Consider the following 72,089-nt stretch of genomic DNA (forward strand, 5'->3'; position numbering starts at 1 on the left):
CTCTTGGTCGTTCAAGGATAACCCTAAGATAATGCCTAATCCGGGTGGTTATGCTCTTGTGGTAGACCCAATCATGCATGGGCCAACAACTAGGGTCAAGTTCAGCAAGGTGCTGATAGACAATGGGAGCAGCATAAACATCATGTACCGGCACACCATGAACACGCTGGGCATAATAGAAAACATGCTACAGCCAACGCGTACAACTTTCCACGGAATTGTTCCGGGCCTGTCCTGCGCGCCGGTAGGAAAAGTCCGGGTGGATGTGTCGTTTGGAGGACGTGACAATTGCCGGGTTGAAAACATTGAGTTCGAAGTGGTGGACCTAGACAGTCCTTACCATGCGTTGCTGGGGAGACCGGCACTGGCAGCTTTCATGGCCTCAACTCACACGGCCTATCTCAAGATGAAGATGCCGGCACCTCGTGGACCTTTAACTGTGGTGGGGAACTACAAGATCTCGCTGCAAACTGCTTCCGCCGGATCGAATCTGGCAGAGTCGCTGGTGATTGCAGAGGAAAAAAGGAGGATGCAAACTGCGGTTGCGCTGGCTCAGTCCTCACAGTTGAGCTTAGCGGCAATGAGTGCAAGCTTGAGCGCACCGGCATTCAAGCCGACAAATGAAACAAAGGACATTGTGCTGGATCCGGCTTACCCTGAGCGCACCGTTCGCATCGGTGCCGACCTCAGTGAGGCATAGGAAAGCGCGCTCGTCAGCTTCCTCCGTGAGAATCGGAATATCTTTGCCTGGTCTACTGATGACTTGGTAGGTGTTCCGAGGGAGCTGGCTGAGCACTCTTTGAACGTCCGGAAAGATGCTAAGCCGGTGCGACAACCTTTACGCCGGTTTGCTGAGGACAGGAGAAAAATCATTGGAGAAGAAGTAACAAAGCTGTTGGTTGCCGGTTTCATCGTGGAGGTAACGCATACTGAGTGGCTGGCCAATCCGGTGATGGTGGAAAAGAAAAAAGAGGAGAACCTGGAGGCCAAGTCTCCAAAGGTGTGGCGCATGTGCATCGACTACACCAACCTGAACAAAGCTTGCCCGAAAGACCCTTTCCCCTTACCCCGGATCGATCAAGTGATTGATTCCACTGCTGGGTGTGAGTTGTTGTCCATCCTAGATGCTTACTCCAGTTTCCATCAAATTCCTCTGAAAAAGGAAGATCAAATAAAAACTGCGTTCATTAACCCGCACGGGGCTTATTGCTATGTCACTATGCCTTTTGGTTTGCGCAACGCTGGTGCAACGTACCAGCGCTGTATGCAAAAGTGCTTGTTTGATCAAATTGGAAAAAATGTGCAAGTCTATGTGGACGATGTCGTGATAAAGACCAAGGTAAAAGACACCTTAATCGACGATATCCGACAAACATTCGACAACTTAAGAAGGTTCCGGATGAAACTCAATCCGGCAAAATGTACTTTCGGTGTCCCTGCCGGTAAGCTCCTTGGCTTCCTCGTATCAAGCCGGGGCATTGAGGTGAATCCGGTAAAGATCCGGGCAATAGAAAGAATGACCATACCGCACGATCTGAAGGACGTGCAAAAGTTTACCGGAAGCTTGGCATCGCTGAGCCGGTTCATAAGCAGGTTGGGAGAAAAAGCTCTGCCCCTCTACGCTCTGATGAAAAAATCCGACACGTTCGTTTGGACCCCCCAAGCAGACGCAGCGTTTAAAGAGCTAAAAACAATGCTAGCCATTGCGCCAATACTAGCTTCGCCTTTAGAAAGAGAGTTGTTGTACATAGCAGCAACCAACCGGGTGGTAAGTGTTGTTGTGGTAGTGGAAAGAGAGGAGGAAGGAAAAACCGTCCAGAGGCCGGTATACTACCTGAGCGAGGTGCTCTCCCTCTCAAAACAAAACTACCCGCACTTCCAGAAAATGACCTATGGCGTGTTCATGGCCGCCACAAAGCTCAATCACTACTTTGAGGAGCACCCCATGAAGGTGGTGAGTGAGGCACCCATCTCCGATATCATGTGCAACAAAGATGCTAGCGGCAGGATCGCGAAATGGGCAATCCAGATATTGCCATATGTACCGGTGTACGAAAGAAGAGATGCCATAAAATCGCAAGCTTTAGCTGATTTCTTGGTTGATTGGGCGGAAATGCAATACAAGCCGCCGGAACACAAAATAGAGTACTGGAAGATGCACTTTGATGGATCCAAACTCAAGGAGGGTCTAGGTGCCGGTGTGGTACTTACCTCACCCAAGGGAGATCATCTCCGGTATGTTTTGCAAGTACATTTCAGGGCATCAAACAATGTCGCTGAGTATGAGGCTTTGATCCATGGGCTTAAGGTCGCAAAAGAAATCGGTGCACACCGGATCATTTGCTACGGAGACTCAGACCTTGTGGTGCAACAATGTTCCGGAGATTGGGACGCAAAAGATGCCAACATGGCCTCATACCGGTTTCACGTGCAAAAGATTGCCGGATTCTTCGAAGGGTGTAAGTTTCACCATGTGCCGCGTGCGGAAAATGAAGCCGCAGATGCTTTGTCCAAGCTGGGCTCATCTAGGCAAGAAATTCCTCCCGGAATAGCCTTGGCACACTTGAGGGTACCATCAATCAAACCAAGTCCGTAGTCGGAATCAATTTTTGTACCGGAATCACATGTTGTACCGATGGACATCGATGAAGGAAACCCGGGGACTGTACCGGCAAACTCGGGGACTGTTCCGGCAAACTCGGGGACTGCTGCGTCCATACCGGAGGAAACAATGCTGGTGGATAGCATGGACATAGACGTACCGGTGTTCCTGGTTCGGGAGGCACCATCTTGGGTTAAACCTATTAAGGAATTCCTGATCAACGACACCTTGCCGGTTGACGAAAATGAATCCAGAAGAATCCAGAGAAGGTCAAAGGCATACACTATCATCAATGGCGAGGTGTACAAGAGGAGTGTTACCGGTGTCCTTCAAAGGTGTGTGGAACCGGAAGAAGGAAAAGAAATGCTAGCGGAGATTCACCAAGGGGAGTGTGGGCACCACGCTTCGTCAAGGGCGCTGGTGGCAAAAGTGTTCCGGCATGGGTTCTATTGGCCCACTGCTTTGGAAAATGCTGAGGATTTGGTAAGAAAATGCAATGGGTGCCAGAGGTACGCCAAGCAAAATCATACCCCATCATCCGGTTTGAAAACCATACAGCTAACTTGGCCATTTGCTGTTTGGTGCCTTGACATGGTTGGCCCATTCAAAACTGCAAGGAGCAGCATGACCCACATTCTAGTAATGGTGGATAAGTTCACAAAGTGGCTTGAAGTAAAACCCATCGCAAAGTGTGATGGGTATACAGCGGTGAAGTTCTTGAAAGATGTTATCTTGCGATATGGCTACCCGCATAGCATTATCACAGACAATGGCTCAAACTTTGCTCAAGGTGAGTTCAAAAGGTTTTGCGAAGATAACAATATCCGGTTGGATTTGTGCTCAGTGGCACACCCACAAGGCAATGGCCAAGTCGAAAGAACAAATGCATTGGTACTTTCCGGTATCAAACCAAGACTCATCGATGCGGTGGAAAAGTCACCGGGATGTTGGCTCGATGAGCTACCGTCAGTGTTGTGGAGCATAAGAACAAGTCCAAACCGGTCCACCGGATACACTCCATTCTTCATGGTTTACGGAGCAGAAGCGGTCATACCAACCGACATTCTCCATGATTCACCTAGGGTGCAACTCTATACCGAAGAAGAGGTAAAAGAGGCCCGAGAAAACGATGTGGACTTGCTAGAAGAAGCAAGAGAGCTGGCCTTGGCAAGAACAGCCATTTACCAGCAAAACCTCAGACGCTATCATAGCCGGAAGGTTAACCCGAGGGTGTTCCGGGAAGGAGATCTGGTGTTACGCCTGGTGCAGCGCACGGAGGGCCGGCACAAGCTTTCACCCCCATGGGAGGGACCCTTCATTGTGAGAAAAGCTCTTCACAATGATGCCTACTACCTAATTGATGCACAAGAATGGAAGAAAGGAAAGGCGGACAGATCCGGAGATGAGACCAAGCGTCCATGGAACGTAGCGTTGTTGCGTCCTTTCTACTCATGAAGTTGTGGTGTAAGGAGTTCCTTCTTGTACCTTATTTGCTATGAATAAAAGATGTCGGAATCTCGAATGAATCTCGGGGACTACCCCTATTGCATGCAATATGTCTATTTTTTCAGTTCACCGGTTGCTTATTGAACGTTTTTTCTTTCCGGTTTAGTAGTGTGCTAAAACCTACCGGAGTCTTCGACTCTGCTGCTGTCCGCAACCCGGCTTCATGGCAAGCAAGATAAACCGGGAGGACATAAGCACATGAACTGCGAAGAGAGAGAGCGGGAAAGAACAATCCGGGAAAATTTAACTAACCCCGGTTGTACCGGTTTTTTGTGAAAATTTCGAGTTATTTCTAAGTTCAAGAAAGTGCTTGCTTGGTAAAAGAACTTTGTGCTCATACGCCAAAACGCCCAGAGAAGGTAGGCAGAGCCAAAGCAAAAGAGCCAAGTGTGCATCGGATTGGATGCGGAAACAATTCCGAAATCTTTCCAGTGCAAGACAAAAACCAAACGATGAGCAAAATGCTAAGTTAACAGAACAAACATAGCTTAATAAAGCTACCGGTAGAACATACCGGCAGATAACAGGTAGCGTAGCCAAAAGAGCAGCTAAGTTTCATATTACATCATAAGACCCCGGCATACCGGGGTAGAGTTTAATGAACATTGTTTTGAGATAAGCAGGGGTAACCAAACGTATCATAGCAAGTGTTCAAGCAACAGGAGTTGAGGGAGGACCAGCACCGGCTTGTGCGGCTTCTGGAGGCGCATCGCCCGCTCCGGCATCTTCACCCTCCACATCCTCTTCTTCCTCTTCGTCGCTGAGGTAGTCGTGGACGTCGGAAGGAGGGGGGATGAAGGTGCGGACCTGGGCATACTCCGCGATCCGGTAGGCCCGATCCTGCCGCTTCGCGGTGAGGACCGGATCCATATCAGTTGGAGCGTTTTCGCGCACGCCAAGGAGGGCGTCCAGATCCAGCTCGTCGTACCAAGAGCAAGCGACGCGCAGCGCCGCATCTGCTCCGGCACGAGCCGCAGAGCATTGCCACTCCCGGATTCGCCGGCCGGCATTCTTCAAGCACTCCGAGGTGAGCGATAAGTCCGCCGGCACCTCCTCTCCAGGCCAAAGTACCTTGAAAAGGTGGATCGCCACATCGGGCAGATCCGCAAGGTTCCGGTCCACCGCACGCATGTGGGAGACCCGCGCAGAAAGGGCGACCAGGTGGTCATAGGGATCCCATGGAGCTTCCAAGTTCTGGTACTTTTGCTGGATCCGGCGCTCGGCCACCTTCTTCTGCGCAAAGAGCTGAGAATCCGGGAAGAGCCCTGCGAGGCAAACAAAGAAAAAGATAAGAACATGCTACCGGAAGGTATAGGCTTATAAGCAAAACCGGAAAAGAAAAGAGATAACTTACGGAGGGCAAGTGCATCAGTTTGCATGACCAATTGGTCATACTCCTTCTGCTCCGCCTCCAGGCGCGCGGCCTGATCCTCGGCTGCTTTCCGCGCCTTGGCTCCCTCCTCGAGCTCCGTCCGCAGCACCACTGTGGAGTTGTTGGCGTCCTCCAGAGCTTCATTGAGCTTGGCCTCAGCAGCGGCTTGGGCGGCCTTCATCGCATCATTGTGCTTGAGCCCAAGCTGGATCAGCTGCTCTTTCAGCCCCTTGGAGTAAAGCTCTTGGGCGTCCAGAACCTTGCGGTGCTCCTGGATGAGCTGCTCTTTCTTCTCTGGAGCCCGAAAAAGAAAGCGTTAACAAAACTGTAGCTGGTAAAAGGAAGAGGGACAAGCTAACCGGAAAAGAAGTAGCGGTACCCTGGAGCTTGGCAACTTGACTCTTGAGGGCCTCCAGGGAAGCTTCCGGGATAGCTATGGTACAAAGAAGTTTATAAGTGCTAGAAGAAAAAGCTTTCGGTAAAAAGGTGCCGGAGGCGCAAAAACTCACCTTGGCATTTGCCATGCGCCTCAGCAAGGTCCCGGTGCTCCCAGAGAAGCTCCTCAAAGAGGTGTGTCCGGGCCTCGGCCGTGCTCTGTTCAAAAAAAGTATTAGAAAAAGAAGCCGGTTTCTTCATGCTTTTACCTAAGTTTCGCACTAAGAGAAAAGTTCTTAACCCGAAACTCGGGGACTGGCTGTGCCGGTTTTTCAAGTTCTTACCTGAGCTTTGCGCTAAGACCCATGCTCTTAACCCGAAGCTCGGGGACTGGCTATGCAAGTTTTCCGAAGCTCTCTACTTAAGTTTCGTGCTAACAGCTATGCTCTCAACACGAAACTCGGGGACTGGGAGGATAGACAAGATCCGGAAAGGAAGAAACCGACAAAAAATTAAAAAGTTGCAAAGAATTTGGTGGAACTTACCACCAGGTTGTTGGTGGCGTCGTGCCAGGCGTTGTCCAGCTCCCTCACCGAGCGCTTCAGCCGCATGAAGTGCTCCTCCGTGGTCCGAGGGCCAGCAGGGTCCGGCGCCGGAACCCGGTCCTTCCCTAGGCCGCGTGTGGCTGCGGACACGTCCGCAGCATTCCACTTCTTGGCGTACTCCAGGAGGTGCCCAAGCTCGCGGTCTTCGCGCTTGAACTCGGTGATCCGGCCCAGGAGGCCGGTAGGTTTCTCTCCAACCGCGGTAGCGGCGCGGCTGACATGCAGTACCAAGGGCTGCTGGACGGCGGATGGAGTGCTGGAGGCCGTGGCCTTCCCCTTGAAGGGTTCAGACACGCGGACCTTGCTGCCTGCGGGCGGCGGCGTCGGCTTGGCCGCAGAGGGCCCTTGGCTTGGCGGCGGCATTGGGCTGGCCCCAGTTGGCTCGAGAATAGGAGCTTCTGGCGGCGGTGTAGAGGAAGCCGGCGCGGAAGTATCCGGCGCGGCCTTGGAGGGGGAAGAGCTAGAGTGCTTCTTCTTCTTTTTCTTCGGGGCGGGAGGAACCAGAGGTTCCGCCCGCCCGGCAGCTTCATCGTCGGCGCCGGTGTTGCTGGCGCCGGCATCTTGCTTCTCAGGAGGGGAGGTAAGATCCTCCTCCGCGCGGTGATCAGGAGGTGTAGGGGCCGCGCGCCCCGCACTTGTGGTGCCTCCCAGAGGGGAGGCAGAAGGGTTGCCGGTACCAGAAGGTACTGGGAGGAGGAGTTGAGGTCCTGGCGGCTCCCTCAGAGCTCTGTGGCTTCGAGCCGCCGGCGCTCTTGGAGAGCTTGAGCGCAGGGCTGAACAAGAGAGAAAGAAAAGATCAAAAAGAGAAAGAGAAAGGAAGAATTTGTAAAACGAAGCAAACAGAGAGACAAAGATCTTATCCAGAAGCAACCGGCATCTGCTTGCTCTTGTAGCGCCTCTTGCCAGTCTCTTTCCCCCCAAGGACTTCCGTCCGGAAACGTTTGGCGGGGGGAGCTTGGCTGGAGCCGGCATCAGGTGCAGGGGCCTTATTCTTCTTGCCCTGGGAGCTGAGCTTCTCCTGGAACTCGTGGCCGACCTCGGCCTGCAGAGGAGTCACGTGCTCGTGCACCTGTGGTGTGGGGCCAGCTGAGGGAGCATCTACAGAAGGAAAATAGCAACAATACATAAGAGACCGGAAGAGGAAACTACCTCAAGCATGGTGAGCTCATCGCTGGAACCGGAAGCCGCAGGAGAAAAGTTAACAGGGCGCGGAGTGGGGATGCGGCCCATCTTGAGATCGTGCCAAGGGACGAAAGGATCTGGGTCAACCTTGTCCAAAGGGCGCTTCCGGCAAGGGCCTCGCCGATCCAATTCGATGCGAGGGAACCGGTCCTTAGCCTGAAAGCAAAGAGAAAATCAGTTAGCCATAGCGTAAAAGTTACCGGTAGAACAACCCGGGTGGCGCAATCTCTTACTTCGTCGGTTGGAGGGTTGAGGGAGCTGAGAGGCAGGAAGCCCCACTCCCAGTCATCCGGCATGTTCGTTTGGCAGATTTGGTTAGCCTTGAGGACCACATCCGCCTTGCTCAAAGGAAGGCCGGTGATCTTGGTGGGATCGCCAGGGCCGTACATCTCGCTTATCTTATGAGCCCGACGCTTAAGGGGAAGCACCCGGCGGGAGATGAAAGTGTGAATGATATCATCGGAGCAGATGTTGGTCTCCTTCATCAGCTTCTCCATGAAGCGTACGACCCGGTTCGTCTCAATGTGATTCGTACCAGGGAAGTAGCCCCAGTTGACCTTCCTGGGCGGCGCCGGATTGAAAGGCGGCAAGTTAATGAGATCCGCGGCGCCGTTGTTCTTCACGTAGAAGAACGTCGTCTGCCACAGCCGGCAAGACTCGAGGCCGTTGAACTTAAAAAAGGGGCTCCCTTGGCGGGAGCCGATAATACAAGACCCGCATTGAACGGGGGGTTTGGGCTTGAGAATATCCTTGCCCTGGACCGAATTGATCCGAAGAGAGAAGAAGCGAGCAAAGGTCTCGCGAGCGGGACGGATGCCAATGTAGCCTTCAATGAAGGCAACATAGCAAGAAAGATAGAAAACGGCGTTGCCGGGAAGGTGGTGAGGCTGGAGTTGGTAAAAATCCAGGATTTGGCGGAAGAAGTCGGAGGCGGGAAGGCCGAAGCCGCGCTCAAAGTGAGCAAGAAAGACAACGAACTCACCGGGTTCAAGCACCGGTTCGATCTCGTTGCCAGGAAGCTGGCAGGAGACTCCCTCCGGTATCCTCCTAGACCGGTAAAGCCAATCGATCTCATGTTCTGTCACGTCGGAGCCCCTCCAGGCTCCGCGTGTGATACCGGAAAGATCTTTTCCGGGGGCCTGGCTGGAGCTGCCGGTCTCTTGGCCTTTGCCGGATTCAGTTTCCATCCGGGCAAGATCTGCAGTTAGCCCATCGGAAGTCCTACTCTCTTGGCTACTAGAGGATGAGGCGGAGAGAGACTCTTCGCTAGACATGTGGATCTGAAGGACGCCGGTATCTACCCGCAAAACAGTTTTCCCAAGAACTACCCTCGCGCGAAGATCTACGAGTAAGAAGAAAAGCAAAGGAAAAGAGGAAGTAAATATCCTACCGGCCCAAGATCTGAAAAGCAAAGAAAAGGAAGGTAAATGCGAATCGGGCCTGACCTGGGGCGGCGGAGACGCTTAAGGAGGAGGTCGCCGGAGCAGCGGTGAGCTCGCGGAGGCCGACGGAGGCTGGCGACGGCGAGGGGTAAAGACCGCCGAGCAAAGCCCGAAGCAGCGGCGGTGAAGGAGTACCAGTGGATCTCTCCGCGGCGAAGATCTTCGGTGCAGCAAGAGCTACGACGCAGGTTCGTCAGAGCAAGGCTCCGGCGGCGACTTGCGGCGACGAGGTTGCAAGAGGCGAAGAGCTTGAAGCGCTGGAGGAAGGCGAATGCGGGGAAAGAGATGAAGTGGAACCACACTCCCCCTTTATAAGAGAAGGAAGTAGTGGGCCAGTAACCGCTGGGCCGCGGCGGTTCACTTCGTGGGCCGCCACGTGGCGCGAGGATACACGCGCAGAAAACATAACGCCACAGGAAGGCCACACGGATCCGGTACGCCGCGGGGGATCCGCTGTGGCGCCATAAATGCTGGCGCAGAAGCCGAAGGGAAGTGACCCCTGACACTGGCGCGTCAGGCACAGTGCGCATGTCACTGACAGGCGCTGTACCCGAGAAATTCTCGACTTCGCCGAGGAGAGAGTTAATGTCGAAGATACCGGGGAATAAGATACCAGAAGGCACTTTGTAAAGAGAAGAAGATGTGAGTCCGGCAAAGATGCCGGGAGTTATAGGTTTGCCACCGGAAAGGTTAAACCGGTACCTTGCAATGAGGGAAACTGGCATGGTCCGTCGGATAGAATCCACCGGACTATACCAGCTTCGGGGACTAATGTTGGGGGGATGACCCCCGGTATGCCAAAGGCATGCCAAAACCGGATGGTTTAGGCCATCAAGATACCGGTTTAATGTTTATACCGGAGCACGAAGTAAAGAGTTTGGCTAAGTGAAGCTAAGCCGGTATCCCCAGGAGGGGTATACCGGAACCGGATAGAGAAGACACCGGGCTACTGATGTCTACGGGAGCTTCTATTCTTGTAGACAGTGTTGGGCCTCCAAGAGCAGAGGTTTGTAGAACAGCAGCAAGTTTCCCTTAAGTGGATCACCCAAGGTTTATCGAACTCAGGGAGGAAGAGGTCAAAGATATCCCTCTCATGCAACCCTGCAACCACAAAGCAAGAAGTCTCTTGTGTCCCCAACACACCTAATAGGTGCACTAGTTCGGCGAAGAGATAGTGAAATACAAGTGGTATAAATAAGTATGAGCAGTAGCAACGGTGCCAGAAAATAGCTTGCTGGCGTGTAGTTGATGGTGGTAATATGGTAGCAGTAGTAACGCAGTAAAACAGTAAACAAGCAGCGATAGTAGTATTTAGGAACAAGGCCTAGGGAATAGACTTTCACTAGTGGACACTCTCAACTTTGATCACATAACAGAATAGATAAATGCATACTCTACACTCTTGTTGGATGGTGAACACATTGCGTAGGATTACACGAACCCTCAATGCCGGAGTTAACAAGCTCCACAATTCAATGTTCATATTTAAATAACCTTAGAGTGCAAGAAAGATCAACACGACTAAACCAAGTACTAACACGAGCATGCACTACTCGTCACCTTCACGCTATGTAGGAGGAATAGATCACATCAATACTATCATAGCAATAGTTAACTTCACAATCTACAAGAGATCATGATCATAGCATACACCAAGTACTAACACGGATGCACACACCGTCACCATTACACCGTGCGGGAGGAATAAAACTACTTTAATAACATTGCTAGAGTAGCACATAGATAAATTGTGATACAAAACACATTGCAATCATAAAGAGATATAAATAAGCACTTCACTACGCCATTCATAACAGTGAGTAAGTATTCTGTGAAATATAGCCTAAGAGACCCACACGGTGCACACACTTTCACCTTTACACACGTGGGACAAGGAGTCTCCGGAGATCACATAAGTAAAACTCACTTGACTAGCACAATGACATCTAGATTACAAGCATCATCATATGAATCTCAATCATGTAAGGCAGCTCATGAGATTATTGTATTGAAGTACATAGGAGAGAGATGAACCACATAGCTACCGGTACAGCCCCGAGCCTCGATGGAGAACTACTCCCTCCTCATGGGAGGAGCAGCGGTGATGAAGATGGCGGTGGAGATGGCAGCGGTGTCGATGGAGAAGCCTTCCGGGGGCACTTCCCCGCTCCGGCAGGGTGCCGAACGGAGACTCCTGTCCCCCGGATCTTGGCTTCGCGATGGCGGCGGCTCCGGAAGGTTTCACGTGGGTTTCGTTCTTCGTAATAGGGTTTTCGCGACGGAGGCTTTAAATAGGCGGAAGGGTAGCGTCGGAGGGTCGAAGAGGCGGCGGCACCATAGGCTGGCGCGGCCGGGGCCCGAGCCGCGCCACCCTATCATCCGGGGCCCACGGGGCCCCCTCCGCGGCTCTCGGGTGTTCTGGATGCTTCCGGTGAAAATAGGAACCCGGGTCTTGATTTCGTCCGATTCCGAGAATATTTCGTTACTAGGATTTCGAAACCAAAAACAGCGGAAAACGGGAACCGGCACTTCGGCATCTTGTTAATAGGTTAGTTCCGGAAAATGCACGAATATGACATAAAGTGTGCATAAAACATGTAGATAACATCAATAATGTGGCATGGAACATAAGAAATTATCGATACGTCGGAGACGTATCAGCATCCCCAAGCTTAGTTCCGCTCGTCCCGAGCGAGTAAAACGATAACAAAGATAATTTCGAAGTGACATGCCATCGGAACCTTGATCATACTATTTGTAAACATATGTAATGAATGCAGCGATCAAAACAATGGTAATGACATGAGTAAACAACTGAATCATAAAGCAAAGACTTTTCATGAATAGTACTTCAAGACAAGCATCAATAAGTCTTGCATAAGAGTTAACTCATAAAGCAATAATTCAAAGTAAAGGTATTGAAGCAACACAAAGGAAGATTAAGTTTCAGCGGTTGCTTTCAACTTGTAACATGTATATCTCATGGATAATTGTCAACATAGAGTAATATAACAAGTGCAATATGCAAGTATGTAGGAATCAATGCACAGTTCACACAAGTGTTTGCTTCTTGAGGTGGAGAGAGATAGGTGAACTGACTCAACATAAAAGTAAAGAGAATGGTCCTTCAAAGAGGAAAGCATCGATTGCTATATTTGTGCTAGAGCTTTTATTTTGAAAACATGAAACAATTTTGTCAACGGTAGTAATAAAGCATATGAGTTATGTAAATTATATCTCACAAGTTTCAAGCCTCATGCATAGTATACTAATAGTGCCCGCACCTTGTCCTAATTAGCTTGGACTACCGGATCTTTGCAATGCACATGTTTTAACCAAGTGTCACAATGGGGCACCTCCATGCCGCCTGTACAAAGGTCTAAGGAGAAAGCTCGCATTTCGGATTTCTCGCTTTTGATTATTCTCAACTTAGACATCCATACCGGGACAACATGGACAACAGATAATGGACTCCTCTTTAATGCATAAGCATGTGGCAACAATTATTATTCTCATATGAGATTGAGGATATATGTCCAAAACTGAAACTTCCACCATGATTCATGGCTTTAGTTAGCAGCCCAATGTTCTTCTCTAACAATATGCATGCTCCAACCATTAAGGTGGTAGATCTCTCTTACTTTAGACAAGACGGACATGCATAGCAACTCACATGATATTCAACAAAGAATAGTTGATGGCGTCCCCGAAACATGGTTATCGCACAACAAGCAACTTAATAAGAGATAAAGTGCATAAGTACATATTCAATACCACAATAGTTTTTAAGCTATTTATCCCATGAGCTATATATTGCAAAGGTGAATGATGGAATTTTAAAGGTAGCACTCAAGCAATTTACTTTGGAATGGCGGATAAATACCATGTAGTAGGTAGGTATGGTGGACACAAATGGCATAGTGGTTGGCTCAAGTATTTTGGATGCATGAGAAGTATTCCCTCTCGATACAAGGTTTAGGCTAGCAAGGTTATTTGAAACAAACACAAGGATGAACGGTACAGCAAAACTCACATAAAAGACATATTGTAAACATTATAAGACTCTACACCGTCTTCCTTGTTGTTCAAAACTCAATACTAGATGTTATCTAGACTCTAGAGAAACCAAATATGCAAACCAAATTAGCAAGCTCTAAGTGTTTCTTCATTAATGGGTGCAAAGTATATGATGCAAGAGCTTAAACATGAGCACAACAATTGCCAAGTATCAAATTATCCAAGACATTTTAGAATTACTACATGTAGTATTTTCCAATTCCAACCATATAACGATTTAACGAAGAAGAAACTTCGCCATGAATACTATGAACTAAGAACACATGTGTTCATACGAACCAGCGGAGCGTGTCTCTCTCCCACACAAGCATTTATTCAAACAAAAACAAAAACAAAAGCAAACAGACGCTCCAAGTAAAGTATATAAGATGTGACTGAATAAAAATATAGTTTCAAGAGAAGGAACCTGATAATTTGTCGATGAAGAAGGGGATGCCTTGGGCATCCCCAAGCTTAGATGCTTGAGTCTTCTTGAAATATGCAGGGGTGAACCACCGGGCATCCCCAAGCTTAGAGCTTTCACTCTTCTTGATCATAGTATATCATCCTCCTCTCTTGACCCTTGAAAACTTCCTCCACACCAAACTCGAAACAACTCATTAGAGGGTTAGTGCATAATAAAAATTCACATGTTCAGAGGTGACACAATCATTCTTAACACTTCGGACATTGCATAAAGCTACTGGACATTAATGGATCGAAGAAATTCATCCAACATAGCAAAAGAAGCAATGCGAAATAAAAGGCAGAATCTGTCAAAACGAACGAGTCCGTAAAGACGAATTTTAAAAGGGCACCGGACTTGCTCAAATGAAAATGCTCAAATTGAATGAAAGTTGCGTACATATCCGAGGATCATGCACGTAAATTGTCTTAATTTTCTGAGCTACCTACAGGGAGGTAGACCCAGATTCGTGACAGCAAAGAAATCTGGAACCGCACGAGTAATCCAAATCTAGTATCAACCTTTCTATCAACGACTTTACTTGGCACAACAAAACACAAAACTAAGATAAGGAGAGATTGCTACAGTAGTAAACAACTTCCAAGACACAAATATAAAACAAAGTACTGTAGCAAAATAACACATGGGTTATCTCCCAAGAAGTTCTTTCTTTATAGCCATTAAGATGGGCTCAGCAGTTTTAATGATGCACTCGAAAGAAATAGTAGTTGAAGCAAAAGAGAGCATCAAGAGGCAAATTCAAAACACATTTAAGTCTAACATGCTTCCTATGCATAGAAATCTTGTAAATAAACAAGTTCATGAAGAGCAAAGTGACAAGCATAGGAAGATAAAACAAGTGTAGCTTCAAAAATTTCAGCACATAGAGAGGCATTTTAGTAACATGAAAATTTCTACAACCATATTTTCCTCTCTCATAATAACTTTCAGTAGCAACATGAGCAAACTCAACAATATAACTATCACATAAAGCATTCTTATCATGAGTCTCATGCATAAAATTATTACTCTCCACATAGGCATAACCAATTTTACTAGTTGTAGTGGGAGCAAATTCAACAAAGTAGCTATCATTATTATTCTCATCAAGTGTAGGAGGCATAGTATAATCACAACAAAATTTACTCTCCATAGTAGGTGGCACCAAAAGACCACTATCATTATAATCATCATATATGGGAGGCAAAGTATCATCAAAGAAAATTTTCTCCTCAATGCTTGGGGGACTAAAAAGATCATGAAAACCAGCTTCCCCAAGCTTAGAACTTTCTATATCATTATCAACAATGGTGTTCAAAGCGTTCATACTAATATTACTACCAGCATGCAAATAAGATTTCATAGGTTTTTTAATTTTCGCATCAAACAATCCATGTTTTAAATCAGGAAATAGAATAAGAAGCTCATTGTTGTCCATTATGCCAAACTAGTGTAAACAAGAAACAAAAAGATGCAATTGCAGGATCTAAAGGAAATATCTTCGAGCACAAACACAATGGCGCCGAGAAAAGTACAGTACTGGAACCGGAGTATGAGTGCCTTTTTACCTTTCCTCCCCGACAACGGCGCCGGAAAAGTGCTTGATGTCTACGGGAGCTTCTATTCTTGTAGACAGGTGTTGGGCCTCCAAGAGCGAGAGGTTTGTAGAACAGCGAGCAAGTTTCCCTTAAGTGGATCACCCAAGGTTTATCGAACTCGGGGAGGAAGAGGTCAAAGATATCCCTCTCATGCAACCCTGCAACCACAAAGCAAGAAGTCTCTTGTGTCCCCAACACACCTAATAGGTGCACTAGTTCGGCGAAGAGATAGTGAAATACAGGTGGTATAAATAAGTATGAGCAGTAGCAACGGTGCCGAGAAAATAGCTTGCCGGCGTGTAGTTGATGGTGGTAATATGGTAGCGATAGTAACGCGATAAAACGAGTAAACAAGCAGCGATAGTAGTATTTAGGAACAAGGCCTAGGGAATAGACTTTCACTAGTGGACACTCTCAACTTTGATCACATAACGGAATAGATAAATGCATACTCTACACTCTTGTTGGATGGTGAACACATTGCGTAGGATTACACGAACCCTCAATGCCGGAGTTAACAAGCTCCACAATTCAATGTTCATATTTAAATAACCTTAGAGTGCAAGAAAGATCAACACGACTAAACCAAGTACTAACACGAGCATGCACACTCGTCACCTTCACGCTATGTAGGAGGAATAGATCACATCAATACTATCATAGCAATAGTTAACTTCACAATCTACAAGAGATCATGATCATAGCATACACCAAGTACTAACACGGATGCACACACTCGTCACCATTACACCGTGCGGGAGGAATAAAACTACTTTAATAACATTGCTAGAGTAGCACATAGATAAATTGTGATACAAAACACATTGCAATCATAAAGAGATATAAATAAGCACTTCACTACGCCATTCATAACGGTGAGTAAGTATTCGTGAAATATAGCCTAAGAGACCCACACGGTGCACACACTGTCACCTTTACACACGTGGGACAAGGAGTCTCCGGAGATCACATAAGTAAAACTCACTTGACTAGCACAATGACATCTAGATTACAAGCATCATCATATGAATCTCAATCATGTAAGGCAGCTCATGAGATTATTGTATTGAAGTACATAGGAGAGAGATGCACCACATAGCTACCGGTACAGCCCCGAGCCTCGATGGAGAACTACTCCCTCCTCATGGGAGCAGACGGCGGTGATGAAGATGGCGGTGGAGATGGCAGCGGTGTCGATGGAGAAGCCTTCGGGGGCACTTCCCCGCTCCGGCGAGGTGCCGGAACGGAGACTCCTGTCCCCCGGATCTTGGCTTCGCGATGGCGGCGGCTCCGGAAGGTTTATGTGGGTTTCGTTCTTCGTAATAGGGTTTTCGCGACGGAGGCTTTAAATAGGCGGAAGGGTAGCGTCAGAGGGTCGAAGAGGCGGCGGCACCATAGGCTGGCGCGGCCAGGGCCCAGGCCGCGCCACCCTATCATCTGGGGCCCACAGGGCCCCTCCGCGGCTCTCGGGTGTTCCGGATGCTTCCGGTGAAAATAGGAACCCGGGTCTTGATTTCGTCCGATTCCGAGAATATTTTGTTACTAGGATTTACGAAACCAAAAACAAGCAGAAAACGAGAACCGGCACTTCGGCATCTTGTTAATAGGTTAGTTCCGGAAAATGCATGAATATGACATAAAGTGTGCATAAAACATGTAGATAACATCAATAATGTGGCATGGAACATAAGAAATTATCGATACGTCGGAGACGTATCGACTACCGGCAAGAAGTGCACTCGTAGCACGTCGGCAAGAGCTGGTCAAAGATTCTCTTCGAGCTAGAGGACAAGGATGAGCTAAGCAAAGTAGCTTTAAACAGAGCCGCGACGATAAAGAAGAGGATGACGCTGAAAGAAGCCGGAGGACGTCAGCCTCCCTGATTAAAGAAGACCCCGGTGTCATCTATGATTAAAGTAACTTTGTAAAGTAGTTTGTCTAGTCAAAGATGCCATTAGGGTTTCTAGGGTTTTCTTCCCTCGTAAGCCACCCTCTCCCCTATATAAGGAGAGGGGGCACACCCGTACGCGGGCAGATGAGCAGATAATAGACGATTAACTGAGAGAGAGTTCCAATAAGCACAAACCTGTACTATGTTGAGATCAATGAAGAGAAAGATCTAGAGCAGAGTTCTTCCATGTGTGTTTCTTCTTCTGTCTTTGCCCTTGGCTAAGTTCTTGAGGAAAGCATCCGGAAGTTCATCCAATCTAATCAAAAACCCTCCCCCGAATCCTCTAGCGTCCATTCGGCCCCAACTTAAGCCATCCTATGGCATCTGTCTGTTCACCACGACGACACCACCCCATAGGGTGGCGCGCTCAGGGGTGGGGCCGCGCCCCCCTAGGGTGTGGCCGCCTCGTCGCCCCTCTTCGTCTCCTCTTCGGACTTCTGGAAGGCTCCGTGCAAAATAAGACCGTGGGCTTTTGTTTCGTCCAATTCTGAGAATATTTCTGTGTAGGATTTACTGAAACAAAAAACAACGAGAAAACGAAACTGGCGCTTCGGCATCTTGTTAATAGTTAGTGCCGGAAAATGCATCAAAATGATGTAAAGTGTATATAAAACATGTGAGTATTGTCATATAACTAGCATGGAACATAAGAAATTATGGATACATTTCAGACGTATCACCGCACAAAACACATTGACATTCGCCATCACTTCCTACGTGATTATGTTGCCAATGGGGACATTGAGCTCACTCATGTGGGAACAACGTACCAATTGACGGATATTTTCACTAAGCCTTTGGATGAAGCCCAGTTTGTAAACTTGAGAGGAGAACTTGGTATTCTTGATCCTAACAACGTAGATTGAACAACTTCTTGCACTATATTCTTGCATTTATCTTGCTATCTAGATTAGTTGCACAACACATATGGGGATAGTCATCTTACCATGTATTGGTATGATGCATACCTATGTGTGGAACATAAATAGACCCAATGTCATTATATGGACCCAAGCATGCCTCTTCGAGGTCTCATGACATTTGTGCTTTAACATAGGGGGAGTAATCCCCCGCCCCTCATTGGCCTCAATTGCAAAATGACTTCATTCTATGAGGCTAAATGAGCTTATTGCATAACAGTTCTAAAATGATTTATGACTCTTGATATATTTCAAATCATGCCCATTGTTGCTATTTACATCTTGTTTGGGTTTCACTCCAATGGGTATGCCTAGAAAATCTTGTGTTTCCTACCCCATGTCTGATGAGGACATCCCATCTGTTGATACAAGCGCTGTACCTACAGCCACACAAATACAAGGACAAATCACTCGAGCTCGTGCCAAACAACTTAACTATCAGGTACTTTCATTTCTTAGAACTATTCCTCACATACATGAGAATATGATGCTGCCTAAATCAGATGTGTTTGTTACTTTTAGGAATGATGGACCTAGCATGGATGAGGAGGACAAGCATTGGAGCATGATCACGCATGGAGGAGATGGCAGCAAACATGTGAGTATTGAAGAGGATGCCCCAAGTGGAGATTTCAGATCTTTGAAGCCACCATAATGATGATTGAAGACTTGGACAAAATATACAAGATTACACTTCATAATTTCATCCATAGCATAATATGGTGTTGCGTCACCTTTAGTTTTGGGCCAGGCCCATGCCATTTTTGCAGGAATAAAGTCAGCCACTTTCTAGAGTACGTATTGAAGGGGGAAAGGCCTTCTAGGGTTTGGTTCGGCCACCATACGTATGGTTGGCCGACACCCCACCTTTTCCTCCTTTAAATGCCCCCATAGACATCACGTTTAGACTTGGATTTTGATTAGACTAAAAGTTAGCCAATGCTGCAACTCTCGTGTACTTCTTTTGAGGCAAACACCCAGAACAAGACCAACTATTCGGAATCCCACCTTATTCAATAAATATTTCATCTATATCCGCAATATTCTGATTGCATCATTAGTTCTTACTTGTTCTCGATTTCAGGTAGGAATTAAGACCCTCGCTGGTTAGGCTGATTGTGCAACCGCAAGATCAGTAACTCCCGGAGATTGTCCTAGCGATTGCATTGGCGCACGAGCTTTGCACGTGTAGTCGGATCGTCAAGCAGGAACTCCACCAACAAATCGATTTATCCACGTCTCATCGAAAGATCGGCCACCTTTGCCCTATCAAGTTGTATCAGATTTCAGGTTGTTCGGTGAGATTTTACTGTTTTCCTAGTGTAAATTGCATCTGTCATCATACCCATAAACCACGAAAAAGCCAAAAATATTGTTAGGGTTTTAGATCATCGTCCCATAAACCCCCTGTCACGTCTTTGGATTGTCATTTCAGTTTTGCATAGTTGAATTTGTGTCTGCATCTTCGTGTCGAGTTGCTGGTCTTAGCGTCTAGTTCCTTTAGAGTTTCGAGTTTTGTTCATATTAGTCACGTCGCCGCCGCTCACACCATACTTAGATCACCGTCGTCATCGCCATATAAACCTGCCATATACTTCCGCCATCATATACACCTGCCATATACTTCCTCCATCGCCAGATAGACCTGCCATATACTTCCGCAATCGCCATATACACCTGCCATATACATCCGCATCTACCATACACCCCGTTTCCTACTGCGACACGGATTGTTGTTGTTTCTCTCCCGCGACAGAATACGAGTAGAATTAGCTTTTATTGTTTTTCCTCCTTAGTTGTTGCCTTCTAATTATGTCCGTGCTGTAGAAAAAATTTCCTTGAGATAAGTTTCAGCCGCCGGTAAAGAATTGTGAAGGAGGGCAAAAAAAGTTTGGAAACGCCTCCGATTTTTTTTTCTGGCTACACTGGTTTTTGACCTTGGCGATCACTTTTCGCCACTGGCCGTTATAGCGACATTTTTTTGGCGCCTGCGCGCTTTCCGAAGCACTTCCGAAATTTTGACAATTTTTTTCTGAGGCTATATTGTTTTTAGACCTCGGGGATCAGTTTGAGACACTTGCCATCATAGTGATTTTTCGCATCTCGGTTCGCCACCTCATCGTCACCTCATCGCTACTAGTTGCTTGTGTGCCGCGTCGTGACCTCGTTAGTGTTCTAGGTTCATGTCTCTAGTACGGTCTGGCCTAGGACCAGCACAGTACCGTTGTTGAGCATACTTTCAATATTGTATTGCTGTTTTGATAATTGCTGTTTTGCTACCATATTAGCCTTCCTACAGCTCTACATATTGTCTCCACGTGCACTGTGTCGACACCTGGTAATCGCTTTAGGAATCTTTGGAGATGTTGATCCTTGTTGGTTGCCATATCACCTTCCTCCTGTTTTGGTAAGAACTTGTAAGATCTTTGTATTTTTCTTGACGAATTTTGCGTGAACCACCATATTCCGTAGTTTGTAGGCATATAAATTTGTGCTTTTTGCGTACTAATCATGACAGGACCTACACCGGCCGCTGTTGACCCGGCCAAGATGACGAGTGAGGAGTTGCATGCTCACTTCACCCACCTTTTGGGCGGGCATGTATGCGATGTAGATGCGCGCCTTGGTGACGTGGACGCCAAACTCACCGACGCGCTGGACAAGATGGATGGACTCGAGGCAGCTTTCAACTCCAAGCTCGAGGCCAAGTTCCAGGAGGTGTTGGCTCGGTTACCGCAGCCTCGCGACAACGTGCGACGATGCGCACACCTGATACATCTCCGACGTATCGATAATTTCTTATGTTACATGCCACATTATTGATGATATCTACATGTTTTATGCATACTTTATGTCATATTTATGCATTTTCCGGCACTAACCTATTAACGAGATGCCGAAGAGCCAGTTGCTATTTTCTCGTTGTTTTTGGTTTCAGAAATCCTACAAAGGAAATATTCTCGGAATTGGACGAAATCAACGCCCAGGGTCCTATTTTTGCACGAAGCTTCCAGAAAACCGAGGGGGAAAGGAAGTGGGGCCACGAGGCGCCGACACAACAGGGCGACGCGGCCTGGCCCTTGGCCGCGCGGCCCTGGCGTGTGGGGCCCTCGTGTGGCCCCCGCGTTGCCCTTCCGCCTACTTAAAGCCTTCGTCACGAAACCCCCAGTACCGAGAGCCACGATACGGAAAACCTTACTGAGACGCCGCCGCCGCCAATCCCATCTCGGGGGATTCAGGAGATCGCCTCCGTCACCCTGCCGGAGAGGGGAATCATCTCCCGGAGGACTCTTCACCGCCATGGTCGCCTCCGAGTGATGAGTGAGTAGTTCACCCCTGGACTATGGGTCCATAGCAGTAGCTAGATGGTTGTCTTCTCCTCATTGTGCTTCATTGTCGGATCTTGTGAGCTGCCTAACATGATCAAGATCATCTATCCGTAATGCTATATGTTGTGTTTGTCGGGATCCGATGGATAGAGAATACTATGTTATGTTGATTATCAATCTATTACCTATGTGTTGTTTATGATCTTGCATGCTCTCCGTTATTAGTAGAGGCTGCTGGCCAAGTTTTTGCTCTTAACTCCAAGAGGGAGTATTTATGCTCGATAGTGGGTTCATGCCTCCATTAAATGCGGGACGGTGACGAGAAAGTTCTAAGGTTGTGGATGTGCTTGTTGCCACTAGGGATAAAACATTGATGCTATGTCTAAGGATGTAGTTATTGATTACATTACGCACCATACTTAATGCAATTGTCCGTTGTTTACAACTTAATACTTGGAAGGGGTTCGGATGATAACTCGAAGGTGGACTTTTTAGGCATAGATGCATGCTGGATAGCGGTCTATGTACTTTGTCATAATGCCCAATTAAATCTCACAATACTCATCATATCATGTATGTGCATGGTCATGCCCTCTCTATTTGTCAATTGCCCGACTGTAATTTGTTCACCCAACATGATATTTATCTTATGGGAGAGACACCTCTAGTGAACTGTGGACCCCGGTCCATTCTTTACATCGAATACAATCTACTGCAATACTTGTTTTACTATTTTCTGCAAACAATCATCATCCACACTATACATCTAATCCTTTGTTACGAGCAAGCCGGTGAGATTGACAACCTCAGCTGTTTCGTTGGGGCAAAGTACTTTGGTTGTGTTGTGCGGGTTCCACGTTGGCGCCGGAATCCCTGGTGTTGCGCCGCACTACATCCCGCCGCCATCAACCTTCAACGTGCTTCTTGGCTCCTACTTGGTTCGATAAACCTTGGTTTCTTGCGAGGGAAAACTTGCCGTCGTACGCATCACACCTTCCTCTTGGGGTTCCCAACGAACGCGTGCTCGTACGCGTATCAAGCTCTTTTTCGGCGCCGTTGCTGCGGGAACTGAAGAAAAGTTACACCACAAGAGATCTCTAACTCCCACGTCAACTTTGCGCCAGCGGCTCTTTTTACGGCGCCGTTGCCGGGAAGATCAAGACACGCTTGCAAGGGAGTCTCCACAATCCAATCTCTTTACTTTGTTTTTGTCTTGCTTTATTTTATTTACTACTTTGTTTGCTGCATTATGTCAAAACACAAAAAAATTAGTTGCTAGCTTTACTTTATTTACTGTCTTGCACTCTATATCAAAAACACAAAAAAATTAGTTACTTGCATTTACTTTATCTAGTTTGCTTTATTTACTACTGCTAAAATGGCCACTCCTGAAAATACTAAGTTGTGTGACTTCACAACCACAAACAATAATGATTTCTTATGCACACCTATTGCTCCACCTGCTACTACAGCAAAATTCTTTGAAATTAAACACCTTTCTATCGAATCTTGTTATGCGAGAGCAATTTTCACAGTGTTAGTTACGATGATGCTGCTGCCCATCTCAATAATTTTGTTGAATTGTGTGAAATGCAAAAGTATAAAGATGTAGATGGTGACATTATAAAATTATAATTGTTCCCTTTCTCATTAAGAGGAAGAGCTAAAGATTGGTTGCTATCTCTGCCTAAGAATAGTATTGATTCATGGACTAAATGCAAGGATGCTTTTATTGGTAGATATTATCCCCTTGCTAAAATTATATCTTTGAGAAGTAGCATAATGAATTTTAAACAATTGGATAATGAGCATGTTGCACAAGCTTGGGAAAGAATGAAATCTTTGGTTAAAAATTGCCCAACCCATGGACTGACTACTTGGATGTACCTTTTTATGCAGGACTGAACTTTTCTTCGCGGAACCTATTGGATTCAGCTGCTGGAGGTACCTTTATGTCCATCACTCTTGGTGAAGCAACAAAGCTTCTTGATAATATGATGATTAATTACTCTGAATGGCACACGGAAAGAGCTCCACAAGGTAAGAAGGTAAATTATGTCGAAGAAACCTCCTCCTTGAGTCATAAGATTGATGCTATTATGTCTATGCTTGTGAATGATAGGACTAATTTTGATCCTAATAATGTTCCATTAGCTTCATTGGTTGCCCAAGAAGAACATGTTGATGTAAACTTCATTAAAAATAATAATTTCAACAACAATGCTTATCGGAACAATTCTAGTAATAACTATAGGCCATATCCTTATAATAATGGTAACGGTTATGGTAATTCTTATGGGAATTCTTACAACAATAATAGGAACACACCCCCTGGACTTGAAGCTATGCTTAAAGAATTTATTAGTACACAAACTGCTTTTAACAAATGCGTTGAGGAAAAACTCAATAAAATTGATATTCTTGCCTCTAAGGTTGATAGTCTTGCCTCTGATGTTGATCTTTTGAAATCGAAAGTTATGCCTAATAAGGATATTGAAAATAAAATTGTTACTACAGAAAATGCCATCCAAGTTAGAATTAATGAGAATATAAGATTAATGGCTGAATTGCATGCTAGGTGGGAAAGAGAAGAAAATGAAAAACTAGCTAAAGAGAATAATGTAGCTAAAGTTTGGAATATTACCACCACTAGTAATGTTAATGATTCACATGTTGCTGCACCTCCTACTATCAATGGTAAAATAATTGGTGTTGGCAATGTTTCTACTCCTAATGCAAAGCCCGCAAAGCTGCAAAAAGCCGCTAAAGCTAGCTGAAACTGCTCGTGATAAAGCTGCTGAAATTTTTTCCAACATTGGGGATGATGATCCCATTGCTTTAGATTATAATGGTTTGGATTTTGATGATTGCCACATCTCTGAAGTTATAAAGTTCTTGCAAAAACTTGCTAAGAGTTCTAATGCTAGTGCTATAAACTTGGCTTTCACAAAACACATTACAAATGCTCTCATAAAAGCTAGAGAAGAGAAATTAGAACGTGAAGCTTCTATTCCTAGGAAGCTAGAAGATGGTTGGGAGCCCATCATTAAGATGAAGGTCAATGACTTTGATTGTAATGCTTTATGTGATCTTGGTGCAAGTATTTCCGTTATGCCTAAGAAAATTTATGATATGCTTGACTTGCCACCATTGAAAAATTGTTATTTGGATGTTAATCTTGCTGATCATTCTACGGGGAGAGTTGATAATGTTCGCATTACCGTTAACAATAACCTTGTCCCCGTTGATTTTGTTGTCTTGGATATTGAATGCAATGCATCTTGCCCCATTATATTGGGAAGACCTTTTCTTCGAGCTGTTGGTGCTATCATTGATATGAAGGAAGGTAATATTAAATATCAATTTCCTCTCAAGAAAGGTATGGAACACTTCCCTAGAAAGAGAATGAAGTTACCTTTTGATTCTATTATTAGAACAAGTTATGATGTTGATACTGCATCTCTTGATAATACTTGATACACACTTTCGCGCCTAGCTGAAAGGCGTTAAAGAAAAGCGCTTATGGGAGACAACCCATGTTTTTACTACGATACTTTATTTTATATTTGAGTCTTGGAAGTTGTTTACTACTGTAGCAACCTCTCCTTATCTTAGTTTTGTGCATTGTTGTGCCAAGTAAAGTCTTTGATAGTAAGGTTCATACTAGATTTGGATTACTTGCGCGATAATGATTTCTTTCTTTGTCACGAATTTCGACCTGCCTCTCTGTAGGTAGCTCAGAAAAATATGCCAATTTACGTGCGTGATCCTCAGATATGTACGCAACTTTCATTCAATTTGGGAATTTTCATTTGAGCAAGTCTGATGCCACTTTAAAATTCGTCTTTACGAACTGTTCTGTTTTGACAGATTCTGCCTTTTATTTCGCATTGCCTCTTTTGCTATGTTGGATGAATTTCTTTGATCCATTAATGTCCAGTAGCTTTATGCAATGTCCAGAAGTGTTAATAATGATTATGTCACCTCTGAACATATAAATTTTTATTGTGCACTAACCCTCTAATGAGTTGTTTCGAGTTTGGTGTGGAGGAAGTTTTCAAGGATCAAGAGAGGGAAATGATGCAATATGATCAAGGAGAGTGAAAGCTCTAAGCTTGGGGATGCCCCGGTGGTTCACCCCTGCATATTTTAAGAAGACTCAAGCGTCTAAGCTTGGGGATGCCCAAGGCATCCCCTTCTTCATCGACAACATTATCAGGTTCCTCCCCTGAAACTATATTTTTATTCCATCACATCTTATGTAATTTGCTTGGAGCGTCGGTTTGTTTTTATTTTTGTTTTTGTTTGAATAAAATGGATCCTAGCATTCATTGTGTGGGAGAGAGACACGCTCCGCTGTTGCATATGGACAAATATGTCCTTAGGCTTTACTCATAGTATTCATGGCGAAGGTTGAATCTTCTTCGTTAAATTGTTATATGGTTGGAATCGGGAAATGCTACATGTAGTAATTCTAAAATGTCTTGAATAATTTGATACTTGGCAATTGTTGTGCTCATGTTTAAGCTCTTGCATCATATACTTTGCACCCATTAATGAAGAAATACATAGAGCTTGCTAAAATTTGGTTTGCATATTTGGTCTCTCTAAAGTCTAGATAATTTCTAGTATTGAGTTTTGAACAACAAGGAAGACGGTGTAGAGTCTTATAATGTTTACAATATGTCTTTTATGTGAGTTTTGCTGCACCGGTTCATCCTTGTGTTTGTTTCAAATAACTTTGCTAGCCTAAACCTTGTATCGAGAGGGAATACTTCTCATGCATCCAAAATCCTTGAGCCAACCACTATGCCATTTGTGTCCATCATACCTACCTACTACATGGTATTTCTCCGCCATTCCAAAGTAAATTGCTTGAGTGCTATCTTTAAAATTTCCATCATTCGCCTTTGCAATATATAGCTCATGGGACAAAATAGCCTTAAAAACTATTGTGGTATTGAATATGTACTTATGCACTTTATCTCTTGTTAAGTTGCTTGTTGTGCGATAACCATGTTTCAGGGACACCATCAACTACTCTTTGTTGAATATCATGTGAGTTGCTATGCATGTCCGTCTTGTCCGAAGTAAGGGAGATTTACCACTCATTTAAATGGTTAGAGCATGCATATTGTTAGAGAAGAACATTGGGCCGCTAACTAAAGCCATGAATCATGGTGGAAGTTTCGAGTTTTGGACATATATCCTCAATCTCATATGAGAACATTAATTGTTGCTACATGCTTATGCATAAAAGAGGAGTCCATTATACTGTTGTCTATGTTGTCCCGGTATGGATGTCTAAGTTGAGAATAATCAAAAGCGAGAAATCCAAATGCGAGCTTTCTCCTTAGACCTTTGTACAGGCGGCATAGAGGTACCCCTTTGTGACACTTGGTTAAAACATGTGTATTGCAATGATAATCCTGGTGATCCAAGCTAATTAGGACAAGGTGCGGGCACTACTAGTACACTATGCATGAGGCTTGCAACTTGTAAGATATAATTTACATGATACATATGCTTTATTACTACCGTTGACAAAATTGTTTCATGTTTTCAAAATAAAAGCTCTAGCACAAATAGCAATCGATGCTTTCTTCTTTGAAGGACCATTCTTTTACTTTTATGTTGAGTCAGTTCACCTATCTCTCTCCACCTCAAGAAGCAAACACTTGTGTGAACTGTGCATTGATTCCTACATACTTGCATATTGCACTTGTTATATTACTCTATGTTGACAATTATCCATGAGATATACATGTTACAAGTTGAAAGCAACCGCGGAAACTTAATCTTCCTTTGTGTTGCTTCAATACCTTTACTTTGATTTATTGCTTTATGAGTTAACTCTTATGCAAGACTTATTGATGCTTGTCTTGAAGTACTATTCATGAAAAGTCTTTGCTTTATGATTCAGTTGTTTACTCATGTCATTACTTTTGTTTTGATCGCTTCATTCATTACATATGCTTACAATAGTATGATCAAGGTTATGATGGCATGTCACTTCAGAAATTATCTTTGTTATCGTTTACCTGCTCGGGACGAGCAGGAACTAAGCTTGGGGATGCTGATACGTCTCCTACGTATCGATAATTTCTTATGTTCCATGCCACATTATTGATGATATCTACATGTTTTATGCATACTTTATGTCATATTTATGCATTTTCCGGCACTAACCTATTAACGAGATGCCGAAGAGCCGATTCGTTGTTTTCTGCTGTTTTTGGTTTCGAAATCCTACAAAGGAAATATTCTCGGAATTGGACGAAATCAACGCCCGGGTCCTATTTTTGCACGAAGCTTCCGGAAGACCGAGGGGAAAGGAAGTGGGGCCACGAGGCGCCGACACAACGAGGGTGGCGCGGCCGGCCCTTGGCCGCGCGGCCTTGGCGTGTGGGGCCCTCGTGTGGCCCCCGCGTTGCCCTTCCGCCTACTTAAAGCCTTCGTCGCGAAACCCCCGGTACCGAGAGCCACGATACGAAAAACCTTGCGAGACGCCGCCGCCGCCAATCCCATTTCGGGGGATTCGGGAGATCGCCTCCGGCACCCTGCCGGAGAGGGGAATCATCTCCCGGAGGACTCTTCACCGCCATGGTCGCCTCCGGAGTGATGAGTGAGTAGTTCACCCCTGGACTATGGGTCCATAGCAGTAGCTAGATGGTTATCTTCTCCTCATTGTGCTTCATTGTCGGATCTTGTGAGCTGCCTAACATGATCAAGATCATCTATCTGTAATGCTATATGTTGTGTTTGTCGGGATCCGATGGATAGAGAATACTATGTTATGTTGATTATCAATCTATTACCTATGTGTTATTTATGATCTTGCATGCTCTCCGTTATTAGTAGAGGCTCTGGCCAAGTTTTTGCTCTTAACTCCAAGAGGGAGTATTTATGCTCGATAGTGGGTTCATGCCTCCATTAAATGCAGGACGGTGACGGAAAGTTCTAAGGTTGTGGATGTCTTGTTGCCACTAGGGATAAAACATTGATGCTATGTCTAAGGATGTAGTTATTGATTACATTACGCACCATACTTAATGCAATTGTACTGTTGTTTACAACTTAATACTGGAAGGGGTTCGGATGATAACTTCGAAGGTGGACTTTTTAGGCATAGATGCATGCTTGGATAGCGGTCTATGTACTTTGTCGTAATGCCCAATTAAATCTCACAATACTCATCATATCATGTATGTGCATGGTCATGCCCTCTCTATTTGTCAATTGCCCGACTGTAATTTGTTCACCCAACATGCTATTTATCTTATGGGAGAGACACCTCTAGTGAAGCTGTGGACCCCGGTCCATTCTTTACATCGAATACAATCTCATTGCAATACTTGTTTTACTATTTTCTCGCAAACAATCATCATCCACACTATACATCTAATCCTTTGTTACGGCAAGCCGGTGAGATTGACAACCTCACTCGTTTCGTTGGGGCAAAGTACTTTGGTTGTGTTGTGCAGGTTCCACGTTGGCGCCGGAATCCCTGGTGTTGCGCCGCACTACATCCCGCCGCCATCAACCTTCAACGTGCTTCTTGGCTCCTACTGGTTCGATAAACCTTGGTTTCTTACTGAGGGAAAACTTGCCGCTGTACGCATCACACCTTCCTCTTGGGGTTCCCAACGGACGCGTGTTGTACGCGTATCAACACCGCGTTCCTCATGCGGAGATGCCTGCGGGTACCGCTCCTGCTGCAGCAACCACACCTGACGCGCCTTCTGATGAAGGATATGACGATTATGGAGGGGACGAGGATGAGCGGGTAGATGAGAATGTGCTGAACGGCAAGGAGGTCGAACAACCTCCACCTGGTCGTCCACGTCAGCTCAACCGCAACGCTCGTCCACCCACGGCTGGTAAGTGATGATGATCATGTTGCAAAACTTAAATTGAATATTCTTCCATTTGAGGGTAGATATAATCCTGATGCGTATCTTACATGGGAATTGGAAGTAGAACAACGCTTCGCATGTTTAAAATACCCTGATCACTTGCGTGTTAGTGCTGCTACTTGTGAGTTCACAGATTTTGCTTCTATTTGGTGGTCTGAGCATTGTAGAGTACATCATGCTAATATTCCTACTACTTGGGTTGGTTTAAAACTTGCTATGTGTACGTGTTTTTGTTCCTCCACATTATCAACTTGATTTGCTTAAAAAAATATCTCGTTTAGAACAAGGAAAAAATTCTGTAGAAGACTATTATCCAGAATTGCAAACTGGCATGATTCGCTGTGGTATTGTAGAGGATAATGAAGCTATGCTTGCACGTTTCCTTGGTGGTTTGAATAAAGAGATTCAGCATATTTTAGACTATAAGGAGTACAACACTATTACTCGTTTGTTTCATCTTCTTTGCAAAGCTAAACTTGAAGTGCAGGATCGTCAACCACCATGGAGAAGAGCTAATGTTTCTGCAGGTCGTACATCGTCGTGGTCTCCACGACAATCAACACCACCATCTCGTGGGGCTGCACCAGCGCCTACTACCTCCAAGTACACCGCGCCTGCATCACGAGCGCCACCTGCTGCTACTCCACCACCATCTGCTGGTCCTCCTTGGAGTTCCTCTTCGATGGCTTCTACGGGGAAGACGCGCGACATTCAATGTCGCAAATGCTTGGGTTTTGGTCACATAGAAAGAGAATGCATGACCAAACGTGTCATGTTGGTGCGTGAAGATGGAGAATATGATTCTGCAAGTGATTTTGATGAAGATACATTGGCCCTTATTATTGTACGTGATGGCGCCAATTCTGATTCTGAGAGAGAGATGTAGGTAATGGAAGCTGACACTGTTGATCAGTACAGAACCTTAGTTGCACACTGTGTGTTGAGCGTGCAATTGACAAATCTAAGCATGATCAACGCCACAATCTATTTCAAACAAGAGGCGTTGTCAAAGAGCGAGCTATAAGGATCATCATTGATGGAGGGAGCTATAATAATCTGGCTAGCGTTGATATGGTAGAGAAGCTTTCTCTTTCTACAAGACAACGCACACATCCATATTACATTCAATGGTTTGAGAGCTCTCGGAAACTCAAGGTAACAAGAACTACACGTGTGCATTTTACTATTGGTACATATTCTGATTTTGTTGATTGTGATGTTGTACCTATGCAAGCTTGTTCTTTGTTACTTGGTCGATCTTGGCAATTTGATAGAGAATCTGTTTATAATGGTAAAACTAATCAATATTCTCTTGTGCATGATGGAAAGAAAATTGCTCTCAAACCTATGACTCCTGAACAAATTTTAAAAGACGATCTTGCTAGAGCTAGTAAAGTAAAAAACGAGGAGAAACATAAGAGTGAAAATCAGATTGTTGCTGCAGATTTTATGCCACATAAGACTAATACTAAATCTGATTCGAACCATGCTACTGAAATTCGTTTGAAAATCCTTGTTTGCTTGCTAGCAAATCTGATATTGCAGAACTTGATGTGAACACTACTCAATGATATGCTATTATTTGCAAAGAAGTTCTGTTTTCATTTGAGGATATGCCTCCTTCTTTGCCACCTGTGATTGCTAACCTTTTGCAGGAATTCATTGATGTGTTTTCACAAGATGTTCCACCTGGATTACCACCTATTCGTCGGATAGAACACCAAATTGACTTGATTCCAGGAGCTTCGCTGCCCAACCGTGCACCATATCATACCAATCCTGAAGAGACCAAAGAGATTCAGCGATTCAGGTGTTCTCCAAGATAAAGGTTACATTCGTGAGTCTCTTAGCTCATGTGATGTTCCTATTATCTTGATACCTAAGAAAGATGGTTCTTCACGCATGCGTACTGATTGTAGAGCTATTAATAATATTATCATTCGATACCGTCATCCAATACCTCGTTTAGATGATATGCTTGATGAATTGAGTGGTTCTATTATATTCTGTAAAGTTGATTTGCGTAGTGGTTACCACCAGATTCATATGCAATTAGCAGATTAATGGAAAACAACGTTTAAAACTAAGTTCGGTTTATATGAGTGGTTAGTAATGCCTTTTGGTTTAACTAATGTACCTAGTACTTTCATGAGACTGATGAACTAAGTTTTACGTGCTTTTATTGGACGTTTTGTGGTGGTATACTTTGATGATATTCTGATTTATAGCAAATCTTTGGAGGATCATTTGGATCATTTACGTGATGTTTTCAATGCTTTACGTGATGCATGTTTGTATGGTAATCTTGAGAAGTGCACCTTTTGCACAAATCGAGTTGCGTTTCTTGGTTATGTTGTTACTGCGCAGGAAATTGAAGTTGATCCAGCCAAGATTGAGGCAATTGAGAGTTGGCCTCTAAACCTGGGATATTACAGTGATCTACAACGGCGGTACCTTTGACAAGGTAATGACGCCGAAGACACGCCACCAGCCCGCCATGACCGAAGTCGATGCTCAGTTTTCACTAGTAGTTGTGCTGCCCCAAACTCGCCACCGGACGAATTTGTGGTCAGATCCAATGTCGTCTCCTGCCAACTACTGCCACCACCATGCAAGAACGCAATAGGAGGCAACCACCACCGCCCGCCGCCAACCACTTCACCGCTACTCCGTAGGCCTGCCCAAGCCCATCGTGGAGCGAGAGGCAGCAATAGCCACGAAATCTCAACTGAAGAGTAACACCAAATGAAAATGATCATACCCCAACCACTTCACCGCTACTCCGTAGGCCTGCCCAAGCCCATCGTGGAGCGAGAGGCAGCAATAGCCACGAAATCTCAACTGAAGAGTAACACCAAATGAAAATGATCATACCTTGAGCATCTAGACTTTGATTTCTTCGAACTTGGGTTCGCTTTGAAGATAAAACAAGCTTTGCAATATCATGGAGAGAAACATAATAGTCCAACCAAGATATACTATACCAAATACATATAATATAAAATATATTTCATGATAATTCTAAAAATATTATATTTTCATTGTATGTGTTTATATTTTTTTATTAATATACATGGTAAAACTTTATCAAGTTTGACTTAGACCAAACTTTATATGCAACATATTTTTGATACGAGGGAGTACTTCATGTTTGGACGATCCCAAATCACATGAAATGTGGCTGAAAAGATTGATCACCGCGACTTTGACAAAAAGCATGACAACATAGTAGTGTTCGGCGGATCTTTCGGGATCAAGTTGTTCTCTGCGTTCCTTGGTGTTGTTTCATATCGGTCTATTTGAATCTACGGTTGTTATCATTGACGATGGTTGCTGCTCCAGAGAGCTACTACAATAAAGAACTTTAATGCGACAAGATTTGTCCAGATCCGGTGATGGAGGGGTAAGGAGAGCAGCATGCCTTCGGAACACGCTAGTGTTGCAGGAGTCGTCGCTAGGTGGTGCAGACCTATTTATAATTTTAATTAGTTTTGAAAAATAAATTATCAATAGATCGGTGTATTTTCATAGAAAAAAAAATAAACCTCTAGAAATTTGTTTATGACTGCAAACGTGCGAGTGAAACAAACAGCTATGGACCAAACGCCACAGGGAACGGCCGTGCCGTTGAGCCCCACAGTGACAGACAGGCAGTCAGTCTGGTCCAAGCATACACACTCTCCCTGGCCCTGCCACTGCCACAGTCCTCGCCATGGAGCGACGAGCTACCTAGCTGCTAGCTTCACGTGAGCGCCCAAACAAAACCAGCCACCCTTCCCTCCCTCGCTGCTTGATTTGCTTCGCTCTCCCTCTCCGCCAGCTAAATCTGAGCAGCGCCGCATTTATTGCCCCTCCTCTCCTCTGGTCTCCCTCCCAAACCCCTCCTGCCTCCGTCCCCTTCCCCCACAGATCAAATCCATGAGCCGGCCGGCCGCGCCAGTTCTTGATTCCTGGAGAGGCCGGTCCTTTCTCCCTCTCGCGCTGATCGGCGGCGCCCCTTGACGGGTTTCCGTCTGCGTCTCTTCCGTCTTCTACCTTTCCCCGCAGTCCCGGTTGTCCGGGGGCGACGACGATGAGGCGCCATGGCTGGCAGCTCCCGTACCACCCTCTCCAGGTCTGTTCTCGCCTCTTCCTCGCGGTGAAATTTTGTGCCTTTGCGTCCTCTTCCCCGCGGTGAAGGGCTGATGGACGCTTGCGTGCTGCAGGTGGTCGCCGTGTCCGTCTTCTTGGCGCTGGCGTTCGCGTTCTACGTGTTCTTCGCGCCCTTCGTCGGGAGGAAGGTGTTCCAGGATGCCGCCGTGGGGCTCTACACACCTCTGGTAATTACTAGCTTCTTGGCTGCCCCCTCTCCTTGCTGTCACGGTGAATCAGTGGCATTCTGACAGAGTGACTGAGTGAGTGCCCTGCGGTTTGGCACGTTTTGGATCCCAATCTTGGTGCTGCATGGTGGGCCCCCATTAAGTGGTGGTTGCTGGAACTTGCGGAAGTGCCAAATTAAGTAGGTCTCAGATTGAAATGATCTGTTTAGCACTCTGCGTATGCGGTTGGGTTTCTATGATTTTTTGTTTGCTTGTCTGTTGGAGGGTGATAGTGATAGAAACTAGTACTGAAACTTTGAGGGTAGTCCTCTGGCCAATTCTGGCAATGTCATGTGACACTCACACATTCCTAACTCCGCAAGTCATTGTGTAGTTTTTTCAGCAGCTTTGCTCCGGCATTCGTAGCTGGTGAGTTATGCTTTGTTCTCAAGGTTAAGAACAGTATATGCAGGCTATTTTCTGTATGTGATGGCAATGTGAATAATTCATATGATTGAGGGCAAGCAGGGTATGATTAAGGGCAAGCAGGGACTGTACAGTGTAAACTCTTAGTGCTTCTTTTATTTTACAAATTTGTTTAAGGTCCTAAAAACCTTTGTAATTCAGTTTACTGCTTTTAATCAATGAATATAGCAGTTCTCCTGCTGTATTAAAAAAAAACTTAGGGCTTCTTCAGACAATCCATTTCAAAAGTAGTGCCTTTTTTTGCGGGGAATAGCGGTGCTTTGGGTTAATATAGAGATCTTACAGTGTTTGGTTCGTAAGATCTTGTAACTCTGTTAGATGGAGAGTGATGTGACGTAAAATGTTATTTCTTGCAAATAGATTATCCCTGCATTAGTTTTGACTTCTTTGTAGTTCATAGACTGATAGCGACATGATAGTCCTACCTAACATCTCTGGAAACTTTCTTTACTTGTAAGAAAACTGTTGTATTTATGCTGTAATGAGCAGCAATGTTCTTGAGGAGGGTGCCCATTTGGTCTTATGACATGTACTACAAAGTCTTATGACATGGAAGCACACTTTTCGTCTCTTCATGATTAACCCTTGTTTAGTTTTTTCTTCTGAACGAACAGTAAACATGTTTTGCTAGTGATCAGGCAGTCATGGCTTGCTTACATTTTTGGATGGAGTCAGATTTTTTCTTCAAAAAATCTCATGCTTGAGTTCACAAAACTGGAATTTGTTGTGATGGTGGAAGGCACCAGAGCATGATTTCATTGTAGATATAAGTTTCTTTGGCACACTTAATCCTAACTACCCCTTAAAAAAACTTAATCCTAACTGCACCTTTCTCCCTTTTTTGCCCGACTGCAACTTGCCTTATTATTTTCCCAACAGCACTTTTTTTTACTACAGGTAAATACATATCTAAAATAAAGTAATTTACTCTGAATATATGGTGACCATTCTATTTTATCAAGCTGTGCCCTTTAGTAGGAAAAGACTATATTTTGTAAAACCCCATTATGATTTTACTTACAGCTGCTGTGGTTGAAAGTTGCTGTTTAACTTTATACATTTATGATAAAAGTCTGTAATCTGTTTTTTTTAGGTTTTGTGTGTATTCTTTCTGTACATCTGGTGTGCTGCGGCAGACCCAGCAGACCCAGGGGTCTTCAAATCAAAGAAGTACCTAAGATTGTATGCAAGCTGCAAGCATAGGCATCTGAAGGAGTCCAGGCAAGGTGTTTCAGATGTTGTGTTACAACTAGATGAAACCGGAGAAAAGAAAGAACGTGAGGTTGCTGAGGCTAGTGAAAAATTAATGACTCAACAGAAGAGCTCATCTTGCTGGGGTGCAACTTTCTCTGCGCTTCTCCTTATATTCTACCCTCTCTCTTTTGTTTTCTCCTGCTGCCAATCACGTGAGTGGTCCTCTGAGCAGCAAGACAGTGAGGAAGGGATGTTTTTCTGCAGCCTCTGTGAAGTTGAGGTATGTTTTTTTTTTTACCATATGTTGGTTTGATGTGTGATTTCTTACGCAAGTATTTAACGAGCTGCTATTTTTTGTTAGGTGTTGAAGTACAGTAAGCATTGTCGAGTTTGTGACAAATGTGTTGATGGGTTTGATCATCACTGCAGAGTAACATACTCCTTAATAAATTTCTGTCTTCTTTATATGAGTATGAATAATTCTCTTCTAATCTCTATTAGCCTATACACAGTGACTCACTTGATTTCCTCAATCTCAACAGTGGCTCAACAATTGTATTGGAAAAAGAAACTATAGGAGGTTTTTTCTTCTAATGACAACCGCCCTTTTCTTGGTAAACTCATGTTCTCAAGTTCTGATATTAGTGTAGTTGTGTTAGCATGTAGCCAACATCAACTGCATTCTAGAAACAGTCTTATGCATTTGAATTTGGTCATCATTATGCAGAGAGCATTTTATTCCTGGTCCTTTTCATCCTAGTTGACCATTGACAGGTCTTCATGATTTGTGCACTTTGGGCCAGCTTATCTTACAATCGGCAACTGGAGTATTGGTGCTAGTTCTCTGCTTTGTAGAGCGAAAGGAATTTTCTACGCAAATTGTGTCAAAGCTAGGAAGCAGCTTCTCTATAGTGCCTTTCATCATTGTGGTGGTATGTTCAGTCGTCCTAGATCCTTCTAATAGTGGCTACTTCAAGTATTTTATTCAATCTTTCTTGAAATATTGCTAAAATTGTTGATCTTCGTACATGCAGGCATCCTGTACCATCCTAGCTATGGTTGCTTTACTGCCAATTGCTCAACTTCTCTTTTTCCACATCATTCTCATCCAGAAGGCAAGTCCTGGCACCATTCGATTTTAAGTAACCGTTGTTATACAAGCAATTCCGTATTATCCCTGTGCTATTGGCGACTTAGCTTATCTGAAATTCTCAGAGTACCGCATTGATATATTTTGTGGAAAATGTAGCTTGTGACACTTTGCCTGGCATGCAGTGTTAATAGCATACATTTACACACTGAGCAAACAACTGTTATATCACTGGTACATTTTTTCCCTCATAATTTCCCTGATAAACTGCAAAGGGTGCAGTGAAACACTAAAAAACGAAATGCACTAGTTGTTATTCTGAATTAGAAAATGTATAGATACATCAATGATGATTTCCATTGTTGCCTTTCAAGGTGTCCATTTTTTCCCTTATAATATCCCTGATAAACTGCAAAGGGCAGAGTGAAAAACTAAAGAACAAAATGCACTACTTGTTTTCAATCTGAATTGGAAAATATAGAGATATCATGGATGATTTCCGTTGTTAACTTTCAAGGTGGTCTCAAATTGAAGAACCTAAGCACAATTTTGTGAACTTCATGCAGGGCATCAGTACATATGACTACATCATTGCCCTTAGAGAGCAAGAACAAGAAGAGATCAGTGGGCAGCAGAGTCCGCAGATGTCTCATGTAAGCTCCTATACTGGTGGGCTCAGCAGTACTAGTTCCTTTGGTGCACTGCGTCGTGGTTCATGGTGCACTCCTCCAAGACTGTTTCTTGAGGATCAGGTGAGAAACTTATATCGTCAAACTTAATGAACAATAATGAGAAAGACAAATTAGCGTTAGAACTGGCGTTGTTGCTGGCAAAGTGAAGGTGGTTGCTTCTACTCATGTGAACTGAAGTTATCAAATTAAGCTGTTTGATTTTTATTTAAATAGTCAATGTGGTTCTCGATATGCCTTGGACCTCTTGAACTTTCCTGGATCATTATAATATTGCATTTGTAACTAAGAACATATGCACTTGTGTGCCAACATGAGTTTTGCTCACATGGCTGCACAAGATAGGCGTGTCACCTTTTTTGCATTCAGTGTTTTCCCGTCAGTTCACAAATAATTTAAAGTTACTCAAACTTCTTCGCAGTTTGATGTTATTCCATCGGAGGCTGGCTCTTCGCATAATTCTGCTACCAAGAGAAAAGAAGATGAAGTAAGGAGGAAGAAAACCTCAGGGGCTGTGAAAATTAGTCCATGGGCATTGGCTCGTCTTAATGCAGAAGAAGTTTCTCGAGTTGCTGCTGAGGCTCGGAAGAAGTCCAAAGTTTTAGTGCCTATCAGAAAAGATGATTATTCGCTCGGGCATGAAACAGATAGTAGCTATGGAGGCATGGGCAGTAGGATTGATCTAGGGCCTGATGACACGAGGAGAACAAACAGGAGAGGAAGGCCCCATGGTGATCTCTCTCTTAAACCTGTTGCAAAAATATCAACAGATGTTATTGATAGTAATGGCAGTGACATGGGCCCTGAAGCATTATCCAGTTTAGCACCACTGCAACTTGAGGCGCGGAGTGCCTTTCATCCAAGTAGAGCTGCTTCTTCTGCTAACGTTGATGGTTCATCTCCAGATAGCAGTTTGGACTCGCCTGATCTGCACCTGTACCGATTCTCAGCTGTCTCCTCATCTGCAACTGAAGACTTGCAGTTGGCAGCTCCCACTGCCCCAGGGAGCACTCCATATCAAGGGATCCTGCTGTCTAGATCAACCAGTGATGGCTACGAAGCATCAGGTGGTGAAGACAGTGACCGTATTCCGTCGAGGATAGTGCATCGCTCCTCAAACTGGGCAAGCATCATACTCAGCACTGATCAGAATACGTCCTCATCTGGCATCCTTGTGCCGAAGAACAGATCCTTGACTTCAGATCAAGTCCATGCGCAGCACAGAAATTGAGAATGTAAATGACCCTTATGAAGATTCCAGTGTCCTACCTCGTTTGTCATCACCTTCTGTTCCATAGTTAAAGATCTTGTCTCACTGATGTGTCAGCTGTTATTTTCAGAGTTGGTAGGTAGGGAAGGCGAGTTGTTTCATCCGCAAAGGCTTAAGTGCTTGTAGTTTTGCTGTTAGATGACAAATGTACACTTGATTAGTGCCTCATTTCCTTGGTTGCCAACTGTGCCCGAGGTTTTAAAGGTTAACTATTCATGAGGTGGACTTGTTAGCGTCATACCGTGTGACGAACAAAGGCATGATATGCAACTAGTTGTCTAAAGAAATGCTATGGCATGTGCAAATCCATTCATCTGAATCACGTTTGGCAACCCATTGATAAGTACCTGACGAAGTCCTTACTTTGTTTAAGCCTTCAAGTCTACAGCCAAGTCAAACATGTCCCAAATACTAGATCTGAGACTATTTTGTTTAAACCTTGAAGTACACAGCCAAGTCAAACATGTCCCAAATACTAGATCTGAGACTAAATAATGGCACACGATGATGTGATGGCCAGTCAACTACCTTTAGCTAGTGAAAATTTTGCTACATAGAAAGGTTTGAGTCATCCATTATAAAAACGTAAGTATCTATGTTACAGGGTAAGAGCTATTTCTTTAGTTTAGTGCATTAGCACTTTCCGAAAATAAATCTTGGCACTTAAAAAAAGTATAAATGCACAATATTTCAAATTGTTCTGAATTTTTGGTGGGGACATGAACATAACAGAAGATGTATGCACCGGATGTCCAAGACCAGAGTCACATGGAGGGATGGGTTTCCGGGATTTTCATGTGTTCAATTAGCTCGTCAAGCCTGGAGACTAATAGAAAACCCGGACAGCTTATGTGCCCGGCTACTAGAGGCCATATATTATCCAAATGGTAACTAGCTGGACACATCATTTATTCGCAACCTGCCCGTCGGCTTCCTGGCAGGGAGTTTATGCATGGCCTGATCTTCTTAAACAGGGTGCCACCTGGAGGATCGGCACGGGTTCTCAGGTTCGCATTTGGCGAGACAACTGGCTGCAGAGAAGTGAAGTTTCAGGTAAAATGAAGGAGACACGTTTGCATTGGGTTTCTGAATTAATTAAGCCTGATACTCGTTCATGGGATGAAGCTACAGTATGAAAATATTTTTACCCACATGATGCGGAGGACATATTAGCAATCAAGCTCACGCAAAGGCCTTCTGATGATTTAAGACAATGGGATCTTTACCGTGAGGTCAGCGTCTAGCTTCTGGACAGTCAAGCTCTGCTCCGTGGGGAATGGTTGAACAATGATCACAATGCTTCTAAAGAAACTACAGTGAAACTCTTTTACCTGTTCTGGCGAGTGTGGCACACCGCAATAACATAGTCAATGGGGACGGTAAGGCATCCGATCGCTGCTTCAGTGTCATTCCTACAGAAGTACCTTACTTCCTTTTCTGAAGCAAATGCAAAGTCACATGATACAAAAGGCAAGACTCCAAAGGAATAACATCAATTTTAGGATAAATTGTGAAAGTCAGAACTCGAACTCGAGACCCTGGGCTCTGATACCATGTCAAGCTTCATGCACTAGCCAACGCAACCAAAAATCCGAATTGATGAAAAGAACTAGACAATCCACTTATACATTTCAACATTTCCAAACCAGAGATATGGGGGGCTGCCAGATGAGGTGTCCGAATGGCAGCCACCGCCAGCAGGCTACCTCATGCCCAGCGTCGATGCAGGCTGGGACAGGCTACCTTGATGCCCAGCGTCGATGCAGGTTGGGACGCCTTGAGTAAGCGAGCAGGGAGCCAGGGATTGGTGTTGTGGTGCGTGATGAAAAAGGTGCAGTGATACGAACGGTTTTGGACTTCTTACCTTACAGTAATAGTGCAGAGGAAGCAGAAGCTAGAGCATGTACGGCAGCTCATCGACATTCAACAGCTGCTTGGCATTGTGGAGACTGACTGCCAACGTGTTATACATGCAGCAACATCTGGTGTGTTGGGCCCGATGTGTACCGAGATCAAAGACCTACTTCGTACCCACCCTCTGCTAGAAGTTTGGAAGATCAACAAGAGTAGCAACAAGGTAGCGCATGGCTTACCGCAGCTAGGGAAACGTGAGTCAAGTGGAGTGTTAAGAGTCAGCACCAGACTGTGTGTCGGCACTGATCGCAAATGATTGTAAACCCTTTATTTTATAATCAATAAAGCTGACGTTTCCCCTAAAAAAAGATGTGGTGTAGTTGTCGGTGCCAATTATTTCAAATCTTAGTTTTGCTTTACTCGCTTCTCCAGTAAACACTTGGTTCAATGAATACTACAAGTTCCAACTTGGGGACAATGCATAGCAAAACTAAATGAAAGTCAATGTGCTGTGTTCATGATCTAAAGTAGGAAAAAAAATGTACATCTGTCATATAAAAAAGAGCTCCAAGCCCTTCCCCAAGGAAGGCATCATTGAGTAAAGAAGATAAAAGATAGAAGATACTTCACATGCAAGATTCTAAGCTTCAGAGTTGAGAAAGTATTGTACCAGAAGATCCAGAAATGAAAAGAAAACCCAGGAATCCATGAAGGCTTCTTCTTTGATCGATATATCAATAAATTGAGAACTACAGTCTCTGCTGAAAAGAAAGGAATTATCTACAGGCCCTGTAAATAATCTCCACTTATTTCTCGGAGAGTTGGAATAACCAAAATGCAGACATATCAGACTTGTACATTAAAAACATAAGAGAGACAACCATGGAACTCAACTGAGCACAATATTTAGCATGGTTAGCAGTACTTAATTATGTCATTGCCAAAAAGGAATCATTCAAAATACAAGGTCCAGAGTAATCAGTATCTCAGTAGTAAGATTTTAAAGGTGTTAAGATTAAAAAAAAGGTGTTAGCATGATTGCATATGTTTCATTCTGTATAACCAAAAAGGTGTTAAGATTAAAAAAATCTATCGCAATTTAGCTGATATCTAGTTACATCATTCCAAAAGAATGCTACACACATTGCCAGATCTCAGATCTCTGTCGATACTGACCAAGAAACACCAAATCTAAGATTTCCCCTGTTTTCTCTTTTACATCCGTGCCATTGCATAAGCTTAGAAGACCCCAAATGACTGCAAAAGACTTCATTTGCCATGACCATCAACCAATCAACTATATAGTCATGGCGCCACAACCCCCACTACCCAATCTTCAGAAATCAGGACATTGCTCAACCTCAATTATTTCCATGAGATTATGAACAAATACACCTCGGACAAATAATCCTATCTTCATCACCTGACTTCATCTGACTTGCCATCCACCATCATCTCAAGCTCCGCAACCGATCCGCCTTCATCATCCAGAATTTCCAAGCTCGATGACCAGTAAGTGAAGTAGAACAACACGCTCATCATCGATTCGATCAGCATCACAAAAGAGTACATGGGGATAAGCAATGGCCCCTTCCAGAGTCGTGACGTGCCATTTATATAGCTCAGCATCTTAACCCTGTGCTCAAACAGCCCCTCTACGAAGGCCAGACCAATGGTGGATAGAAGAAAAATGAATAGCCTGTGCAAATCCCCATCTAGATCACATTTGGCAAACCCATTGTTAAGCATCTGATGAAGTCCTAAATAGTTTGATTAAGCCTCCAAGTACACAGCCAAGTCAAACACGTCCCAATTACTAGATCTGAGACTACATAACTCATACTATTGTATAAGACGGCACATGATGATGTGATGGGCAGTCAACTGAACCAGTTTTCGCTTTGGCCAGTGAAAATTGTGCTACCAAGAAAGGTTTGAGTCATCCATTATCAAAACTTAAGTATCTATGTTATAGAGTAAGAGATATTTATTCAGTTTAGTTAAATAGCGCATTAGTTTTTCCATATTTTTTTGTTCTTAGCACATAAAAATAAGTACAAATGCAAGGTATAGTTCAAATATGTTATAGTAATTTTGTAGCAAACTGAGTAATGTGGTTACCCACAAAAAGGAAAGAGTAAAAAAACGATGTAGTGTAATTGTCGGTGTCAATTGTCAACTGATAGCTTACACACAGAAGCTGAATCTTGCAGTCTTGCTTCATTCGCATCTTCAGTAAACACTTGACAAATTGAATACTCGTATGGTTCAGCGAATACAAGTTCCATCTTGGGGAAAATACATGACCAGTACTAAATGAACCCCGGTTCAGGTAAAACCACTTGGCGGGGAAAATACATGACCAGTACTAAATGTAAGTCAACGTGCTGTGTTTATGTTCTGACGTAGGAAGAAATGTACATATGTTGCAGAAAAAGAGTTGAAGTTCCGCCCCCATGAGTAAAGAAGATGGAAGACAGAAGATGCTTCATATGCAAGATCCTAAGCTTCAGAGTTGAGAAAGTACTCACCAGAAGATCCAGCAATCAAAAGAAAACTCATGAAACAATGAAGGTTCCTTTGCTCCATATACGAAAAAATTGTCTGCTGAAAAGAAAGGAATCATCTACACATTCTGTAAATTATCTTCAGTTACATTCTTGTTAGAACGGGAATAACTGAAATGTAGACATATCAGACTTGTGAACTAAAAGAATTAAGGGAAAACAAACATGAAACTGCTTACCAGTACTTGTTAAAAAAGCGTTATTCAGAATACAAGTTTGGAACTCACTGAAAAGTAAATTTGCATAGAGCGACACTTGAAGAATCAAGTTTCAGAGTAATCAATATCTCAGTAGTACAATATGTTTCATTCTGTATATAACCAAAAAGGTGTTAAGATGGGAAAAAAAAACTCTATCGCGATTGAATCGATATACTAGTTACATGATTTCAAAAGAATGCTACACACATTGCCAGATCTCAGATCGCTGTCGGTACTGACCAAGAAAAACCAAACCTAAGATTTCTCACGTCTTCTCTTTTGCATTGGCGCCATTGCATGAGCTTAGAAGACCCCAAATGACTGCAAAAGATTTCATTCGCCATGACCATCAACCAATCAACCATATAGTCATGGCGCCACCATTGAATCTTGAGAAAACAGGACAATGCCCAGCAGCCTCAATTATTTCCCCTGAGAATATGAACAAATACACCTTTGACAAATAGTCCTACCTTGATCACCTGACTTCATGTGACTTGCCATCCACCATCATCTCAAGCTCCGCAACGGAGCCGCCTTCCTCATCCAGAATTTCCAAGCTTGATGACCGGCAAGTGAAGTAGAACACGGCGCTCATCATGGAATCGATCAGCATCACAAAGGAGTACATGAGAATAAGCAATGGCCCCTCCCAGAGCCTTGACGTGCCATCTCCGTAGCTGAGCGTCTTAACCCTGTGCTCAAACAGCCCCTCGACGAAGGCGAGGCCAATGGTGGACAGAAGAAAGATGAGCAGCCCGACATGGGTTTGCCCGCGCATCAGCTGCACGGACCGGCGCAGCGCATTGGCCCCGGCCACGTCCTCGAGAACGGCGATGACTCCGCCGAGGTTGGAGATTATGATGGCGTGCGCGTACACCACGGAGAATGCCAGGACCGTGAGGAGGCCGGCGCTGACGACGACGTCCGGCGGGTAGAGCAGGGACTTGAGCGTGGAGCAGACGGTGACGAGGAGCGCGAGGGAGGCGGCGAGGCAGGCGACGACGGCGGCGCAGGACAGGCCGTAGGTGGCGGCGAGGCGCGGCCAGGCGCGGCGCGCGAGGAGGGAGAGGTCGGCGGCGGGGAGGGGCTTCCCGGCGTACACGGCGGCGACGGCGTAGGCGACGGCGGCGCGCGCGGCGAGGAGCAGCGTGAGGAGCGCCGGGAAGGAGACGACGGCGGCGACGAGCGTGGCGGCGAGGTGGTGCGCGAGCTGCCTGAGGAAGTGCGTGGCGGGCAGGCCCGACTCCGCGGCGGCGGCGAGGAGGCGGCGCGCGAGGGGGAGGACGAGCGTGCCCTCGAGCGCGGCGGCGGAGAGGAGGAGGACGCCCGAGGCCGGGCAGAGCAGGAGGAAGAGCACGGAGGTGAAGGCGTGCGGGTCCGCGCGCAGCACGCGCACCGTCTCCCGCAGCACCTCCAGCGCGTTCATCTGCGGCAGCCGCACCGCCCCGTTCCGCGGCTGCGCCATCGCCGGCGCTCCTTGCCTGGGCTCGAACGACGCCGCCGCCGGGTCAGATCCGAGGCGAGATCAGATTCTTGGAACAGCACCAGTCCCGCAATGCGCGGCTCCCCTGCTGGAGACGACGCCGGCGCGGAATGGGTCTGAAGTGGCGGCACGGGACGGGATCTTGGGGGACGGGAATGGCGTGGGAGGGAGAAGCTTCTTTGGAGTAGAGATCGAGGTTGTTGAAGAAGGAGGAGATGACGCGAGCAAGGTGAAGGTGAGACTACCGACAGTTCACTGGTGGCTATGACACGCGGGGCCCATCCAGGGGAGTTTCCATCTGGCAGTATGTCACGTGGGGCCGGCGAGGCCCCAACTCCAGTGAAGCTTCCTGCCACGCCCGTTTACTGTTTCTTTGGATTCTGTGTCTTGCGAGTAAATTACACAAATCTACCACAATTGGGGCACTGATTACATGTCAGTACCATTCTTGGAAATTTTTGCTAAAAACTACAACTTCTGTGATAATCAACAACAGATCGCGCAAACGGTTGTCTGATAGTAGTTTAAGTAAGGAGGGCCCACTGTCAGTGCTTACTAGACCGAACGGCCGTTTTCTCCCGTTAGGCCCGAGTTGAGATGGCCGCCGCTGCACGCCCGTGACAGGTCGCGCCGCCCGCACACATCCTCTCTCCGGCGGAGACCCACCACTGACCACTCCCCATCTCCATGCATGCAAGATCAGCGACACCCCTGCTCTTCCCTGCCTCGCAGTCGGCGGTGCCCCTCATCCACGGAGGCTGCTGTCGTGGGCGACGAGGAGCTCGCGCCCGTACTGCAGGGTCTGCAGCGCCGACGGCGACAACAAATCAACCATGGCGACTTGAAGACGCACGGTGCAGGGGAGGCAGGACGGCAGAGCGTACGGCCGAAACAAGGTACATGCGTGGACACCTTCGTCGCCGAGTAAGCTCGTTGCCACGACCCGGGCGTCTGCATGCTGGGCGCCGTCGTCGACATCGCCATAAGTTACGGCCACCCCGCTCCACGATGGCCTCACCGGATAGCAAGCAGCAGCACGGCCGGAGCCAGGCGGGAGCTGGCCGTCGGGCTGCACCCGGGCGTCGGGGACTGCGGGTGGCCGGTGAGCGTGGAGCGCAGCGCGACCAACTAAACCAAGCAGCCGGCACGAACTTTGCGTCTGTGCTTTGGCTGATCTATTTGCTCTCCTCGCGCAGCAGCTTGGCGCGAGCGTTTGCAGGCCATGCGCACGCGGATGGCCTGGACTTTGCGTCGACGGCGTCGCGTAGCTGCTGGAGGACGTCGGGGCAGCCGTCATCGCTGGCGCAGTCCATGACGCTGCGGAAATTGAGGCGCGCGTACTCGCCGCGGAGCCTGTAGACGGCGGCCGTAGGCGTGCGCAGCGGTTTCGGGCGAGTCGTACGAGCGCGAGCACAGGCCGCCAGACGGAGGGCTTGCGTGGGGGACACCTGGTTTGGCGAGCGTCTGGTCGACCGCGCCGGCGGGTCCGGGCGCGGCACAGTGGGGCGGGCGTGTTCTCGCCGGCAGGTCTGCGCGCACCGCTAGCCTGGTTCCCTTGCGCCGTCGGCCAGGTCCGCGCGCGTCGCCGGCCTGGTTCCCCTTGCTCCGCCAGGCCAGGTCCGCGCGCCGCTGGGCAATTCCCTTCGCGCCGCCGGCCAGTTCCCCTCGCGCAGCGGGACAAGTCCGTGAGCGCCGCCGGCCAGTTCCCGCCGCGGCCGCAGCCAAGTTGGCCACCCTCGGTGTTGCGTTGGAGCAAGGACGGATGGCGCGCTGGCGCACAGCGGGGAGGGCGTCCAGCTCGAGCGAGCTGGTCATGAAGACAGCGGGGAGCCTGCGCAACTCGCCGCACCTCCGGCCCGGCCCCACTCGCGGCTGAGGGAAAAGTCAAAGGAGAAAAGGAAAAATACCTCATGGTCTCTGTCATGCCCCTAACGGGAGAATACGTCCTAACGTCCGTTAGGCCTAGCCAGCACTGACAGTGGGCCCGCAAGCCTTAAACTGCTCTTAGACTTGTGTTTGCCCTATCTGTTGAGAATTACCTCTGAAGTTGTAGTTTTTAGCAAAAAAATCCAAGAATGGTACTGACTTGTTACCACTGCCTCAATTGTGGTAGATTTATGTAATTTACTCGTGTCTTGCAAATTGATCTGAAATGGCAGCAGAAGTATAAACATGTTCAGGTTCTGCTGATATAGGCACCAAACTAGGGAGATCGTTTTCTGAAAAAATAATCGAAAGTGACATTTGAAAGTTTTTTTTTTTTTGGAAAAAAACATACTAGAGGTAGATGACGATGAAATCTACTCGGAAATAACTTTGTACACAAAGTATGGATGAGGAAGCAATCGTTACCGTTCAGAGCACCAGGTTGCTTCGAGATCCAGAGAAAAGAATAGTTAGAGGAATTCGCTTGTGCACCAGCCTTGTATTTCCTTGCAGCAGTGGCAGCACCATGCAAACGCTTCATAAAAATTATAAGGATTGAAATATGTCCATGTCTTTGAGTCGAATTAGAGGCGTTAACTCGTGATCAACTAAATATAGATGTTCCATGGAGATTGGCGTTAGACTTTTCTAACGATCAACTGGTTAACATATCTCCTAAATTAAAAAGTTCATGGACCCTGTACGGAAAATGGAGGACTGATGGCTCCAAACACATTAGTGGCATTGTCCCACGTTTATTGAAAACCGGGTGACTCGCAGTTCTGGGATGGCTTAATGCGACGAATAAATTCTTTTTTCAATATGACTCTTTCTCTATTAAAGTTTTTGGAGGATAAATGGCTAGCCAATGCCACACTCTAAGAACAATACCTAGTTTTGTACAATATTGTATGTCACAAAAGTGGTACGATTGCTAAAGTGTTGAAAACTTTTCCACCAAATATGACGTTCACAAAATATCTCGTGGGCCCTTTGCTAGCATCATGGAATGCATTGCTATAATGTCTCACTTTGGTCCAATTGGCCTAGGGGGCCAATGTGTTTCCCTAGAACCTTTCATGAGAATGGGAAATTCTATGTGGATTCTATGTACAGAGCACTAATCCAGCCATATGTGCAGGTTGATAATAATAAAAATATATCGAAGATGGAGATTGCACTAAAATCTAAGGTTTTCACGTGGTATCTTCATCGAGGTGTAATCCTCACTAAAGACAACCTTGCAAGTCGTAATGGATAGGGAAGTAAAAAAAAAATGTGTCTTCTGTCACCGTGACGAAACTATCAAACACCTATTATTCGAGTGCAAATCTGCAAGATTTATATGGTTACTCATTCAAATAGGTTCTACCTTATACCTAGCATGCAACGTTGCAAATATATTTAGCAATAGGCTAAATATGGTGGATCATACGTGGTTTAAATTACTTACAAGGGTGAGAGCGCTTGTCATTATTTGATCGCTTTATCTATGTAGAAATGATAAGATTTTCAGTAACAAAAAAATCTTCTCTCATGCAAGTTATCTACCGTGCACATCTACGCTCTGTCCATGATCATTTCTACAACATGTGGAGCATCACGACCTGACTACACGGTTGCGGGACATGGAGATGGATACTTTTTTCCAACATAGATGGGCAGCATAATCTCTGGATAGACCCTCCATCACCTTACGCATTTACAATTTCTCAGATTTGATATGTATTTCGCCCTTTGAGTTTGTAATTTTAACTTGATTCGGCTATGTGCATCCTAGATATGAAGAGACCGGATTAATGCTTGAATCTTTTAAATAATAAAACACACACTTTATCAAAATACACTTTTTTGCGGGTAAAAGGAGATGATATTAGAATGGCACAGTTACAGAAAGATCCAACAGAAAATAATAATTACACCCAGGTCCTCCTGCAACTCGACAACACCGACGAGAAGGACGAGCCGATGGCGCGCCGTCGCCACCACTCCACTTGACGCCTTGGTTTGGAAGCAGCCCCTCCGCAACTGGGAATTCACCAGGCAACGGTCCCAAAGAACCTACCCCTTGCCCACCGTCGTTGTTGCTCTGTTCTGTAACACATCTTCTTTAACAGCTTCAACAACATTCAGATCCGTTACCCGCAAACTTTGAAGAGGGATTAGTGCGCCGAGAAGCTCAACAGAGCCCCGAGCATGAGGAAGAAGGTCGATCCGCAGTAGAGCTCCTCAGACCTCCACCAACAAAGAGGAAGACCATCGTCGCAAAAACCACTCTGGTCGCGCCGCCACTCCCCAACGCCGCTGGCTAGCTCCCTACACGAACCTACGCTATATACACACCGCAGATTGGGGTTTCCCCATCCTCCGGCTGTTGAAGTAGCTGCTGAGGGTGAGGAAACCGCCGATCTGGCAGCAGCGAGGTGGAACGCACAGTGTCACACAAGTCGCCTCCCTCGCTAGGACGGGGAGAGGATAAGACCAAGGTTTTAAAAAGAAAAAAAAACCAGATAACTAAATGGAACCTCGATTTTGAATAGGAAACTGCTGGGCGTCCCCCGGGGGATCTTGATTTCCCAGCCCCCGGGTCGCCAACCGTCGGATCGGCTATCTTGGACGGCCAGATCTGCTTTTACTGAATGTAGCAAAAAAACACCTCCCGACAGCAAAAAAAAAAACCCACTTTTGCTACATTGTAGCAAAAAACGGTCCAGTCACGAAATCAAATAAAAAGGCTGAGCTCGCCGGAGACCTCACCGGAGAGCCCGTAGCAAAAAAATTATGCTATTGTAGCAGAAAAATGCTAACGTAGCAAAACCCAATATCATCGGAAAAAATTAACGAATACCTCGCCGGAGACCTCGTAGTAAAATTTCTATATTAAAGTAGCAAAACAACAAAACAATTATAGCAAAAAAAAGCATCACAACATTTTTTACAAAGGTCTCTGGCGAGGTCATTGCTATTGTACGCCAATACATCACCGAAAATACTTAGTAGCAAAATATATATACTAACATAGCAAAACCATAGAACGGTTGTAGCAAAAAAAATCTATATATGATAGCAAAATGCAAAATCCATGTAATGCATGTCGCAAGCCGTCAGCAGCAAGGAGGGCCACCGTGGGCAGCAACTTGGCCCGCCGTCAGCAGCAACGAGGGTTGCCGTCGACAGCAACCTGGCTCGCCCATGGAAACACCGTCGACCAGCGCGGATGACCGCCACCACGCACCGACAGCGGTGCCATCCCAGGTTGCAGCAACTCCGGCTGCCCGAGGCATCAACGCCGTCCTACCGAGGCAGCAACGCCGACTGTTCAAGGTAGCAAAAACCGGCCTCCAACGGTAGCAGCTCTGGACGTGTAAGGTCGCAAAGGTGGCCTTCGATTGTAGCAATGCTAGAAACTTAAGGTAGCAAAAGCCAGCCTCCGGTGATAGCAACGCCGGGCGCCTAAGGTAGCGAAGCCGGCCTCCGGCGGTAGCAATAACGAATGCCCAAGGTTGCCGCTTGTAGCAACTTAAATCCTGAGCTCGTAGCAAAAACGAAATACACGGTCCGTCACGATTCACGAGCAGAAGGACTACAGAGGATATGGACTAGGAGAAGGCCGCCCTCTTCGAGCAGCACGGAGCGCCTCGGTGAGACGGGCGGCAGGGGCTGCGCGGCGGAGCGCCTCGGCGAGACGGGCGGCGGGGGCTTCACGGCGGAGCGCCTAGGCGACACGGACGACGGCAGCTGCAAGGCGGGGCGCCTCGGCGAGACGGGCGGCGGCGCCTGTAGCTCTACAAAGCGCGGCCGGTTGAGGAGGAAGGCTAGGGGCGGCCGGCAACCTCCTCCAACTCCCACGAGGCAGAGATCCTCATGCTCTCTACCGACGCGCCGCAGGTCGACCGCCTCCGCGTTGTGATCCCCTTCCGGCGGCAGAGCAGCCACCCGCGCTGGAGCTCGACCTCGTGCGGGGAGGCTCCCTTGCTGGTCTCCTCCGCCGGCTTCCTCCGCCTTGGCTCCATGATCTACAAAAACGTGAGAGGATAAGAAGCGCGAGATCGGAGAGGATAACAAAAGAAAACAAGTGGGCCCCATGGACACGCGTCACACGCGGAAGGAGGAGGCTGCGGCGCGTTCCATCGTCCGGGGGAATCCCATCATTTTCCTTTTGAATAACATGATTTGCATGACCTTCCGTGTCTTGAAAATGGATCAATCGGAAACTCAGTGTTGACCTTTTTAACGGGGGAGACTTGTATAGGATCTATCTATTAGGTGAGATTATATGATCAACTCACATAAAACATATTTTTATCATGCGAAAAAATCTGAAAATAATATACAACATACATATGGATTGTATCTACAACTCCAAAAAAATTCAGCTCAAAATTTGATCTACACTTGAAGAAATAAAAAAGACAAATCTGACTATGAATAGTGTCAGATCTGATTGAATTCTAGTTCACACTATTCGCACCTAAATTTGTCTTTTTTGGTTCTCTAAGTATATGTCGAATTTGAAGCTGTAATTTTTTGGTCTTACATATGTAACATATATGTGCGTTGTCATTTTTTTTCATAATATTTTGAACATGTTTTGTGCTTCAAAAAAATTGTTCTCATAGATCCTATCTAAAGTGTGATCCTACCTAAGTCTTCCCCCCTTTTTAACTCGGTTGATGTCCACCGGCAAGATTTCTTTCATCATTATAATTAAAAAGATCGAGGTCCCTACTCCATTCGGGCAAATGGTACCGACATCTGTTTCCCTGATGTAGTGGAATCGGAGGAGATGTGGAAGTCTAAGTTTATAATTTAAAACTTAATCGCGGTAAACCTTCGCGATAGCTGGAATAGCTCAGTTGGCCAGAGCGTGTGGCTGTTAACCACAAGGTCGGAGGTTCAAGCCCTCCTTCTAGCGAATTTTGTTTTCCGATTTTTATTTACTCCTGCTTTTTAAAATTAATTTCCTACACTCTTTGTGTTCGAATTTACATGTCACTTTTAATTATTTATCTCTGCTGCTGCTTCGATTGGTTTCAATTTATTATCCTATTGAACACGTGCTCATATTAGGAATTGAATAATTACATTAGTTTTATGCCCTAATTTTGTGTTTTGTGCAAGTATATTCTTCAAACTAAAATTTACATCTTAATCACATAGTTTTCCATCTTCTAAAATTATCATGTCAAACTATATTTCCCTAAATTAAGGTGATCTTTTAACTGAATGGTAACCAATGTGCATATTTGTGTATCCATTTTTCATTTACACCCATATAATATCTTTGTAACCGTATATGATTTCTGCATCATATAAAATTTTCTTACATCAGTAGTCGAGTAGAACATAAGAAAAAATATATATTTTACACTATAATGACTTCTACACCTCGCTTTTATGCCCACTTTTTATTCCTAGTCAATATGAGTGTACTTATTACTAGTATATATAAAACATAAATTTATGGGCGTAATAACATAGAGTTTCTATGCCGTTACATATATATAATTGTGTTTCTAGATAAAGCCTTTAATTTCAGTGCTTATCAAATACTCCATTTTTATCTATATTTTCGGTGTATATATTTTCATGATATCCTGCCATTTAAAGTTATGTAAACTAAAGAAATTCGGGTTACCCACTAGGAAGTTCCTCTACAAGTACCCTGCAAAAGTTGGAAGAAAACAGAAAATCATGGAGGCATCTAATCTTGCGCTTTTGGTCGTCCTGGCGATGGCAGCCGCCATGCTTGAACCCTCGAATGCCCAGAATTCGCCGCAAGACTATGTCACCGCGCACAACGCCGCGCGAGCCGCCGTCGGTGTGGGACTGAGGCCCGTGGCCTGGGACGCGGCTGTCGCGTCCTACGCAGAGAGCTACGCCAGGCAGCGGTCCGGCGACTGCGAGCTGGCGCACTCAGACTCACAGTACGGGGAGAACCTCTTCTGGGGCTCCGGCGAGGACTGGACGGCGGCGCAGGCGGTGGAGAAATGGGCCGACGAGAGGCCCGACTACAGCTACGCTTCCAACAGCTGCGTCGACGGCAGGATGTGCGGGCACTACACGCAGATAGTGTGGCGCAACTCCACGGGCATCGGCTGCGCGCGCGTGCTCTGCGACCACGACGCCGGCATCTTCATCACCTGCAACTACAGCCCGCCCGGCAACTACATCGGGGAGAGGCCTTATTGATTAATTTGGCTGTCCGCCAACAGATTTAGATCGGCATTTTTTTGTTTCTGGTGCTCTGCAAATTGGTTAAAGACAAATAAAATAAGTTTTAAACTTTTTTAGGGCTAATCGTCCAGAATACCTTATTAACCAAAAAACCATGATTACAAAGATGGCACATTCATAAGTAGGACATGCGTAGAATCCTAAGCAAAACCTTATGCAACTGAATCTGTCACTCAGGTTGACATCGCATCAAGGGAAGAGAGAATGAAGGTAGGTAGAGCAGTATTTGAGTCGTCCACACAAACTTGTAGAGGGAAATTCCTGGAAAAGTGTAAAAGTGGCTGCAGAAGCAACTCGCTAGGTACAACGGGACCTGGGGAAGAAGCTGAATTAGTGGGGGTGCTCCGCTATCTGTGCTGACGGCGGACTAGAATCACTAGTGGGAGCTGATGGCTGAGCCCAAGTATGCCCGCGGGTGGGAACAACCTGCACATAAGACAACCAACAATTCGACGACCAGACCAACACCACACATAGCCAGAGCACAAGCCCGAGACGATAGAGACCCACTAGCTCCTTGACACCGTCAACCACGTCGTTGAGATGGGGTTGAAGCCAGGGTATCATTACTGGATGTAGTGCCACCACCGTCATATAAATGGCACCACCGTCATATGAAGGGACTCGTCGATCGCCAGTTGGCTGGGATGGAGGAGGGGGCTAGGGTTTCATGGAGGAGAAGCGGCCGCTCCGGTATAGTTTTCGAGTGGAGTATTCTTTAAGAGTTTTAAACTTTAGTAAAAATGAACTTATTTTGATGCAAGCGATTTGTTTTTTTAGTGCAAGCGATTTGTTTGTTTAATGCTAGGTGGCTTGGAGTTTCCGGCGGGAAGGTTTCAGTTCTTCGTTTAGTTTGTTCTCGGTGTCTTCTTCAGGATGGTGAGGCGGCGGCTACTTCCTGAAGTTAGAATAAGGTCCTCCCCGTCCTATCCTCGCTCCGGTGGTGCATGTAGCGTCGGCGGAGGGCGTGTGGAGTTGTGTGTCCGGCGGATCTCCCGAGATCCGGTCGTCTCTCGTGTTCGATTGTGTGGTTTCAGGTTAGTCTCTTCCGATCTACGGTTGTCATCATTGGCGATGGTTGCTGCTCTGGTGCGCTGGTCCTTTGGGGCCTTAGCACGACGATTTCCCGTCTGTCTGCTACAACAAGCTCTACTACGACAAGCTTTGCCTGACTCCGGTGATGGAGGGGCGAGGACGGCGGCGCGCCTTCGGCTCGTGCTAGTGTCTGTAGTCGTCGCTAGGTGGTCCAATGACCTTTTTGTAATTTTTATTACTTTTAGGCATCCTTGTACTACTGTTGATGATTATTAATAGATCGGTGAAATTTTCGCAAAAAAAAATGATTTCTGATAAAGCGGACAGTTCATGGACCTATTTTAAACGGCTTTCTGTTTAGCTAGACAGGTTTGGAGTAGTGAACTTGTGATCCTGTATTGGGCCATGTTCCAGGTAGGACGGGCCGGTCCATCATCATGCCCAGATCCAAATATGACCAGAACTGCCCGCTTTATTCAGAAATCATTACAAATGAATTCGTGCAAATTAACAAATGAAACAGTTAATGTAGTGCATCCCTAAGCTAGCGTGGGAGTATATATGTACGTAGCTACAGTGTATGTGACTATGTGAGCCTTGATCATGTAAGTACAACTCAAAGTCTCAGACTGCCGCGGCCGCTTTCCTCCCATGGAACCCATGAGACGGCGCCGCCTCTACCAGCTGCAGGCCGCACGACTCGGCCACCGCGCCGGCACCGGCAACGATGACTGTCTCCTTTGCCGCCATGTCGTCCCTGCCTCCATCGAGCAGCATTCCTCCCAGAAACATTTTGACGACCCATGTGGCGGGGGCGACGACGTCCGCCTCCCACGCAGCGCGCTCCGCCTCGGCGTCGTCCACCTCGCCGACCTTGAGCGCGAGGACTCTGGTGACGTCGAGGCGGCGGAGGCTCCAGCCGGGGAGGCCACGGAAACGGTGGATCTTCCGAAGCTGGCGGCGCACCAGCCCGCGCGTGTTCTCCTTGATCTCGTCGACGGCAGCCGCGAGGACACTTGCTTGCAGCGCGTCGTCCCTGTCGAGCGCCCCCGCAGCCTGCAGCCGAAAGTAGCCATCCATTTCCGGCACGCCGATGGCTCTCCGGATCCCGCGAGAGTAGTCCGCGTCAGGACTGTAAAACTCCCGCACCTCGGCGACGAGCCCCTGCTCCACCATGCAGTCGACGCGATCGCGGACGTACTGGTCCAGCACCGTCAGGTCGGCGTCCACCCAGAGGAAGCAGATGTCGTACCGCGTGCGGAATGCTCGGTCGCCGCCGTCCAGCAGCGCCTCGAGGTACCTGTTGGAGCCGCCGGCCAGGACCGGCACGCGGCCCCTCGCGACGACAGACTCGACGGCACGCGTGACGTCGCGGCAGAAGTCGGAGACGGGGTAGTCGGCGTCCGGGTGCACCCCGCCGATGAGGTGGTGTGGCACGCCGGCCTGCTCGCGGGCGGTGGCCTTGTTGGTGACGACGTCGAGGCCGTCGTGCACCTGGACCTTGTCGGTGTTCACGACCTCGCCGCCGAACCGCAGCGCGAGGTCGACCGCCAGCTTGGACTTGCCGGTGGCCGTGGCGCCCATGACCACCACCACCTTGCCTTTCTTCTTCCCCTTGCCGCCGTTTGCCATCTTGCTAATGCCCGCCATGTATGCACAAACTAACTTTCCTGATCGAGACTGAGTGACTGACGCCTTCTCTTGCTTACTGCACGAATGACGAATGTGTAAATGAAGATGCAGCAAACCGTGTGAGATGTTTCGATGGAAGTTGGAAGCGATGCATGGAGCAACATAAGTAGAGGCCTATTTATACAAGAAGATCGATCGCGCGTAGGTGTCCCTCTATTTTCTGTTTGAATAGTCCTTTTAGATTTGCGCGCGCGCGCGGTGTTTAGATAGCGATAACCACCGTTGACAGGTTTCTTTACTGGAAAAAAAAAGCGCTGACACCTTTGCCCGTCAGAACACAGCTAGCTGAAGTCGATTGAAAAATATTCGCAAGTGCGGATGCATGCGCCTGGAGTGTCAACTATATATCTGACTGACATCGTCGCTGCGTGTCCCCCGATCGAGTTCACGAGTTGGTGAGTCTGAATTCTGGCTTCTCAGCAGGAAACCTACAGAAATGCTGTCACCGGGAGAAGGGACGCAGAAGACACCCCGGTGCCGGGTGCGCTTTCGGCGTTGAAAAGGATGCAGCGCACTGTGAATATGTTCACCGAAAAGTATATATGCATATTTTTCAACCAAAAAAACTTTCTACTACATGCGTCTAGATGGTAAAACTCTGCCTAAAACAAGTCGCATGGATCGACCTCCGTGCATCGCTAACCACCTACTTGACCATCTGACGAATAAGTCTTAACACACACATACATCCCTAACCAAGTTTTGACTGTTTCTCGGACTCAGACCAAGGTTAAAAGAGAGCTTAGATTCAGTGAAAAAGAGATAAAATTGTTTCTTGAACTGGCCCTCCCGCGACCCTCTCCCCCTAGTGACCTAGGGTGGGCCGCCACCACCCCTCTCACCAGTGGTGGAGCTAGAAAGAAAAAGATGGACGGGCCAGGATAAAAGATGGCAAATTCTTTTTTGTTCGCGTCTAAGAGCATCTCTAATGGGGTTCGTTCATCAGTTCAATTTGATCTGTGTGGACACTGCGCTTGCCCTAAAGCACCTCCCAACGGCCGCCCCCATCTTCACAAAAAACGTTGCATCACTAGGCATGCTCCACCGATGGGCGAACCGGTGCATCCCAGATCTCCATCGGTGCCCAAGCCGACGATTGTTCGTGTAGAATACTACATCTTGCACGAGTAGGAGGATTTAGTTTGAAGTTTGTTAAGTTTTATTTTGAGCTAGCTAATGACAATTTTTTTGTCAAATAGAGTTTGAAGTTTATCAATAAAAATTCAAAATTATTATACAGACATATTACAGGGGGTACCGTACAGTGCGGGGAAGCGTCCGCACGAATCTGTTCACATTTTAGACAAATGTGAACAAATCTTTGGAAAATTTGAAATGAAAAAATTATGTTTTAGACTGCTGAAACTAAGAATTTGGAGACTTTGGAGAAAGCAAGAAAGAATTACCCATTGGACTAGTGATGGAAATTAGGTGCGTAACGAAGCTATCTAACAATGACATTTTTTCTGGTGAATGGCAGGAGCTCTGCCTTTGCATTATAGAAGAGGGAAATTGTTCCAGATAATTGGAAAACCAGACCAAAAAACCGTACATCGCACGGTTAATTCATGGAAACCGGCAAAAAACCATAGACACAACTCACGACACATCATCTGTGCTGGATACAAGAGCCCCTAGACCTAGGAATAGAGGCCACACCTTATATCCAACACAGATAAACTCCAAAAACACACAAGTACACTCACCACTGGCAGCGCACCGATATGCATCCTCGCAACAAAATTTGATCTATACTAAGGCTCGTTGAGCATGTGTTTCGTCTTGTGCATCTGCAAATAATGTTGCATCTTCTCATTCAGGATTTCTTCATTGACTTTCCATTTGCTCTTGATTTTTGGAACCTCTCCAAAAGCCTCCGCCGCCTATACTCTGCGCGCTTGGTTACAGGAATATCACAATCTTTGTTTTTGTTGTCCGAACGGCTGCTGCGTCGCGCTAAGAGAGATGGAGCAGCCTCCCACAACTGCGCATTTTGGGGTGAGCTCGACACACCGAGAGCAAGCTCTTCAAGGACCCCCCCCCACGGAGAAGGCGAGGCCCTCTCAAGTGGCTCATCAGCATCCATATGGATCAACTCCTTCACCTCCTCCAGACGTGCGGCAAACATGGCCTGCAACTTGGTGCTTAGCGCCTCTGCATGGGCTGCAAGGAGAGGCTTTAGCAAAAGCAAAACCGCTGCAGAATCACCTAGAGCAGCCGCAAATACATCTTGAACAGCCGCAAAATGACCCGGAAAAGCCGCAGGATCGCCCAAATGAACAACAACCGATGCCCATGAGCGAAGAGGTGCCGAGGCGAGCCACTAGGAATGTCAGTAGTAGGGCATGGAGGAGATGGAGGTGAGTGACCATGGCTAGCAACTGGAGGCGCAATAGCAGCTGCCCATGATCCAAAGGCTGGCGAGGACTACTTGCAGTCTGACTGGAACAGAGGGGGCCCTGATTGGATTGCCAATGCTTCCAGCAGTCGCACTCGCGGTGGCCAGAGCGGAGGCATGCCAAGCATCTGATGAGGCCAAGACAGGCGGCAATGCAGTGGTCGGGCTCGAAAGCACCCGCACATGCCGTGCGCCCTCCACCTGAAGGCGATGACATGGACATCCCTCTCACGATGAGGAGAAGAGGGCGGTTTGCTTCGCTGTAGTTGACGATGCTCGCGCACCTCCTGCCAACCCAGCTCACCACCGGCCTCGTCTGGAACAACACATGTCGGCCAAACCACCTGCGGCTTGAAGTTGGGCGGGAGCTTGTCCGTAGGAGGCCGTAGCAGGGGCGCTGGGACCAGGGCAGCAAGGGCTAGAGCGGCAGGGGTCGAAGCAGCGGGGGTTGGAGCAACAGGGGCTAGCAGTGCCCATCCCCCACTAGAGTGACTACCGGAGCGGCAGGGGCCAGAGCGGCTGAGGCCGGGGGTGGGGCAATGATGTCTACACACGCTTCTATTCTTGTAGACAGTGTTGGGCCTCCAAGTGCAGATGTTTGTAGAACAGTAGCAAGTTTTTATTAAGTGGATCACCCAAGGTTTATCGAACTCAGGGAGATAGAGGTCAAAGATATCCCTCTCAAGCAACCCTGCAATTACGATAGAAGAAGTCTCTTGTGTCCCCAACACACCCAATACACTTGTCAGGTGTATAGGTGCACTAGTTCGGCGGAGAGATAGTGAAATACAAGTAATATGGATGATTATGAGTGGCAATTCCAATCTGAAATAAAAATAGCAGCAAGCAAACATGTAGCAGAACTGGTTGTAAACGGTGTTTCAATGCTTGGAAACAAGGCCTAGAGATCATACTTTCACCAGTGGACACTCTCAACAATGATACCATAATTGAATACATAGATATTATCACTTCACTATGATACTCTGAACCACTCTCCGGTTTGATAACAAACACAAATTCACTGCGTAGGGCTACATAAGCATTCATTAAAGTTCACATTCCCGATCTATGGACGCCCCACACTATCACTTTGAGAATACAAAGATGGTACTAACTAGACACCACAATTCATAAGTATTTCTGTAAATTAAGCTTGAGAAACAAACACGGTGTGCACACTGTCACCTTCACACCGCTGGACAAGGTGTCCCCGGAGATCACATAATAAAATCATTTGAGTAGCACAATAGTTGAAGAATAACATATACTTATTCAACTAGATTACAAAGCGCATGTTCACATAAAGATCATACATGGAGAGATAGATAGACCACATAGCTACCGGTAAAGCCCTCAGCCCCGAGGGAGAACTACTCACTCCTCATCGTGGGAGTCAGCAACAGCGATGGAGATGGCGATGGAGTCGATGGAGATGGCTCCGGGGGCAATTCCCCGTCCCGGCAGGGTGCCGGAACAGAGACTTCTGTCTCCCGAATCTTGTCTTTGGCGGCGGCGGAGCTACAAAACTTTTCATGGACGGAGGCTGGTTGGTTTAAGGTTTTTTTGCGTCGGGAGGCATTTATAGGCGGAAGGGCGAGGTCGGGGGGCCCACACCACCCCTAGGCGTGGCCAGGGCCTGGGCCACGCCTAGGGCCCGTGTGAACGCTTCGTGGCTCCCCTTCGTCTCTCCTCTGGACTCCGTCTTCGCGCCGGAAAAAATAGGAATTTTGGCTTTTGTTTCTACCAATTCCGAGAATATTTTCTGCACAACTTTTCTGAAATACAAAACAACAGAAAACAAGGAACTGACACTGTGTCATCTTGTCAATATGTTAGTTCCGAAAAATGCATAAAAGTGTCACAAAGTGTAAACAAAAAATATAGCAATTGGTGTAAAACAAGCATGGAGCATCAAAAATTATAGATACGTTTGCAACGTATCAGCATCCCCAAGTTTAACTCCTGCTCGTCCTCGAGTAGGTAAGTGATAATCAAAAATAATTTTTGGGGTGACATGAAGCCAACCCAATCTTGATCAAATTATTGTAAAGCATTATGAGATGGGATCAAAGTACTCAAACATAAGCATGATAGATATAATTCTAACAATAGAACTTAGCAACTATATTACAACATGAAAAGTAGTTCAAACAAAGGATCATGAATAATAGTGCGCTGAAAGCAACTGTTTGTTTATGAGCACAGAGAAAACATAGCAAAGTGGTACTCAGCTTGTCCTTTATGAAGTAGCAAAACATAAATGCTAGGACTCCTTTAAAGTTCAAAGGGTGACTAGATACAAGTAATTTGAGAACAAGTAATATCATAATCATGAATCAACCAATAATAAATTTTGGGACTATGCACATTATACTTAGAATGACAACTATGCTCTCTTAATTGGTTCATAAATCAAGAAGATGAAGGCTCAACATGAAAGTAAAAGAAAAGTCCTTCGTAGAAGAAAGCAAGATTAACAAGTTTTATAAACCTTCCAAAAAGTATGGTACTTATTAGCTTTGAGCTCTCATTACCCCTATCATAAGTATCTTGAATGGTTAAAGTTAATGTGAGGGCAAATATGAGTTATATGCTTGACAAATCACAAGCTGAAAATCTCATGCCCCTTGAATACGAGTACCTAAACCTCATGCTACTCAACTTAGGTCCCAAATAAGTTCTTATCATTGTAAGCATACACGTATCATTGGAACGCCAACGGGGTACCTCTTTCTCTATGATATAGGAGCACTCCTGCCCTATGATATAGAAGCATTCTTGATGGCGTGTAACTCACACGTTCGTTGGGAACCCCAAGAGGAAGGTATGATGCGCACAGCAGCAAGTTTTCCCTCAGAAAGAAACCAAGGTTTATCGAACCAGGAGGAGCCAAGAAGCACGTTGAAGGTTGATGGCGGCGGGATGTAGTGCGGCGCAACACCAGAGATTCCGGCGCCAACGTGGAACCCGCACAACACAACCAAAGTACTTTGCCCCAACGAAACAGATGAGGTTGTCAATCTCACCGGCTTGCTGTAACAAAGGATTAACCGAATTGTGTGGAAGATGATTGTTTGCAGAGAAAACAAGTAAAAACAAGTATTGCAACAGATTTGTATTTCGAGTATAAAAGAATGGACCGGGGTCCACAGCTCACTAGAGGTGTCTCTCCCATAAGATAAAAGCATGTTGGGTGAACAAATTACAGTCGGGCAATTGACAAATAGAGAGGGCATAACAATGCACATACATGTCATGATAAGTATAGTGAGATTTAATTGGGCATTACGACAAAGTACATAAACCGCCATCCAACTGCATCTATGCCTAAAAAGTCCACCTTCAGAGTTATCGTCCGAACCCCTTCCAGTATTAAGTTGCAAAGCAACTGTACAATTGCATTAAGTATGGTGCGTAATGTAATCAACAACTACATCCTCGGACATAGCGCCAATGTTTTATCCCTAGTGGCAACAGCACAACACAACCTTAGAACTTTCGTCACTCGTCCAAGGTGTCAATGCGTGCATGAACCCACTATCGAGCATAAATACTCCCTCTTGGAGTTAAGAGCAAAAACTTGGCCAGAGCCTCTACTAATAACGGAGAGCATGCAAGATCATAAACAACACATATGTAATAACTTGATAATTAACATAACATGGTATTCTCTATCCATCGGATCCCGACAAACACAACATAGAGTATTACAGATAGATGATCTTGATCATGTTAGGCAGCTCACAAGATCCAACAATGAAGCACAATGAGGAGAAGACAACCATCTAGCTACCGCTATGGACCCATAGTCCAGGGGTGAACTACTCACTCATCACTCCGGAGGCGACCATGGCGGTGTAGAGTCCTCCGGGAGATGAATCCCCTCTCCGGCAGTGGTGCCGGAGGAGATCTCCGTAATCCCCCGAGATGGGATTGGCGGCGGCGGCGTCTCCGGAAGGTTTTCCGTATCGTGGTTTTTCGCATCGTGGGTTTCGCGACGGAGGCTTTAAGTAGGCGGAAGGGCGCAGTCGGAGGGCCGACGAGGGGCCCACACCATAGGGCGGGCCCCCCCTTGGCCGCGCGGCCCTATGGTGGCGGCGCCTCGTCGCCCCACTTCGTATCCCTTTCGGTCTTCTGGAAGGTTCGTGGCAAAATAGGACCCTGGGTCTTGATTTCGTCCAATTCCGAGAATATTTCGTTACTAGGATTTCGAAACCAAAAACAGCGTAAAACAAAGAATCGGCACTTCGACATCTTGTTAATAGGTTAGTTCCGGAAAATGCACGAATATGACATAAAGTGTGCATAAAACATGTAGGTATCATCAATAATATGGCATAGAACATAAGAAATTATCGATACGTCGGAGACGTATCAAGCATCCCCAAGCTTAGTTCTCGCTCGTCCCGAGCAGGTAAAACGATAACAAAGATAATTTCTGAAGTGACATGCCATCATAACCTTGATCATACTATTTGTAAACATATGTAGTGGATGCAGCGATCAAAACAATGGTAATGACATGAGTAAACAAGTGAATCATAAAGCAAAGACTTTTCATGAATAGTACTTCAAGACAAGCATTAATAAGTCTTGCATAAGAGTTAACTCATAAAGCAATAAATCAAAGTAAAGGTATTGAAGCAACACAAAGGAAGATTAAGTTTCAGCGGTTGCTTTCAACTTGTAACATGTATATCTCATGGATAATTGTCAACATAGAGTAATATAACAAGTGCAATATGCAAGTATGTAGGAATCAATGCACAGTTCACACAAGTGTTTGCTTCTTGAGGTGGAGAGAAATAGGTGAACTCGACTCAACATAAAAGTAAAAGAATGGTCCTTCAAAGAGGAAAGCATCGATTGCTATATTTGTGCTAGAGCTTTTATTTTGAAAACATGAAACAATTTTGTCAACGGTAGTAATAAAGCATATGAGTTATGTAAATTATATCTTACAAGTTGCAAGCCTCATGCATAGTATACTAATAGTGCCCGCACCTTGTCCTAATTAGCTTGGACTACCGGATCTTTGCAATGCACATGTTTTAACCAAGTGTCACAATGGGGTACCTCCATGCCGCCTGTACAAAGGTCTAAGGAGAAAGCTCGCATTTTGGATTTCTCGCTTTTGATTATTCTCAACTTAGACATCCATACCGGGACAACATGGACAACAGATAATGGACTCCTCTTTAATGCATAAGCATGTGGCAACAATTATTATTCTCATATGAGATTGAGGATGTATGTCCAAAACTGAAACTTCCACCATGATTCATGGCTTTAGTTAGCGGCCCAATGTTCTTCTCTAACAATATGCATGCTCCAACCATTAAGGTGGTAGATCTCTCTTACTTCGTACAAGACGGACATGCATAGCAACTCACATGATATTCAACAAAGAATAGTTGATGGCGTCCCCGAAGCATGGTTATCGCACAACAAGCAACTTAATAAGAGATAAAGTGCATAAGTACATATTCAATACCACAATAGTTTTTAAGCTATTTGTCCCATGAGCTATATATTGCAAAGGTGAATGATGGAATTTTAAAGGTAGCACTCAAGCAATTTACTTTGGAATGGCGGATAAATACCATGTAGTAGGTAGGTATGGTGGACACAAATGGCATAGTGGTTGGCTCAAGTATTTGGATGCATGAGAAGTATTCCCTCTCGATACAAGGTTTAGGCTAGCAAGGTTATTTGAAACAAACACAAGGATGAACGGTACAGCAAAACTCACATAAAAGACATATTGTAAACATTATAAGATTCTACACCGTCTTCCTTGTTGTTCAAAACTCAATACTAGATATTATCTAGACTCTAGAGAAACCAAATATGCAAACAAAATTAGCAAGCTCTAAGTGTTTCTTCATTAATGGGTGCAAAGTATATGATGCAAGAGCTTAAACATGAGCACAACAATTGCCAAGTATCAAATTATCCAAGACATTTTTAGAGTTACTACATGTAGCATTTTCCAATTCCAACCATATAACAATTTAACGAAGAAGAAACTTCGCCATGAATACTATGAGTAGAGCCTAAGGACATACTTGTCCATATGCTACGGCGGAGCGTGTCTCTCTCCCATAAAGTGAATGCTAGGATCCATTTTATTCAAACAAAACAAAAACAAAAACAAACCGACGCTCCAAGCAAAGTGCATAAGATGTGACGGAATAAAAATATAGTTTCAGGGGAGGAATCTGATAATGTTGTTGATGAAGAAGGGGATGCCTTGGGCATCCCCAAGCTTAGACGCTTGAGTCTTCTTAGAATATGCAGGGGTGAACCACCGGGGCATCCCCAAGCTTAGAGCTTTCACTCTCCTTGATCATATTGCATCATACTCCTCTCTTGATCCTTCAAAACTTCCTCCACACCAAACTCGAAACAACTCATTAGAGGGTTAGTGCACAATAAAAATTAACATGTTCAGAGGTGACACAATCATTCTTAACACTTCTGGACATTGCATAAAGCTACTGGACATTAATGGATCAAAGAAATTCATCCAACATAGCAAAAGAGGCAATGCGAAATAAAAAGGCAGAATCTGTCAAAACAGAACAGTCCGTAAAGATGGATTTTATTAGGGCACCAGACTTGCTCAAATGAAAATGCCCAAATTGAATGAAAGTTGCGTACATATCTGAGGATCATGCACGTAAATTGGCTTAATTTTCTGAGCTACCTACAGGGAGGTAGACCCAGATTCGTGACAGCAAAGAAATCTGGAACTGCGCAGTAATCCAAATCTAGTACTTACTTTACTATCAAAGACTTTACTTGGCACAACAAAACATAAAACTAAGATAAGAAGAGGTTTCTACAGTAGTAAACAACTTCCAAGACTCAAATATAAAACAAAAATACTGTAATAAAAACATGGGTTGTCTCCCATAAGCGCTTTTCTTTAACGCCTTTCAGCTAGGCGTAGAAAGTGTATATCAAGTGTTATCGAAGGGTGGCGCACCTACAGCGGGGTTTGGAGTTTTCTCAACCATGCATAGTATATTGGATACATAAGTTTCAGCGTCTCCCTTTTCATTAGTCTTGGGCTTGCTACTCTCATCGAACAAATTTTCAGGAACAAGCCAAGCATAGTTATGTTCTAGTGCATCATTCATAGCTAGGAGTTTACATGGTATTGGTGCTTTGATCTCCCCACCATCATTAGCATTATCAGTATATTTCATTCTATACATATCCATTTTTTCAAGTGTTCTTTTAAAGTCGGTATAAAAGCCAAGCCTCTTATGCTTAATAAAAACTTTTCTAGCTTCTATAGCTATATCTTCAAATTCTCGCACTAAGACTTTTAGAACAAAATCTCTCTTCTCTCCCCGCTCCATATCAGAAAGTGTAAGAAACATGTGTTGTATCATGGGGTTGAGACTAATAAATCTAGCTTCCATCATGCGCACCAAACAAACAGAGGCATCTTCATAAGTAGGGACAGCTTTTGCAAGTGGTATATCTTTAAGATCTTCATGCATACTAACATGGGTGAAAAATTCTTCTATATTATCTCTTCCAATTATAGACCCTTGTCCCACAGGTATATCTTTTACAGTAAAATTAAGAGGAAACATGTTGAAATAAGTAAAGCAAATGCAAGTAACTAATTTTTTTTGTGTTTTTGATATAGCAAACAAGACAGTAAATAAAGTAAAGCTAGCAACTAATTTTTTTGTGTTTTGATATAAGTGCAGCAAACAAAGTAGTAAATAAAATAAAGCAAGACAAAAACAAAGTAAAGAGGTTGAGAAGTGGAGACTCCCTTGCAGCGTGTCTTGATCTCCCCGGCAACGGCGCCGTAAAAGAACTTGATGGCGTGTAACTCACACGTTCGTTTGGAACCCCAAGAGGAAGGTATGATGCGCACAGCAGCAAGTTTTCCCTCGTAAAGAAACCAAGGTTTATCGAACCAGGAGGAGCCAAGAAGCACGTTGAAGGTTGATGGCGGCGGGATGTAGTGCGGCGCAACACCGGAGATTCCGGCGCCAACGTGGAACCTGCACAACACAACCAAAGTACTTTGCCCCAACGAAACAGTGAGGTTGTCAATCTCACCGGCTTGCTGTAACAAAGGATTAACCGAATTGTGTGGAAGATGATTGTTTGCAGAGAAAACAGTAAAAACAATATTGCAGCAGATTTGTATTTTAGTATAAAAGAATGGACCGGGGTCCACAGTTCACTAGAGGTGTCTCTCCCATAAGATAAAAGCATGTTGGGTGAACAAATTACAGTCGGGCAATTGACAAATAGAGAGGGCATAACAATGCACATACATGTCATGATAAGTATAGTGAGATTTAATTGGGCATTACGACAAAGTACATAGACCGCCATCCAACTGCATCTATGCCTAAAAAGTCCACCTTCAGGTTATCGTCCGAACCCCTTCCAGTATTAAGTTGCAAAGCAACAGTACAATTGCATTAAGTATGGTGCGTAATGTAATCAACAACTACATCCTCGGACATAGCACCAATGTTTTATCCCTAGTGGCAACAGACAATCAGTATCACCGGAATTTGACCGAGTAGTTTCGTGCCCCTGGTTCGTTAGTTGTACCCGGATTTTCCCCCTGACCTCTTAACTTTTCCTCGAGTTTTCCCTCCTCTAGTTTTGGGAAGCCCCTCGCAGAGCTCGGACGGGGGAGGGTTGCCGTCTAGTCCCGAGGCCTTCCGTTACCGGTGACGGCTAGGGAGCCGCGGTGGTTTTGACTTGGCCGGTGCTTTCGAGAATGTGTTGACTATTGGTAGGAAGAAGCTGACCCACCGCTTTCCCCTCCGCCCGGGAGCGGGAGGGCTCACACACCGCCCCTCCGCCGCCACGCCATCCTGCCCACCTACCTTATGGCGTCGTCCGCGCCGAGCCGGCCCGCCCCCACCACCACCCCCGGACGCTCCGCCTCCACCGGATGCTGGATCTACCCCTGTCCTCTTTGTAGTCCGTCGGTGCGCAGGACTATTCCCGCCGGCCCGTGGAGAAGGTTGGGAATCGGAGGGATCTAACGCATGGATTCCATCTGGGTAAGCATCGATACCGCTATCCCATGTGAATTAACGGTCGGCAGTTTTTGAGCGCCAATCGTTGTTGCTCAACTAGCTGCCGTTGCTTTCGAATAGGATGGATCCGGCGCTGGCTTTTAGGTGGTGGATTAGAAATTTGGATTCTAGCTACAGCGTGATTCTAAGCGGCAGCCAAGGCGGGTTTAACTTCCTGGGGTGGTTGCAACCACCATCTCGTTGCCAGTTTCAAAGCTAACATCTCTGATAACTACCTGGAGCTCTCTCGATGCGGTTCATTTCGAGATATTTCAACGGCTCGGAGGAAGATTTGTTCCACTAATTTCCGAAGATCTGAGTTTCTTTTGCTGAATGCTTCTTGCCGGTTCGGTAAAGTGTGTATCCATGTGGACAGGGGCCAAGACATCCATCTGATCTTTGGGGCATCATCGGAGTAGTCGGGCATCATGTCTCTCTCACTGTCTTGCCTGCGCACAATAGTGTGCGCCGTGGCTCCGCCTGGGTCCAGCCTGTCCCCTGTCCCAGAGTGCTGGTGGTAGCCGGATGATTCAGTACGGTCGATGTGGAGGACGATGCGGACATTGAGGATCAGCCTCATCAAGATGATGAGTTGATGTTTCTGAATTGGTAGATCGATGCGGTAAAGCGAGGCAATGGAGGATCAATACATGGAAGATATGGCTTTTGGTGCCAGATTTGATGACACTGATGATGAGAAAGAATGGGGAATGATGACGGCCCGTTTTAGCCGATTACGAGTGAGAACTGCCAATATTGATGGAGACGAGGGAGAAACTGGCTGAAGGCCACCGTGTTTCAAACGTGATGAATTTGCCGTAATGCAATTACTACATATCACATTCTCACTAAGAATAATTTAAAGGTTATTAAAAGTGAGCCGGGTAGGTTCTACAATTAAATGCCCATACCCAAGGTGTAGGTTTAGGCTGCATGCATCTACATCAGAGCGAGCATAGTTGGTACTACGCCTGACCGATTGTGTATTTAGATCACGGTGTAAAATTTGTTTATCTATTACGGCATCCCTTATCATTATGTTTCGGTCAAAGAAGAATAATGAGATCCATAGGTGTCCACCTCTGGGGAAGGCAGTGCTAATACAAGCTAGCGAAGACTAGGTGGTTGGCAGGAGATCTGATCCTGGATTGGGCGACCCAGATCCGCCCCACTTGGATCCAGCTGGCACTTTCGTAAAAAAGGTGGTTGAGAAGTATAAAATGGAAGTACCTTACGTGAGGATGTTCTATGCAAAGGAAATGGCTCTTGACAAGATCAATGGTCCATGGAATGAAAGCTTTCGGTTGCTTTACACTTTTGAAAGCTGAAGTGGAGATGGCTAGTCCGAGACGCGGTGTTGTAGTGGAGAAGTAGACAAGCATACTGAGTTTCCTACAAATTGAAAAGCGGAGGAAGAGTAATGCACAAGGAGAAGTCATTTCGAAGGAAAGGGCTTTTTGTTTTGTTTCAAAGCTTCTTTGGAAAGGCTTTTTGGACGGTTGCCGGAGCCTTATTTGGCCGTGGATGCATCAGCACAACACTGGCGGAGTTTAAAGGACGGCCAAGGATGCTTTGCTACTTTGCGAGTTGATGGAGCATAATTGGATGTTCCTTGTTGCTTATGGGGTTTGGAGGAGTTTGGCAGGTCACGGGAAAGTTGGACTTTGGTTCTACTCGCACCGAATTTGCGCGACCTTATAGGTCATCCAACGGGACTTGTTATCCACACGGACAGCTTGCAAAGGTTTGGGAGGCTGCGGTAGAAGCCGAGTATTCCACTGGAAGTGGAGCATAGGGAATGTATGCGACACTTGGTACAGAATTTTACAAAGAAGCTCAAGGGTAAAGTTTTCTTACGACAACCTATGGCCGACTTCATACACATGCGGCTCTAGGAAGCATGCTTGTTTCATTTGGATGTGTTGTATAAACAAAGACACAGGGTGAAAGGTACTTGGATGAACATCATGGTAGGGTGTGGTCAAGAAACCAATTCAATGAAATTTGCAAGGTAGACTATGTAACAAGTAACCTTGCGGAGAGTTTCAATTCAAGGTCAAGTCATTGAAAGGGCTTATCTTTGACAGCAAATATTTGATAAGATTAGAGCGGATGATCATGATAAAGATCGATGCAGCGTCAGAGAATTGCATCCACAAATTATGTTGGCCATCTCATGCTCCCGTCTTTGATTAAGTCTTTGCATGCCAGGGGAGCAAAACAGTTGAGGATGCGGTGCGTCGAGAGAAAAGGAATGGAGGCCGAGAGGTAACCTACAACGACAAGAAAACAGGCGATGGAGGTATCCGGTGAAGTTTGGTTGATAGGACATGCCATTGTAGGGGATGGCGGATCCGTGGGATACCTGCACGCCGCGCATTGTTTCCATGAGTGTTATAGGGGGTGAAGATGGTGAGAGTTGATCGGTATGTGTCAGTACTTCTACATGTTGCCGTTAGAGGCTGCATATGATATCGAATGTTCCTACCTTGTTGGGAAAAGACCAATGGATGAAAGTCGATCCGGAGCAACAAGGCATGTACTCTCCGGTGTTGTGAGCCCAGGCCAGGCGGAGTAGGCCGAGGAAGAATAGGATCGGAGCTAGTGCGGAGGGTGGTGCACCGGATTCGAAAGCGTAAGTGCAAGCGTTGTGGAATCCACCGGACACATTGCTAGGCTTTGTAAAAATGGAGTTGACCCGAGCTTTTGGAATGGAAGATCGAGGCGGGAGCGAGCAAATGCGAGAGGAGAATGAAGCGAGCAATTCAACTTGGGGTGGAAAGCGAGCGAGTTCAGCATGATGTGATTGAAGCGGCAAATGCGAGAGGAGATTGAGACGGCGCGGAGTTCCAAGCATGAGGAGATTGAAGCAGCAAGGCAAATGCGAGAGGAGATTGAAGCAGCAGTTCAACATGAGGAGATTGAGCCAGATGGATCGAGAGCGGGGGGAACGGATGGATGTGAGAGTTTGCTTGAACCATTGGATGGAGCGAGGAGGGAAAAGATGGATATAGAATGGCTTCCATGCGGAGTAGTGTCTAGAGGAGAGAAGACGATGTATGATGGGAATGCCCGCAGCTTGGTGAGGCCATGATACAAGCTAACTTCGAAGAGTGCATGGCGAAGAAAAAGCACAAGCTTTGCGGAAAGAAGAAGAACAGAAAGAGGGCAAAAGGAAGGTAGACACCGGTAATCCCCTGGTAGGGATTTACCGGAGGTAAGGTGAGTGGCCCCGCCGGAGTCACACCGGGAGCGAGAGAAAGATTTTATTACTGAGACAACTAATTTGAATTTGTATGAACAATTTGCATTGGGGTTCCCTTTGTATTGGTGATCTACTTTGTGTTGAACGATGTTGTATTGGGGATGTTCCTTTGTGATTTGGTACAATTTGAAGGTGTATGAAACAATTTGTATTGCATGGTTCCCTTTGTATTAGGGGGATCCCTTTGTGTTGGGTGACAGTTTGAATTTGTATGAACAATTTGTATGCCACATTTAGAGAGCCCATTTATCATTTTAGGGTTTTAGGGTTTTAGGGTTTTAGGGTTTTAGGGTTTTAGGGTTCAATTCAAAATAATTCAAAACATGGTGGAACCTTCCCATGGGAGCCTTATTATGTTACCTACAACCTAGAGAAATAATAATGGAAAAGGGAAATATAGAGATATGAGAGTTTTTATGCCAAAAGCTTCAAAAACCACTTCCTAGTCCATGAGCTACTAGATATGAAGATGCGGGGCTTTACTGCTCTCAATACACCTCCCAAATACCCACTATGCTTACAAGCTTTGTTCAAATGAGTCAAATTCGTCACACTTGTGTATCTTTGAGTTGCCAACAGCAATATCTAGTCGGCCAAAATGTAATATATTGTTCAAATGTACCTGATTTTACAATTTTTATGCCAAAAGCTTCAATTTCCCTTGATCCGTTTATTATTTGGGTGCCCCTGTTTTACTTGAGTGTTACTCGAGTTTTCCCCCTCCCGGGGCCCCTTGTTTTACTCGGTCATACCGGTTTGCCCTTCCGATAAACATTTTCCTCACTTTTCCCTACTCTTAGTTCTACTCGAGTTTTCCTAACTTGTACTCTTGGCTGATCTCGATTGGTGAGATGTATGTCACACGGATCTTGGTTAGTTGAAAGCTCAACGAACGCTTGCACCGTTCGATCATTTATGATCGGGCGGCTCTGCTCTCTCTCTCTACCACGATGGACGCATACGGAGACAAGAGCGGAAGCACATACCTACCAACCACGGCGGTCGCATATTCCAGTCGCATCCTCCTCTCTCGTATTTCCTCTCTTACTACGGCGGTCGCGGCGGCGCGGACCTAACCGTGCGTGCGGCGGCGTGCGGCGGCGCGGATCTAACCGTGCGTGCGGCGCGTGCGGCGGCGCGGATCTAGCCGTGCGTGCGCGCGCGGATCTGGCCGTGCGTGCGGCGGCGTGCGGCGCGCGGATCTAACCGTGCGTGCGTCGGCGTGCGGCGGCGCGGATCTAACCGTGCGTGCGGCGGCGTGCATCTAGCCGTGCGTGCGCCGTGGATCTAAGAGTCTGCGGTGAGGATCTAACGAGTCAGAAATAGTTGAAATGTCTCTCTACTGTCTCACTTTCGATTCTATTCTCAGATCGCGTTGAATGATGAAGAACACCAAGACGGCGGCCGTGCCGGCTGCGCGGTGGTCATCGATGCCACGAACATTGAAGCCATCGCCTACAACATCGCTTCGACGGCGCGGACCCGGCCCTTCAATGTCGGAGCCTGCCGATGTCTCGCTTCCGTGCCGAGTGCGAATCGATGCCAAGGCCGATTGAAGCCATCGTCTACAACCGCGGCCCCGCAAAGCCCAGCCCAGGTCCAGCCCTCCCGCGGATCCGTCGCTGATGAAGAACACCCGCGCACCGGCGCCGGTTCCGACCTTTGGTCATCGATGCCACGAACACATTGAAGCCATCGCCGATACCATCGGCTTCAACGTTTGATGGCGCGGAGATGACTCTTCACCCCTCCAGCTTCCGCCCGTCGTCCCGGCCTTTCTTGCCCATCGGCTGCGCGGCGGTGTTCCGCGACGCCGCGAGTTGGGATAAATTATTATAAATTTGTATTTTTCAATTTCCAAATGGGATAAAATTGTTCGAACTACTACCTCCGTCTCAAAAAAAGCTTCTTCACGTTCTTGATGTGTCCGTAGCATCCGTATGTATGATTTGATTCTATCCCAACTTGATTGGGAAGATATTGATATGTATTTGATCCGGAGGCT

The 72,089-nt window shown here is 46.0% G+C and overlaps 4 protein-coding genes and 1 non-coding gene across 5 annotated transcripts; 3 read left to right on the forward strand and 2 right to left on the reverse strand.

The window, feature by feature from the left end:
- The first annotated feature begins 33,556 nt into the window (after positions 1-33,556).
- LOC124675273 (probable protein S-acyltransferase 22) lies at positions 33,557-38,624 on the forward strand. Its single transcript, XM_047211339.1, has 8 exons — positions 33,557-33,639; positions 35,198-35,578; positions 35,660-35,728; positions 35,841-35,912; positions 36,102-36,230; positions 36,333-36,413; positions 36,955-37,140; positions 37,499-38,624. Exons 2-8 carry the CDS (start codon positions 35,411-35,413, stop codon positions 38,306-38,308), a joined length of 1,515 nt encoding a protein of 504 aa, XP_047067295.1. The 5' UTR covers positions 33,557-33,639; positions 35,198-35,410; the 3' UTR covers positions 38,309-38,624.
- A 4,397-nt stretch (positions 38,625-43,021) lies between these two features.
- Positions 43,022-44,436, reverse strand: LOC124669347. The gene has a single exon (XM_047205977.1). It carries the CDS (start codon positions 44,434-44,436, stop codon positions 43,447-43,449), a length of 990 nt encoding a protein of 329 aa, XP_047061933.1. The 3' UTR covers positions 43,022-43,446.
- Positions 44,437-51,221: 6,785 nt separating this feature from the next.
- Positions 51,222-51,295, forward strand: TRNAN-GUU. The gene has a single exon. It is a non-coding gene; the product is annotated as a tRNA-Asn (tRNA).
- Positions 51,296-52,074: 779 nt separating this feature from the next.
- LOC124677832 (pathogenesis-related protein PRB1-2-like) lies at positions 52,075-52,572 on the forward strand. Its single transcript, XM_047213784.1, has one exon. The coding sequence runs from the start codon at positions 52,075-52,077 to the stop codon at positions 52,570-52,572; it is 498 nt and encodes a 165-aa protein (XP_047069740.1).
- Positions 52,573-54,276: 1,704 nt separating this feature from the next.
- LOC124673615 (adenylate isopentenyltransferase 3, chloroplastic-like) lies at positions 54,277-55,302 on the reverse strand. The gene has a single exon (XM_047209662.1). The coding sequence runs from the start codon at positions 55,300-55,302 to the stop codon at positions 54,277-54,279; it is 1,026 nt and encodes a 341-aa protein (XP_047065618.1).
- Positions 55,303-72,089: the final 16,787 nt, after the last annotated feature.

This window comes from Lolium rigidum, chromosome 7, assembly GCF_022539505.1.
Source record: "Lolium rigidum isolate FL_2022 chromosome 7, APGP_CSIRO_Lrig_0.1, whole genome shotgun sequence".
NCBI lineage: Eukaryota > Viridiplantae > Streptophyta > Magnoliopsida > Poales > Poaceae > Lolium > Lolium rigidum.

Bases quoted from the DNA above. Each gene is read 5' to 3' on its own strand.
- LOC124675273 (XM_047211339.1), top strand. From the start codon at position 35,411: ATGACTCAACAGAAGAGCTCATCTTGCTGGGGTGCAACTTTCTCTGCG. The intron at 35,729-35,840 runs GTAACATACTCC...CAATCTCAACAG, and splicing joins GGTTTGATCATCACTGCAGA to TGGCTCAACAATTGTATTGG. The intron at 37,141-37,498 runs GTGAGAAACTTA...ACTTCTTCGCAG, and splicing joins GACTGTTTCTTGAGGATCAG to TTTGATGTTATTCCATCGGA.
- LOC124669347 (XM_047205977.1), bottom strand. From the start codon at position 44,436: ATGGCGCAGCCGCGGAACGGGGCGGTGCGGCTGCCGCAGATGAACGCG.
- LOC124677832 (XM_047213784.1), top strand. From the start codon at position 52,075: ATGGAGGCATCTAATCTTGCGCTTTTGGTCGTCCTGGCGATGGCAGCC.
- LOC124673615 (XM_047209662.1), bottom strand. From the start codon at position 55,302: ATGGCGGGCATTAGCAAGATGGCAAACGGCGGCAAGGGGAAGAAGAAA.